A 72,089-nucleotide genomic window follows, 5' to 3' on the forward strand; every position below is an offset into this window, starting at 1 on the left:
CTATCTATACTGAGTATAATCTCTATATATCTAAAGAACCTGATTAGTCTAATTATAAATGACAAACTTAGATGACAATTAGTCTATATAATTCTCAATATCTATCTAACTTAAAGACTAAGACAATAAACGACTGTGAAACAAATGAGGACAATGACCTCCAAATATAAACAATGTACAAATATACATTGCAGTAGGTAAATATATATCAATACACAAATATTATATAAGTATCTTAATCAGAGGTAGAAATGTACACTGCAATATGGTAAATATATACAATATATGTCAATACATAAAAATGTTTTAAACAGAGGTAGAAACATGCATGCGTACAATAGTCAATCTATACCAATATATTTGTCTATTATCCCATCATCCCTCTTTTTTTTTTTTTCAAAATGATCCCTGAGCTTATAAAATTCCTCCCCCAACCCTCAATCATATACTAATTATAATCAACCCCTAAATGATGTCCCTAAACCCAAGGGCAAACTTTACTGGGAGAGGGGACGTCGTTCTCTAGAATTACTTCCAGCTGTCATAGGGGCGACGTTCTTTCTGGGGGATCCTGTGAAAGTAAAATGATGGTTAAATTTCAAGATAATGTCTTTTAAAATTGCAAATAGTCTCTGAGTATTTTCGTGAAGGTCTGGCCAAAATGTTGTATAAGATGTGCACCATTTCAGCTAACCAAGTTGGAACTGTCTTGTGCAGCTGGTACCCAAAGCAGGTCTTGTAGTAGCGCTATCAGTATCATGACGTCATATCAACCAGGTGGAGTTGTTGTTATGGGGCCCCATCTTCTTCCTGGAAACTTCAAATGTCACTTCAGGAAAAACTCATTGTTCATTATGAAAAACTTAAACATTAATCATATAGACATATATAGACATATATATATATATTCAATGAAAGACATGATAGATATATTCAATGAAAAGTATGATAGATATGAAGAAATGCAAAGATGTTTTCTAAACTCATATTTCTTTCTGTCCCATATCATGGCTCTTGACATGAGACAGAAACTCCAGAAACTCTGGGTTTTTCTCTTACTAACAGGCTTGGAATTGGAGAGGGACTGAGCCAGAGTCCAACTTCAAAACCAGCTTTATAAATTTAGAAATATGGTTTAATATTACTTACACAACCCATTCAGTTGTCTTGATATTTCCTATTGGGCAGGTATTTTTCCATCTGTCAGTATCCAAACATCCAGGGTCCCTTGAATTTCTCAAAGATGAGTGTTTTCCTGTGGAGATAAGAACAGAACCCTGCCCCCATTCTATATGTTTTTCTTACCACCTGTATGAATATCATCGTTGTGGATGAGTTGTCATTTCTCCTTTCTAAGAGGTTTCTCCTCTTCAAATCGAAACTTTATTAATTTTGATGGTATCCACAAATTTTCTTCTCCTGTGGAAACAAGAGCAAAACCCCTTCCCCAACGTAGCACATCTCCTGGCTTCCACTGAGAGGTCAGCACATCTTTGAAATAAATCGGTTGATTTAGTTCAGCAGACTTTTCCATTATCCAATGTCTTTCTGCTGCTGTCGTTCCTTTCTCATTAGCGTTAAGAAAATTCAAGGTTAATAAAGCATTATGTAATCTATTTCTGGGGGTATTTTCAGTCCCTTTCTGTTTGTTCAGCATATCCTTTATAGTACGATTTGATCTTTCTATAACTGCCTGACCTGTAGGATTATTTGGTATACCTGTAATGTGTTTTATATTATAATATTCAAAAAAGCGTTTCATTTTCTTAGATACATATGCTGGACCATTATCTGTCTTTATTTGCGCAGGTATACCCATGATGGCCATAACTTCCAATAAATGTGTGATTACTGAATCAGCCTTTTCTGAGCTCAGGGCAGTAGCCCATTGAAAACCTGAATACGTGTCTATGGTGTGGTGTACATATTTTAATTTGCCAAATTCTGCAAAGTGGAACACATCCATCTGCCAGATTTCATTCCTTTGGGTGCCCTTTGGATTAGCCCCTGCAGGCAGTGGCGTTTGGTTATAGAAAGAGCAAGTAGGGCATTTCTTTACAATCTCCTTAGCTTGTTGCCATGTAATTGAAAACTCTTTCTTCAAACCTTTGCTATTAACATGATGTTTTTTATGAAATTCAGAGGCTTGTAGCACACTACCAATCAATAATTGATCAATTTCTGCATTACCTTGTGCTAGAGGACCTGGCAGACCCGTATGGGATCGGATGTGTGTTATGTACATAGGGCAAAGCCTGTTCCTGATCAAATCTTGAACCTGGAGGAACAATGAGGTTAGTTCAGTATCATCAGGTATAAATTCAGCAGTTTCAATATGTAAAATAACTCTTTCTGCGTATTGTGAATCTGTAACTATATTAATAGGTTCTTTAAAATCCCTTAGCACCATAAGAATGGCATATAATTCCGCCTTCTGGACAGAATTATACGGACTTTGTTCCACCTTATCCAAGTCTTCTGATTTGTAACCTGCCTTCCCTGATTTATTGGCATCAGTATAGAATGTACGGGCTCCAGTTATTGGAGCATCACGGACGATTCGAGGAAGAATCCAAGAAGTTCTCTTTATGAAGTTAAGCCGCTTGCTTTTTGGATAGTTGTTATTAATGTCTCCCAAAAAATTAGCACAAGCTCTTTGCCATGGTTCATTATCTTCCCATAATTTCTTTAGTTCATCAGCAGTGAAAGGCACTATAATTTCTGCTGGGTCTATGCCTGCTAGTTGACGAAGTCTCAGCTTGCCTTTTATAATTAACTCAGAGACTTTTTCCACATAAGTTTTCAGTTTCTTACTTGGTTTATGTGGTAAAAAGATCCATTCCAAAATAATATCATCTCTCTGCATTAAAATTCCTGTAGGAGAAATTTTTGATGGTAGTATGACGAGAATACAATCGAGCTCTGGATTCACCCTGTCCACATGTGCCTGTTGTAATTTTTCCTCAATCATTGTCAGTTCCTTTTCTGCTTCAGCTGTTAATTCTCTGGGACTGTTTAAATCTTTATCACCATCCAAGGTTTTGTTCAAATGAATTATTAAATCAGGTGTTATTCCAATAGCTGGTCGTAGACTGGAAATGTCTCCTAACAGTCTTTGAAAGTCATTAAGAGTCCGTAGGCGATCTCTCCTAATTTGTGCTTTTTGTGTCTTAATTTTTTGCAAACCTATTTTATAACCTAAATAATTAACAGAATCTCCCTTCTGAATCTTTTCAGGAGCTAATTGCAATCCCCATTTAGGTAAAAGTATCTTTATTTCTTCAAACAGTCTGTTCAAGGTATCCATGTTTGAATCGGATAACAAGATGTCGTCCATGTAATGGTATACTATAGATTTGGGAAATTTCTTGCGTATTATTTGCAATGGTTGGTTCACAAAATATTGGCACAGGGAGGGGCTATTTAACATACCCTGGGGGAGAACGGTCCAGTGGTACCTCCTCGAAGGTTGAGAATTGTTATAACTAGGCACTGTGAAGGCAAATTTTTCTCTATCTTCTTTTTGCAAAGGTATAGTGAAAAAACAATCCTTTAAATCAATAACTATGAGAGGCCATCCTTTTGGTAATAAAGAGGGCAAAGGAATTCCAGATTGCAGAGGGCCCATAGGTTGAATAACCTTGTTGATGGCCCTGAGATCTGTCACCATTCTCCATTTACCTGATTTTTTCTTAACCACAAATACAGGAGAATTCCAAGGGCTGGTAGATTCTTCTATATGTCCAGCATCTAATTGTTCTTGTACCAGCTGTTCTAAAGCCTGTAACTTTTCCTCAGCTAAAGGCCATTGCTTTGTCCATATTGGTTTCTCAGTCAACCATTTTAGAGGCAAGGCTGTTGGTATCTCTGAAGGGACATCAATTGCTTGTTCTTTTACAGCCCGAATGGCCGGTTTTCTCAGTTTGTAATATCTTTTAATATTATTCTCAGAAATATAGGCTCTAGATTTAGCAGGAATGTTAATTTCAGTATTCCATTGTTGTAATAGGTCACGACCCCATAAATTCATTGCGATATTGGCTACATATGGCTTTAATTTTCCTATTTGTCCCTCTGGCCCTATACATTCAACCCATCTCGTGCTCTGCCTTACTCGAGATAGGGTTCCAATTCCCAGGAGCTGAACATTTACATTTTGAAGAGGCCAATACGGATGCCAAGATTCTGGGGTAATGATACTTACATCAGCACCTGTGTCCAGCAGGCCAGTAATAAAAATGCCATTTACACACACTCTCAGTTTAGGTCTTTGATCATTTATAGAAGTTTGCCAAAACACACGTAACTTATCTTTCTGATCATTATTGCTTGTAACAGTAGGCATGGGGCTTCCTAATTGTCCTGATGAGGCACGTTCTCTGCAGAAACTGGATATGACTGAACCATGTTTGCCATGGGGGCCTGTGAGGCCCCCCCTCTCACGTTTCCCGACTGTATCAGGTTGCCTTGTCTATCTCTTGTAGACCTGCATTCATTCGTCCAATGTCTGCCCTTTCCACATCTTCTACATAAACCTGAAGGCTGAGTCCTCCTATTTCTGTTATTTCTAGAAGATGCATTATTATTATTATTTCTGAAAGATGCATTATTATTATTATTTCTGAAAATCCGTTGTCTACAATTCCTTTTCATATGACCCATTTTGCCACAATTAAAACATTTGGTATTCTGGTGTCTCCTTTTACCATTGGAAATTGCTTCTTCTACCCATGCTTCAGTGCCATAATCAAATGTATCAACATTGAGTGTATGCAAGACCCATTCTTCCAACGGCACTGATCTGAGCTTTAAAGGACCCAAAATCCTTTTGCATTCCACATTTGCATTTTCATAAGCCAAAGACTCAATCATTATACGTCTTGCTTCTGGGTCAGATATTCCTATTTGTACAGCCTTAGTTAATCTTTGTAAAAAGTCACTAAAGGGTTCTCTCTGACCCTGTTTAACTCTGACAAATGATTCCATTCTCTGTCCTGGGTCTTGTACCCTGTCCCAAGCCCTTAAGGCTGCTGTAGTACACATGGAGAGTGTGTTTTCATCCAAATTAGCTTGTTCCTGAGGATCGGAAAAGAGCCCTTCACCTAGAATTTGATCTAGGGAAATGTCAATTCCCTTCGCTTTTTCCTGCTGTTCTAAGAGTCTAGCCTCTTGCCTGAATAAGCATTTCCATTTCAATTGCGGTCCACTCTCGAGTACCGCAGAGCTCAGCTGGAGCCAGTCTGAGGGGGTTGCTCTGCTTGTCGTGGCCCAAGATCTTAGCATCTCTTTAACAAAAGAGGCTTGCATCCCAAAAGTCATGACAGCCTGTTTTATTTCCTTGAGATCATTCATACGCACAGGCTCCCATGTATCCTCCTTGATGACCCTAGGGTTTTTGGAACCAATCACCTTCTCTGTTGTTATTACTGGAAAGGCAGGTAGAGCTGTAGGTAGAGCTTTGTGGAAATTGTACCGGAGAGACTTACCCACAGATGTAGTTAAAATTTTCCTTTCTACCCTTTGCTCTTCCTCATCAGAATTTAGAAATTCCTCAATCTTTTCAATTCTATTCACCATTGCCTTCTGCAATGTCTGAATCTCCTGTCCAGAATTATGTTCCAAAGCCTTCATTGAGGATTCTAAAGTATGAAGTTTGTCCGTTAGAGATAACATCTCATCTTTGGACATAATTTTTATGGCATAAACCGTGCCTTCTTGTATTGACAATCTTTCCGTCAATCTGTCATAAGCTTTAGACAAAATCCGATTGTCACATTCAGCAGTTTTGATTCTCTCAGTTAATGTTTCATTTCCTACAGAAAGGGACTGAATCTTATGGTCCAGATCAGCTGTTCCCTCTTCCATAGTAATGAATTTCTCCTTAACATCAGCCTGAAGAACTTCAACCTGATTCTTGAGAAGATTGTTATCAGCCTGGAGAATTTCAAACTGATTCTTGAAAAGATTGTTATCAGTCTGGAGAACTTCAACCTGATTCTTGAGAAGATTGTTATCAGCCTGGAGAACTTCAACCTGATTCTTGAGAAGATTGTTATCAGCCTGGAGAATTTCAAACCGATTCTTGAGAAGATTGTTGTCATTCTCAATTGTTTTTAAGCGTTCAATCTCTACCTTAAGAATCCTGGATTCGTCTCGTAAAGACTTTATCATATTTCTATTATCAAACCATTTGGTGCCAATGAAAACTACGAATCCCAGAAGGATCCATATATGTGGGGTGATAGACACCTCTTGTAAAATCTCCCACATGGTACAATTAAAAAAATCATTAAATTCTTGAACAGTAATGTGTTCAGACATTTTATTTATAAAAGAAAATATTTTTTACCTGCAATGATCAGTTCCTGCCAGTGGTGGTCTCTGTGTTTTTGGAGCCTGTCCTAGAACTAGCTCTTGTAGACCAGGCTGGCCTTGAACTCACAGAGATCCGCCTGTCTCTGCCTCCCAAGTGCTGGGATTGAAGGCGTGCACTACCAAGGCCTGGCAGGCCTCAAACTCACAGAGATCTGCCTGCCTCTGCTTCCCAAGTGCAGGGATTAAAGGCGTGCTCTACCACTGCCTGGCCGGCCTCAAACTTGTGATCCTCCTGCCTCTGCCTCCTTCAGCAAATCCTACCGGCGTGGGCCACCACAACTGGCCAAGTCACTTTGTAACAGACCAAATCTGACGCTGTGGCAGCTTTTGTTGCAAAAACCGCAAGTACTTGAGCTTCTGCTAATTCAGGCAGTGGGGTTCCGCTGCAAAACTTAGCCAAGGCAGGCAGAATGGGCCTGTGTCGCCGAGTGGGTCTCGGACTCGGCACTGGGGCCGGAGTCACGAACTGAAAAACAGCACCCGGGAGGGTGCTGTGTTAGGTAGCGGGCTACCCGCTTGAGTCGGGGGCAAAATAGCCCGACGTTGGACGCCAAAATGTAGCGGCGTAAACGAATGCAGACAGAGAGTAAAAATATATATATATAGCTTTAATGTAGAAATAGACTTACAGAACCACCGTTCCCGCGAAGACCAGGAAAGCAGAAGCGAGCGCTCAGAGCTTGCTCGCCAAATTTATAGGCAGACATTAGCCCGAGGCGAACACGCCCTTTAAGGGGCGGGACTTATCCCTACAGGCAGTGGGCACTCAGCGCCCACTGTTCCCCAAAGGCGTTGCCCGCTTCCAGGTTCTGGTACCACCGAGGCGGTCCGCCCTGCAGGGTCAGCCCGTTTCAGCTGTTCTGCTCTCGCTGCCTTTCTTCTAAACAGGCATGCTGCTATCTTTCCCTTTGCCCCATATTCAAGCTCTGTCCAGGTAGTGAGTAAGAGAAAGTGAAAGAAACCATCTGTACCATAGCCTTAGTTCACTAGAAACATGAGTAAAGACAAACACAAACATCACAAAAGACCGAGGGCACAGGTAGAGAGTTTGCTCCAGTAAGACAAGAGAAAAAATTAAAAAAAAACAGTGACAGATTGGTATTCTCAAGTGCGAGAAACTCTGCTGGCTCAACTCAATTATGACAAAACTGCCCAGATTTGAGGCGCTCTCTCATCATCGATCAAATATAAACCTTGAGGGATTCCTCCACAGGGTGCTGGGACTCGAACCCACATTCTCCCTCCACAGGGAGGTGAGGTTCAAACCCATGGTCTCCCTCGGAAAGGAGATGAAACTTGAACCCATTATTTCCCTCTATGGGGTCCATAATGTCTTTTGGATCATCTGTGGTCTCAGCAACCCCCAACACCTTCGCTGGCTGGCTCAGCAGCCCAATTGGGACTGTAACCAACTTTGCATCTGACTGTAACCACTTTACATATTTTGTGTGCTTCAGGAAATGAAAGGACCAACATGAGCCCAAAAACCAGGTAAAGACAAACAAAGAAAGTTACCTTTGATGGGGGAGTGTCCTATATCAATCTGTTGATTTCATTGGTTAAGCAATAAAGAAACTGCTTGGCCCTCATAGGTTAAAACATAGGTGGGTGGAGTAAACAGAACAGAAGGCTGGGAGAAAGAAGCTGAGTCAGAGAGTCGCCATGATTCTCCTACTCCAGGCAGATGCAGGTTAAGATCATTCCTGGTAAGCCAGCTCTTGGGCTACACAGATTATAAGAAATGGGCTAGTCCAGGTGCGAGAGTTAGTCGAGAAAAGGCTAGATATAATGGGCCAAGCAGTGTTTAAAAGAATACAGTTTCTGTGTAATTATTTCGGGGCATAAGCTAAAGCTAGCCATGTGGGCGGCCGGGTGCCAGGGACGCAGCCCCACCGCTCTTATTACTACAGAGTGGCGCCCAGACGTGATGAACTAAATCCACTTAAAAACCTGAGAGGGCTTAAAAATAAGGGAGAGAGAGTTTAATACAGATTTTTGCTGTTTGTTGGTGGCGTGCTGTAGAGAGATTTCCTGATTCGGCAACAGCAGCAGAAAAAAACGCTGTGTCATTTTAAAGCGCAGCTTCTTGGAGCTGTGCTGCCAGTGTGAACTCTGGCTTTAAAGCATTTCAATGGCTTTTATGGGACTGGATGTTTTTGTTCCCACTTGGGATTGAAAGGAGAGTGCTCTGAGACCGTGCTGATGGCTCAGTGGTCCCCAACAGCACCTGGGCAGACGGCCGAATCGGGCTTAGGCAGGCGGAAGGGCATGGCATGTTTTCAGACTGCGCAGTGCTCTGCATGTCAGATTTGGCTGTAACTTGGATGAAAAGAATTTCTGTGCTACACGCTCAGTCTCAGAATTAAAGTGCTGAGTGCCACTCCTACCTGGCGGCCCCAGAGCTAACACAAAATGGTATGTCCTCCATTTTGAAAAGGAGGACATTGAATGCTGCAGCTCAGAGGCACAAGCAGCTCAGCCATGCTAGTGGTGCAATGTGCAAGGATCAGAGACACGAGCAGCTCTGCAATGTTGGACTGGGCAGGGCCAGCAGGCAGTACCTGTTTTTGACCTAGGAATGTCACAGCTTAGATTCTTAAGCGCTTAATGATGTAAAGGCACAAAACAAAGTGCTCCTCGATAGTAAAAAAAAAAAAAAAATTACAGATTCACAATAAAACAGATTCAGACATAAAAGACCACACTGTTGGATGAATGTACATAGGCTTGAGAGAGAGAAGAAAAAGAATATACAGAATAAAGTTGATGGTTTAAAAAAAAAGTAAAGTCTTTAAAGAGACAGAGTACAGATAGTTAAGAGATTAAAATAAATAAAGAAAAATAAGCCACGTAAAAATGGAAAATTCACAGAAAGTCTGGATTATGTACATTGTGTTTTCTTTAAAATTTTTGACTGTGAAGGAGCTAAGTACAGAGAGACATTTCATTACATGGGCTGCCAAGCTAAACCAGAATGGATATAAGGGTATTACGATTTCAAAATTTGGGTCTAAGGATATGATGCTTTGGAAAGGGTCTTCTTTTGTTTTTACGGAGGACCAGACCCTGTGGATTGCATCTATCCCAAAATGGTATGATAGACCACGACCTCCCTAAAAGTTTCTGTTAACACCCTCAAAAAATTACTTCACTCAACTGCCAACTGAGATAACCCTGGCACACAGGTTATACCCTAAATGAGCTGATTAACAGTGACCCCATTCAGCAGAAAGCAGTTTGGAGAGAAAAAACTGCGCCCATGTTCTCAAAATATTGTTTATAAATGTTCTTTTACATTTAAAGGGGAATATGATATAGATATGAATAATTTGCATTGGTATGGATTTTACAGTCAATTTTGTTATATGTATATGTATTTCTGAACTTGATTAAGATATTGTGATTGTATAGTTCATTAAAAATGTACCGTATAATTAAGAAATATAGGTTGTTAATGGTTAATCATCAATAATAGTAAAGCTTGTAGTCATGCTAGTTAGATTTTCTAGATATATAGAGATATATTTCAGATAGGCATTCTTCATATCTCTCAAAGGCTGCAGAATATGGCATTTAAAGTAATTTAATAACTTAGGACTTTTCTTGACAATGAGACATGTCTGCTCCTGGCGGCACCAATCTACTTCGAGAGGAAGATGGGAATCGAAGAGGATCCTTATGGAGTTGGATAGCCATTTGGGCAAGAAACTGCTCTTGCCTGGACTGTTGCATAAAATGGACACAGAGAACCCTCAGAGAGAGGACTGCTGAACTTTCCTAAAGGTGAGACGGTCTTTTGGGGTTCATGACTCATGAAAGAGTCTGTGAGACATTCTGCAGGACACAGCAGATAGTGACTGAACTGTCTGAAATTGCCTGCTTCATAGAAATGTCTGCTGGATACTATGGGCCTGAAGGCTGAAGATGGATGCCCCAACGGTACAAAGGAACTTGGGGTGACTGTATAGGCAGCGAGATGTCTCTGTCATTTCTATGGATTTCTTGTTTACTTAGGTAATATTATATCCTTCTGGAGTCTTTGGTGGAGTTGAAGAATGGATAAGTAGTTATAGTTTTCCATTGTTATGATAAAAGATAAAATAGATGTAAATATTGTAACTGTGATTCTTGCTTAATAACTGTTTTGCTATATGTAATTTTACTATGTTAATGTTAAAGCCTTCCTTTTTTTGTTTAAACAGAAAAAGGGGAAGTGATGGGGGAGTGTCCTATATCAATCTGTTGATTTCATTGGTTAAGCAATAAAGAAACTGCTTGGCCCTCATAGGTTAAAACATAGGTGGGTGGAGTAAACAGAACAGAAGGCTGGGAGAAAGAAGCTGAGTCAGAGAGTCGCCATGATTCTCCTACTCCAGGCAGATGCAGGTTAAGATCATTCCTGGTAAGCCAGCTCTTGGGCTACACAGATTATAAGAAATGGGCTAGTCCAGGTGCGAGAGTTAGTCGAGAAAAGGCTAGATATAATGGGCCAAGCAGTGTTTAAAAGAATACAGTTTCTGTGTAATTATTTCGGGGCATAAGCTAGAGCTAGCCATGCGGGCGGCTGGGTGCCAGGGACGCAGCCCCACGGCTTTTATTACAACATACCTTCCGGCTGTGGTCAGGCAGCCTTGGGATATCCAGGATGAGCTCTCAAAGGGTATACCATGACACAGGACACCCAAACAAGACCCCCACAGAACCAGTGTCCTATGCAGTCACATTGGGGTTTTTTGATTGCAAGTTAACTAACTCAGAATATAATCCAACACTCTGACACAGCGGGTGTGGGAGAATGTCTCTCAGGGCTTCAGGGTAAGGGTTCTTAAAGGGAGAAACAGCAAGCAGGGTGGCACAAGCCTTGGCATTTTGGAGTTTTGTAAAAGTATGCAATTTCTTAATTCTTTGGTTGGGGTATAGGGAAATTTCAAACAGTGACTGTCAGCAGACAAGAATTTTAAAACAGCAGTTAATCAGATACCCACAAGGACATTTGAATCAAGCAGTTGTTATTTAGATACCCTGTTGGGTCACTTTGACCAGGAATGGCCCAGTTTCTTGGAAATGTTTATGACTTTACTTTACTACATTCACCCCCCTAGTTATGTTCTGTCTAAAATGGAATTTCTCAAAATGGAATTTGTTCTGCCACCTAGAAAATTAGGTTCATGTTTTCACACATACATATGTACTTGGGAGTGGCTAGTACAAATCTGGTGAGCTCCTTATTGGAGAAAGTTAGTTAAGAAAGGAATTAAATCATCAGGAATTTCTAGAGAGGATGGTTATTGTGCTATACTACACTTTTAGGTGATAGATAAAAGCTAAAATATTTATTTTCAGTAAAATTATGAACAGGACATGAATTGTATTTTAAATCATTGTGTACCTTTTTTCTTCTCTGAGCATGAACAGAATCAGGTAACCAAGCAACCTGTATAAACAGTCAGGTGGAAGCCATGACTCTTAATAAAATTAGCACAGACACCAGATGATGCAGTTTGTATGGGCCTAATCTGGAGTGAGACTTACTGCTCTAAGTGAAGAAGAAACCAATGCTCTAAATTATCAGTTCCAGACTCTGCTGTTCTCAGCCACTCTGACTGTGGGTGCTGTGGGTCTTTCCCTGGGTTGCAGTTAATTCTCTCCTCTGTCATCCTTGGGGGTAAAACACAAGCCCTAAATTTCCCGAATTAAAGCACCTGTAGGCTGAGGTGAAAGTAAGTGCAAGGAGTACAACCTGGGATTAAACCAGAGCAGCAGCTTGGGCAGGAATGATTCTATGTCCTTGAGTATCTGTGAAAGTTTAAGTGGGATGCACCATGCCTGGATCCAAATGCCTGCTGATGAAGACAACTGCAGGAAGGCAGAACTCTGCGATTATCTAGGAGAGAAGAAGAAGGCCTGGCAGTAGAAACTGTTTCCACAAATAGTTCTGAACTGTGAACATTCATTTTCAAATATGTAACAAAAAGAGAGTTATAGCTACACTGAAAAATTTACAGCAAAGGACAGCCACTTATTTACAAAGTAGTAATTCCAAAAAGCATTGTTTTTTGGTTTAGCCTTTACCCGAACCCTGGGTTCAGATAAGTCACTCATAAAAGCAATTACTGAGCAATTACTTTATAAAATTGTGGCTTGTAGCAGGATACCGGAGGACTAGAAATAAATCACAAATTTTCTGAAGGTGTTAGTAAAGATGCAATAGAATCCAAGGATAATAACTCCATGGTCTACCTAAGATTAGTTGATCAGTCATAAAATATTCAAGAAGTGGAAGAGACTGAAAATCAGAAAAGAAAGGAAAAAAAAAACACTAATAAAAGAATCCAGGCTTTGGCAGCATAGATTTTTGCATAAAACTTCTTTTTTTTTTAACTTAAAACAATCTTTTCCCATTTTATGTAACAATTCCATTTCCCATTTCCTTTCTTCCCCCTTTCCCACACCTTCTCCTTACCCAGGCCCCTATATACTATTCAGAGAGGGTAAGCTTTCTCTCATGGGAAGTCAATAGAGTATGGTGTATCAATTGGAGGCAGGACCAGGGCCCTCCCCCCATATCTACATTGATGAATGCATTCCTCCAAAGAGAATGAGTTTCAAAATGCCAGTTCAAGCACTAGGGATGCATCTTGGTCCCACTGCCAATGATCCCACAGACTTCCTCTGCTACGCAATTTTCATTCTCATTCATTGGGCCTAGTTTGGTCCTATGTAGCTCCCCTACTGTTGTGAACTCCCACTACCTCAGGTCAGGTGTTTCTGAGGCTATTCCCATCATGGTCTTGAACCCTTGGCGCTTATTAATACTCCTCTATTTCTTCAACTGTTTTCTGGGAGCTTGACCCAGTGCTTAGTTGTGAATCTCTGCATCTGCTTACAATCATTTGATCGATTTTTTTTTTTATTATAGTGAAGGTAGATTTCAATTTGATTACTTTGGAAGGCTAGTTCAGAACTCCTAAGAGAGACATACATACGTTACCCTGAGAAGGGGAAATAGTCAAGGTCTCCTGAGAATATCAAGAGTGTAGATGGGGAGAAGAGAGGGCAGAAGGGGAAGGAGAATGAGGGAAGAGATTGGGGAGGAGAACATGAGGGAACTACATGTCCAAGATGAAGGAAGGACAGGGGAAAGAGCAAGCAAAGAGTTATCTTAATTGAGGGAGTAATTATGGGGCTAGCAAGAAAATTAGAACTAGGGAAATCTGCAGGAATCAACAAGGATGACTCCAGTTAAGACCCTAAACAACAGTAGAGAGGGTGCCTGAAATGCAAAAGACTTCTTGATGAGCAAAAGGATTAACTTAAAAGCATGAGACTGCTTAAAAATTATATGTTGCATAATTCACATGGAGTTTCCAGGGGCCACACAAATCATGCCTTTAGGAATTATACTGTCAGGTAACGCATGACCACAAAACTCTCCTAGAATTCCGAGAGGAAATTGTTCCTTGAGCAGCCGAGGAGAGGGCACCTGAACTGGCCCTACACTATAACCACACTGATGAATATCTTGCATATCACCATAGAACCTTCATTTGGCGATGGATGGAGATAAGAGATAGAGACCCAGATTGGAGCACTAGACTGAGCTCCTAAGGTCCAAATGAGGAGCAGAAAAACAGAGAACATGAGCAAGTTTGTGCGTGCACCCACTGTGACAGTGGAGCTGATCTAATAGGAAATCACCAAGGCCAGCTGGACTGGGATTGATGGACATGTGATCAAACCGGACTCTCTGAACGTGGCTGACAATGAGTGCTGACTGAGAAGCCAAGGACAACGGCACTGGATTTTGATTCTACTGCATGTACTGGCTTTGTGGGAACCTAGTCTGTTTGGATCCTCACCTTCCTAGAACTGGATGGAGGGGGGAGGTCCTTGGACTTACCACAGGGCAGGGAACCCTGACTGCTCTTTGGACTGGAGAGGGAGAGGGAGGGGGAATGGGGTTAAGGGGAGGGAAATGGGAGGAGAGGAGGAGGTGAAAATTTGTAATAATAATAATAATAAAATAAAATAAATAAAAAACAAAAAAAACCCAAACAATAATCCAAATGTTTTAATTGTCAAATTGTTGATAAGCTGAGTACTTTAGGGAGCACAGAAAAAGATTTCAACCGGTAGATCAGTTCCACTATCATGTGTGGGAGGAGGGGGAGGGGAAATGGGAAACGGGGAGGAGGTGGATATTTTTTTTTCAACAACAACAAAAAAAGATTTCAACCGGGAAGAACACATCAACCAGATGTCCAGCAACAAGTTGACAGTCATAAAAGCATATGTTCATGGAACATCTTTTTTTTTTTTTTTTTTTTTGTGGTTTTTCGAGACAGGGTTTCTCTGTGGTTTTGGAGCCTGTCCTGGAACTAGCTCTTCAACAGACCATGCTGAGAATATATGTTATATACAAATACATATATGAATGTGATGCCAATTATTATAAAAAGTGGTCATAAATTTGAAGGGAACAAATGTGACATATATGGTGACATTTGGAGGAAGAAGTGGGAAGGAAAAAATTTAGAATTTCAAAATAAATGTTTATAAAATGATCATATTTGTAAATTATGTATAGATTCTAAATCTGTTAAAGTGATATTTGCATTTTACTGAAGAAAATAATTACTATGATCATGAAATTGATATTTATGATCTAATGTCTGATTAAGTGCTTCTTACCCTAAAAGGAAACTATATAATCTGCTCCACAATAAACTACCTACCAAAACTTCCAGAAGAAAATAAAATGAACATAAAGGAATTTGTTTTGGAATTTTCTGATATTTCTCAGGTCCAGTGATTTCTTTGCGGACTGTTCATTTTCAAATATTACACTATACTATTGGGCAACAGTACCACTGTGCTAATCACAGCAATACTCCTTACCATCGCTACTTTTTTTTAGAGATATGTTATATATTAATTACTCTTCCTAGTATGGTCTTCAACCTTGAGACTTAGAGAAGAATCATCTCTTTCATTGGCTGCGCTGCACAAATGTACTTCACTCTTATTCTGTGGCCCACAGAGTACTTTCCCCTGACTGTGACAATATATGACCACTATGTAGGCATTTGCAGTCTTCTCTACTATTCTGTAGTCAGAAGTCACACTCTGTGTATGTACTCCTAGCTTGTGGTTGGATCTTGGATCAGGGAAATTCCAAAAAGGTAGGGCCAGCATCACAAACTTTATATTATTTTGTTGGTGTGGGAAGTCCGTCATATATGTGTTGCTTTTGTGGCTTAATGAATAAAGATTCTGCCTTAGCCTGTGATAGGGCAGAATAAAATGAGGTGGGAAAATTAAACTGAATGCTGGAAGAAAGAAAGCAGAGTAAAAGAGATGCCATGTGGCCACCAGAGGGGAAATACGCAAGCTGCCAGTTTGAAACTTGCCAGTAGACCTTGAGCTTCATAGTAAAATATAAAATATAAAATAATGGAAATGGGTTAATTCTAGATGTAAGAACTAACTAGTAATGAGCTTAAGCTATTAGCCAAAAAGTATTGCAAATAATATAGTTTCTGTGTGACTCTTTCAGAGTCTGGCTGGTAGGAAAAATGAACAAGTAGCCTCATTACAACATTGTGTAGTTCCTAATGCATCAACCATTTCTGTGATTCTCTTGCTAATTTACCCTGCTAGTGATGACATATTCATGAATGAGGTTGTAGTTTTCCTAGATGCAGTATTATTTTGCTTGGTTTAGTTTCTGTTACTATTTATATCCTATTACAAAATTCTGACAGAGTTATTATCTAAATGATTCACTAGAACATTATCGATCTGTAGCTGTTAAGTATACTTTTACATGCCTATTATAAAATTTCAAGATTTATTTTACAAAGATAGCTATTCAAAATTAAACTGTACCTGTAATGTTGAAACTGATTTGTCTGTAGATATATATATGAAAAATTTATCACAAATTTCAATTCATTCTATGTCACATTTTATCTAACTGTATAATATTTGTTATCAAAACCTAACTTCTGATAAATTGTCTAAGATAGAAAGTCACACTTTGTTATACATTTATTGGAAATAATATCATTTACTTTCATGAATTAGTGACAGCAGTATTTGAAATGACACTTGCAGACTGACAATGAACCTGAAATAAAATAATAAATGCTCATATTCTTTTACATATTAGAGTTTTGTCTAAATATGACTTACCAAATGAATCACCATAAAAAGTCCTTGGCTTTGTCCATTAATTTATATCAAGTTTTTAAAACATTAACAATGACTTTGCACATCCAGGAAATTTGCTCATCATGTAGTGATTTCAAACCCCTAACTGTACTCCCTTTGGTGCATATAGTTATTTTTCTGCTTTTTATTAAGTATAGTAGACAGAGTCATCTTTTATGTATTTATACAAGTAATCCATATTGTGGGAAATCATGGTTATGTAAATAAATAATACTGAAATATAGCCATCCATTTTAACAATCAATAGAATAATTCTATGAACAGAGATAAATACTTTTCCAGTGAATGATGACAAAGCATGAATCACCTCAGATATATTTCTTGAGTCTAAGCAAAATATAGTAAATTAGTAAATGTGGACACAGGATTTACTTTTCTTATTTAAATATGTCTTTTGTACATATATGTGTGTGTATGTGTGTGTGTTTGTGTGTGTCTGTGTAAACTAGATAAGTGGCAAAATTCTTCCGTTATATTCAAAATACTTCAAAAAGAGGAAAATAATTCTAATTATTATGGTTACCACTTTATTATGTTTCTGCTGTCAGAACTTGCATTTCTTAATAACCGCACACAAAACATTAAGGTTAAGGGTATATAGGACCGATAGCCCAAGGCTATCATTCCCCTCATTTATTCATTTCATTATTACTTTAAACTCCCCGAGTAGCAAGAATTTTGTTTCATTCAGTTAAAAAGTAACATGGGAAAGGAATTTTTCCCTAGAGCAGTGAGGATCTCCCACTGAAATTTTAGTGTGTCTTCCTCCAATAGAATATATACTAGAAGATGCCCAGTCTAACACTAAACAAATTCTTAAACACAGTTCAACTAATTTCTTCATCAGTTCTGAAATTTATCAATCAATAAATGTAAGAATGCTATATGTTTAAGTCCAAAATGATACTCTTGAACTACTTTTGACAAATGTCAAATTTACTTGTGCTTTTATTTTTTTAATATCATCATTCTAGTAGAATCACACAAAATAATGAATAGAATTCAAGGACTTATCATTACTTCAGATGGACTTTTTGCTGTTTAATATTTGACATTAATTACATAAATGAAAATACATTTTGTAAAAGGAGGATGAGGAAAATTGTTATCATTGATATTGTTATCTTATGTGCTAATATGTATCACATCATTTTATTTTTGGACAGATATGTTTAAACATATCTGTATTAAATCTGGATTTCCAACCGCATAGCAGATGATCAAAATGTTGATGAATATGATTGAAGTTTCTTGGTAACCTACTCTTACCCAAAATGTTCCTAACTGTTCATGATGAATTAATCTAGAAAAATTAACATATTTCCTTCGGGCTTTAAAGAGGTGAACTTTTTTATTTCCCATCTTCAATTTTATTCATACACTTTTTCATAAAATTAAGTGTTAGGTGTACTCTAATTGATTTTAAGTGTTCCTGTTAATATCACAGCAATAGGTACATTATCAGAAATCAGTGTTTCAAAAAGCTGCAAGTGAAATTAAGGTAAGGTACATGAATCCAATATGCCCAAACCTACCTGAGATGCCTACTTATTTTCTCCTTCCTACTGCAATTTCTCACTTCTAATGGTATCCAAAAATATTTTCAAATTGTTAGAAACATAATAGCAGACATGTTACAGTACATTTGAAGACATTTATACTAAGGAAATAGGTCAGGTTAGAGTGTTGTTTGACATGCATGAATCCCTGAGTTAGAACAGAACAACAAACAAATAAAAAATATGAGAATTTAAGAACATCTTGAATCATACAATTGCATTAACTTTTTCTTTTTTGTAGTTTTAAATGTTAAAACTCATAAAGGTGAGTAAAATTACTTGTTCTTTTAAGGTGTAAAAGTGAGAATTCCTCACCTAAAACCAAGCAAAATATCAGAGAAATTTAATAAAGCAAGAAATAAAATTCTAGAGATGTCGAGGAAGTGGGTTTGTTCATCCGGCTATTTTTTCTTATGAATATCTTCACAACTTTGTTGAGTCCAACATAGAGATGTGTTCTATCACTTAAAGAGCAATGAGAGGCGAAAACTGTAAGAAGGGGCTCACTGTGGGAAGAACAACGTGATATTTTATATGTGGCGTTATCTGATGGAAGCAGTTGTTGAGGAAAACGATTGTCTGAACAAACTCAGAAATGACAATACTTTCTAGTCCTTAACGAAATGCATGAAATTTTTTAACATTGTATTCTACAATCAGGTATATGTTCAATTAGGTGGTTGAATAAATCTTCACGGGAATTTTATTACTTAGTGTAGAAAAATGGAAACTTCTGTGTTGTACGTTTGTGAATGTAAGTCACACCTTCAAGATGTGAGAACTTTCTACTTGTTTCTGTTCTTTAAATTTTCAGTAAATTCATTCTCATCTTTTAATAATTGCTTTTAGTTACTATTCAATATAAAATTGTAGAATATTAAATAAATTATAATTTTACATTCCTATACTCAGAAAATTATTAGGTTAGTTTTTCATATTTAACACAAGCTTTCTAGCTTATACATACACTTTAGAACTGACATCTTGGAAAACCACACACATGTAAGTATTTGAATATAACTGGTGGTCTGCCTTCTATTTGCTGTGAATTTCACCTTTCTTTTTGAGTTAATAATGATTCATCTAGAAATTACTCAACGAATCCTTAAAATGTATGTTGTGAGCTATTTCTGTAAGAGTAGATGAAATAAGAGCTATTCCAATGAAATAATCTACTGAATATATGACTGAATATAAATTTTGGAATATATATATATATATATATATATGGAATATCATGTATATATTATACCAGATGAAATTATAATATTTGCCTTGTGACAAAAATGAGATGATTATGATAAATAAGAACTTAATAATAAGTGCGTGAGTGAACCTTGGACTAATACAATACAGAAGACAGAATGAAACGAAGGAGAGCAAAATATTAAGGACAATAGTGAAGATTTCAAAGATTTGGCAACAGCTCAAAGAAAAGTGCAGTAGATAACCTTTCTGCAACATCTCTACTTTCAGAGTGTAGAAGTGCACACCCTTCTTAGCTCTCTCTTTGGCCATCAATGTCAGTGACAATTTTTCTACCTCCCGAATTAATCTATACAAGAAGATATAAAGAAGATCCTGAAAATTAGATTATCCAACTTAAATTTTCTTAAAATCTGAATTAAAGTGTTGAATGTAAATTTTAATGGACTTTAAAATTAAAGATAAGCATAGCATTACATATTAGTAGCACCTCACTATGCATGGTAGTTTGTTAATAATTATTTAACAATGAAAGGTTTTGTGCCAGAAAAAAGAAGTTAAGAATGTTTGAGAAAATCAGTTTTAGATAATAAATATATTCTTGCCTAAGTTCTTTTAAAAATCTTTAAAGAATATTTAGAGCAGCTGAGGTTCACACAAGATAAAATCCCAGCACTTAGAGGCAGAAGAGAATATTAATTCCCACTCCTAACCTAAAAACTATTTGCAATTGATACCTGCTGGGAAATGGAAAACATGTGTTCTCTAGTAAAGTGTCTCTGGATGTACAAACAGCACATCTTGCTCAGGAGGACTTGGAAGAGACAGCATAAACTTTGTTTTTTTTTTTTTTTTTTAGTTTTAGTTTTGATGGTCTTTTGTTTTTCTTGAAAATTATTGTTTTTTTTTGTTTTGTTTGGAGAGAAAGAGTAACAGAGAGAAAGAACAAAGAGTTGCAGAGTAGGGATGTGGAAAGGATCTGGAGGGTGTGGGCAAAATGAAAAACATAATAAAACATATGTAAAACAATAATTTAGCATGGCAAAATGAATCTTTATTAAACTGTAAAACATTAAGTGTGAAAATTACACATATAAAATAAAATATTAGGCAAGAATAAAAATACAAATGGAAGGAATAGAATTGTTGCATAAAGGAGGATCAATTTGGAGTTCTGCTACTGAGTAATAATGGCATATCTTATTATTATTAACTAGAGCATATATTGACATCTTGCCAGGATATTAAAAAGGAAAAGAAATATCATAATGAGCACATTTAAGAGTTTGAGTATTATACTATTTTCATTGTACAGAACTCTGTGAATTTGAGGCCAGACTGGTCTAGAAGAGCTATTTTAAGATAGGCTCCAAAGAAACACAGAGAAACCCTGTCTCAAAAATATATAAAAAAAAAGTAGACAATCACGAGGAAATCATTTCACTTTTACTTGAATTATCTCCACAGATGGAAGACACAGACAACAAGCCAGAGGATAATTCCACTACAGTGACACAGTTTCTCTTTCTGGGATTTTCTGAGCTTCCCAACCTACAAGGATTTCTGTTTTGGATGTTCTCCATAATGTACATGATTATCATAATAGGAAATAGCTTAATAATTGTCATAGCCAGAATTGATCCTGCACTACAAAAGCCCATGTACTTTTTTCTGGCCAATTTTTCATTTCTGGAAATCTGTTATGTATCTGTCACTCTTCCTAGGATTCTGTACAATCTTTGGACTCAAGATAGAAGAATTTGTCTTCTGGCCTGTGCCGTCCAAATGTTTTTCTTCACAATTCTGGCAGCTACTGAGTGTTTCCTACTGGCTGTGATGTCCTATGACCGTTATGTGGCCATCTGCAATCCTCTGCACTATCCGCTGGTCATGAACCCAACAAAGTGTACTCAGATGGCCATTGGTTCTTGGCTTGGAGGCATCCCAATTCAGATAGGACAAACTTGTGGAATATTCTCTCAACGTTTCTGTTATTCTAATAGAATAGACCACTTCTTTTGTGATATTCCACCAGTTCTCAAGCTGGCCTGTGGGGATACTTCAATGTGTAAGACGGCTGTCTATGTAGTGTTTATGATGTTTGTTGCCTTCCCTTTTATGATGATACTTGGATCTTATAGCAAAATCATTGCCACCATTGTGAAGTTGCCAACAGCCACAGGACAAACAAAAGCCTTCTCCACGTGTTCTTCCCATTTGGTGGTAGTTGTTTTGTTTTTTGGATCAGGAACCATTAACTACTTTAGGCCAAAATCCACTAATTCTGCAGGAACTGATGAGCTACTCTCTCTCGTCTACACAACAGTGACTCCCATGTTCAACCCCCTAATATACAGCCTTAGGAACAAGGATGTGATTGCAGCTCTGAGAAGAGTTATACTTAAAATGAAGAGCCACAGAGTTATATACAAGTGAATGAACAGCTTCCTCAACCCTTATCAAAAATATTCCAAGTGTTTAGATTCCTTTTACACGTCCACTGTGTTTATGTTATAATGTGATCTACTTTTTAAATTTAATGTATTTAATTAAAATATAATTACATCATTTTCCATTTCCTGCCCCTCTTTCTAAACTCTCCCATGCGCCTTCCTCCTGTCCATTCCATGTTACCTATACCATCTCCTTTCCAAAATGATGAACTCTTTTTCTTTGATTATTATTGGTATGTGATTAGACAGCTGATTATAGATATATAGATATTTAAATGATAGGTGATGTATAAGTCGATAAATATAAAGATACATAAATATATAAATGACTGATAGATGATAGATAGTTATATAGATATAAACAAATACATTAAGACAACTTTCTCAGTTTTTCTGTATTGTTTGTGTATATATGATTTCAGGGCAGATAGGGTCATCAAGTATCATTTCTTTATTGCAAATGAAGGCTATTGCTGGAGGAGGATGCTTGTTTGTTCTCCACCACTTAGCCCTAAAATGTTCACACAGAAACACATAGACAGAAGAACCTTCCACACCAGGCTATTAAAGAAAACCACAACTGAATATAACGTCAAAAACAATGGGTTATGAAAAGTCCAGCACCAAATTATACATCCTCAGTTCATCTCCTGCATATAAGACTCAGGAAATGTGGCAAAAGAGTAGAAGGGGATTATAAAAGTCAGAAGACAAGGATTCCAGCTGTGATACCAGAAACAGTGGCTTAAGTGAGACTTGAACAATGATAATATCAATAAATATACTTTTAAAAATCTTTTGAACTATCATAAAATCATTTATGTCATAAAATATACTTTTAAATACATCCTCATCTATAAATTTCTATTATATTCAAATTGTTGTTCACATCATATTTTCATAAATGGTTGTAGTTAAAGTTCTTAAAGTTTTTTTAAACAAGATATTATGTAAATATTATGTGTAAAATTGCTCAGTGGTAGTGTGCTAGGTTTTCATAGCAGTCATCTTTGGTTTTTGATTTTGCTATTGCTTTCATTTTTTATTGTAGCATTGAAAACCAACAAACAAAACAAGAGCGTCTACATACTGCCTATACGTATTTGTTAACCATAGTATCTTTTAATCTATATCATACATAAATATGAAAAAATGTTTATTCACTTAGGATATTTTGATTATGGTGATGAAAGATGAGATATTTTAGTATTTTACTGTTTAATATGGAGTTTTATCTATGGAAAACGAAATGTTTTAATATTCCTGATATCATAATGAAATCCTGAGTATTTGCAAGTATATCACATCTTATTATACTCAATTTTTCTCTAGGTATTAAGCTTGGAATCTTAATAACAACCTTTAAAACCCTAACCCTTTAAAACATAAATGGAAGCTAACTTCCAATTGCATCGAATATGTCTCATTAACTTTAAAGGTGCAATCCTTAATATGAAAATGACTATAGATGAAATTGATTTGTAAACATCTCTATGACATGTTGACTTCAATTGGTTTGAATGAATAGCAGTTTATCTGGGTCACATAACAGTTCTCATTTTAGTTTTGGAATATCTTTCAAACTGAGGTTTATACACATACCAGCAATATCTCAAGTTTCCCCATTGTCCCTATCTGCCCTAAAATTTTATTTATCAATTGTATTCATTTAAATAATATAATTGAAATAATATTAAATCCATTTCTGCCCTCCATTTTCTCCTTTCTGTTTTATCCCATTATTCTCCTTTGAATCTCTATGAAGCACTTCACTCTTAGTATATTGATTGGCACTTTTTCTTTTATTATTATTGTTTTACAGACACACATTCACATGTACATGCCTACAAGCAAATGCAAATGTGCACGAATGCACAATTATATATAAATACAGCATGCTGTGTTTTTATTTATCTGTATATATGTGATTGTAAAGCTGACCACACTACAATAAAACAACCAAAAAGTGGCTAATCACTAGGAAAGCCTAGTTTTCCTTCTACCAGTAGAAAATATTTACCTGTGTTCTTCTTTTTCTTTTTGCCTAAGACTAGAACCCTAGGAAATTTCCCTCTTCCCATGTTAACATGTCCATTGCTTTTACCTTTATTATGCTCTTGTTTATGCAACCATTTCTAGAAGAGATTGTCTTGCAGCAACCTTATTCATAATTCTGGTTCTAACTATCCCTTAGCACCATTTTCCATGAAGTTCTTAGAGTCATAGATGCAGGATATATTATCTCTTGGGTCTGAGATCTCCACCATTTCTGATCTCTGCGGTTTTTTGTAGTTTCCATTTGCAGTAAAGAGAGTCTCCTTTGATGAGGATTTGTACATGTACTTACTAATGGGCATAAGATAAGATTTTGAATGTAGAAAGAAATTATGCTAATCTGAATAGTTGTAATAGTAGATTGTTTTCTAAGCTGGGCATGTTTCCTGGAGTAGACATGAGTCTTCTCCTATTAAAGAGCTCCCAAGTCTGATTAATCAGCAATTGTATCCCATTAATCTGTGAATGCCACTTAATTTACCTTTGTACATATCTTGATATACTGGTAACTGTTATGGTTTATAGATGTTGCAGCTGGTTAGAACTGCTTAATTGGTTCTATCCTTTGAAAGTTTGCATAGTGTTTTCTAGAATCCTTGAAATCAGATCTCAGGAGAGAAGCTGGCAGGCCAGATTCAGCTAAAATTATCATATCAATGTCCGAATTACTGTTTACCTTTCGACAAAAGATGCAAATTAAAAAAAAAAGGATGCAACCAAAGATTGACTCAGATAATAAATGGAGAAAAGACATGTCAAATTTGCTTAATTCCAATTACATAGTTGCATAAATATAAGAAAAAAGAAAACGACTTTCAGCTATACCAGTATGTTAATAACAACTAGGATTTAAACACATTAATGCAAAGTGTATAAGTCAAATTTAGCCCATTAACACATAGTCTTCCATCATTGGGAAGGATGTCAACATGTAGACAGGATGAAATTGAATAGTTCTTAATCATAATTTCTCTTATCTTAATCTGAACATCTGTAAATTAATGACAGATTCTCAGTCATTTAACATTTTCTTCCATTTATTTTGTGAATGTGAATTTATGCCTGTTTATATGGGGTCTTTGAGTTTTTTTCAATTTTCTTTATGAATTGGGAATGAAAAAGGGCAATAATTGATGGAGAATTCATTAAGTGACAAGGTAGATGTCTAAATGGTTGAGACAGCTAAATTCATACTTACCCATCATGGTAGTTCAGCTAGACAATAAATTCAGAAGTTTTTTTCTCCCAGTTGCTGTAAATTTGTAACTAGATTTTGATGAGCTATTGTTACTTGAAATACTATTTCCTGATTCAAATAGTTAATAATGGAACATGGGCAGCTGTATTTATTTATTTAGTTTTGATTTTTTGTGTATTTTTGTCAATTAGAATTAAATGTGTCTATTCTTGGCACTATATTTTTGAATGAAAGACATACTGAAGATGTCAAAATGTTATTAGATTTGTGGTCTGAAAAAGTACATTTCAGTGTATTCTAAGATAGTACATACTTTTAGTCATGGTAAAATATCTTGCATATATAAAATGCAGAAACACTTATGAATGTGTCAGAAACAACAGACTTCAGCACTAAGAACACATATGCAGGTTGATCACAGCAAAAACAGTTTTTTGTAATCAAGTTGTCTGTTACCCTAATAAATAACTGCTGAGAAGTGATTCAGTAGCTGAGTGTGTATTTTCCATCAGGAGGCCTTAGCTTCAATCTTCAGCATTACAAAAAGTATAGTTACTAATTTCTCATATTTTCATTTCTAGTGTTTCCCAATAATAACAGAAACAAATACTGACTATATATATATATATATATATATATATATATATATATATATATGATTTTAATTTAATTTGTGGTACTTGTTTTACTAAATTCATGACTGACATTTTAAAGAAGGGTTCTGTTTACAATTAGAAATTACCAAGGAAAGGAGTTGTCCCCAGGGTAGAAAACATTCCTTTTTATGTAGAAGAGTGTATTGTGACAGAAGAATATATTTCAGAAGTGTTTGACCTCTGTTGCAAATGAAGGTAAACTCTTGAGCTTAGAAAAAGAAACTTCCTCATCATTTTGCTCTTGTATGTAAATAAATCAAGGTAAGAATTGTAACTTACATAATTCCAAAGATCATAGACTACAATTGACTGAAAAACCTTTGTACTTTTATTTTGATATTTTACTATCAGCATTTGAATAAAACTACACAAAGTAATTAATAGAAAAATTGAATGATTTATTTCTGGTTTAGTTTCAAACACCATTTCATTTCAGCTTGGTTTTGCACTGTTTTTCTGTCCATTGATGACATATTGATGAAATATGACTCGAGAAAGCATCATATGCATTGTTTAACATGGAAGATTGGTACAATAAGGATCATGGTCATCAATATTAACACAGTATTGCTAAGGTGTATTAGTTTACCATTTTCTGTCAGGTATATACTTAAATGTGTTTATGATAAGACATCAAGGGAGAATATATCCAAAAGATACACCTATCTACAATATAGAATGAAAATATTAAAGGAAGATCACTGATATTACCTTGAAAGCTACAATTTCAAAACATCTCATGAAGACAGAATGTTAATATCTATTTGTAATTAATCTAAAAATATTAATAGAATCACTGTATATGTTTATTTGGTTCAATAGAATTTTATCATAGTAAAGTTCTTCAAAAATAATGCACATTTATATATATATTAAAATAATATTTAATTTTTAGATTATTTTATATTATCATATAAATAACTTAAAGACAAAAATCACAAGCTCCTCACAATAATAGCAGAAAAGCCTCTACTTTTATTTTCAATTTCTAAATTTTATTATTTAAACACAAGGCAATGCATATTAAAAGTTTTAATTAATGCCACAGTATCTGTATCAAAGAAAATCATTGCTTCAAAAGCAATAACCGTTAATATTTATAGAGGATTTAAATAAAAACCAATACCTGTAGTTAGGTTGAAATTTCTACTAAATTTCTTTCTTAGTATGAACTTGAGAATATGGAGAATTGCAAATAACACAGATAAGATGGAGAGAAAGACAAGGACAGAAATGTTAAATGATTTGAAAAAGCTTTTTTATTTATTAGCAATTTTTGTTATAACTTGCCTAGAGGAGTTGAAGGAATACCTTGGGGGAGAGAGGTCACCTAGCATTCATGAAACTATGTCTGAGACAGTTGCATCACAAACAAATGAAACTGCAGAGTAAGTACCATTTAAAAATCTATGATTACTGTGTCTTTTGATTTACATTTAGTATTCAATAATTTCAACAATGTAGAAAACATAAATTATGATTGCATAGATTTTACACCACACTTCCAAAATTTTATATGTAAAAGAGAATCTCATCAAATCATGTGTACAATTTATTATGTACTTTGCAATGAAATTGTATATATTTTGGATTATTGGGATAAAGGGGATTTAGAAAATCACATGAAAAGATGAATAAATTTTTCTGTTCATAATTTTAAGTATATAAAGGATATTTAATTGAAATGAAAATGATTTGTAAAAATAATAAAAAGCAATTTTGGAAGAATATTAAGGAGACAACTAGAAATGAAATAATTAATTCAGAATTTGTCAATTGCATATTTAGATAAACATTTAAAATATTATGAGTTATTGTGCCATTAAAAAGAATATGTATTATATATCTAGTAGAGAGCTGAGAGTGCAGCACCATTTACCTCAAAGGTACATTTAATAACAAAGAGTATATGTCATTGCAATTTCTGATTTAATAAGGTATAAATATACATATTTGTAAGCAGAACTTAAAATATGCAAATAAGATTCAAAGCTGAGAATAAGGAGGTGTACTTCTTGTTGGATCATTCTCACAGATGATACACACAAACATCATGGAAGAGGACAATACTTCCACAGTGACACAGTTTCTCCTCCTCGGATTCTCTGACATTCCCAACCTCCAGGGCTTTCTATTTGGAATGTTCTCTATAATGTATGTAATTATCCTATTTGGAAATAGCTTCATAATTGTGATAACAAGAATCGATCCTGCACTACACAATCCCATGTATTTTTTCCTGTCAAATTTCTCTTTTCTGGAAATCTGTTATGTTTCAGTCACTCTCCCTAGGATTCTGTACAGCATTTGGACCCAGGACAGAAGCATTTCTCTTCTGGCCTGTGCCACACAAATGTGTTTCTTCCTAATGCTGGCAGCTACGGACAGTATTCTCCTGGCTGTGATGTCCTATGACCGCTATGTGGCCATCTGCAACCCTCTGCACTATCCTCTGGTCATGAACCAGACAAAATGCACACAGCTGGCAGTGGGCTCCTGGCTTGGTGGCATGCCTTTCCAGCTAGGGCAAACTTGTCAGATATTCTCTCTACATTTCTGCAATGCTAACCGGATAGATCACTTCTTCTGTGACATACCCCCTGTACTTAAGCTGGCCTGTGGAGATACTTCTGTTAACGAGTTATACGCCTATGCAGTGGTTATCTTGCTAGCTACAATCCCTTTTTTATTAATATTAACATCATACAGCAAAATTATTGCCACCATCCTTAGGTTGCCAACTGCTGAAGGACGGGCAAAAGCCTTCTCCACATGTTCCTCACATCTGGTGGTGGTGCTTTTGTTTTATGGATCTGCATCTATTACCTACTTAATGCCAAAGTCATCACATTCTGCATTAAGTGACAAACTCCTCTCTCTTTTTTACACGGTTGTGACCCCCATGTTCAACCCCATGATATACAGCCTTAGGAACAAAGAAGTGATTGCAGCTCTGAAAAGACTATTGCTTAGAGCATAGTGCAATGGACTTATGTACAGTGATTGAATGCAACCACAGTTCTCACATAGACTGTTACATCTTTATTTAAACTTTGGGATGTTAATTACTGTTTTGACTGCTCTTTGTTACTTTTGAAAGTTAGTATAACATTATTTGCAAAAAATGCACTAACCAAATTGTTATATTGTCAATGTTTTATGAAACATAACATTTTAATTAAATTTGTTCTATGACTTTTTCTACATATGTGAAGAACATTCCTTACTCCTCTCAAAACTCAATTTCTCAAAATCCTTTCCCACATGTGTGTCTTATTGTTTTCTTTCATGAACCATGAAATTTAACTGAGGCCCTCTGCGTGACCACATGTTTTTAGGTATTATGCATAACCAATTGCAGATACTGACTCCTGCTCTCTCTGAATCTAGTAGTAGGTAGAATTGGAGATATTATAGAATTTGATTTAGATGTGTCCTGATGATCTCTGTATTTGGAATATATATTTTTCTTCTTCACATCCCTACACACACAAAATGGTATGTATTGCTTGTATTTGTATATGCTACTATTTTATAAAAGGTATTTTCATATAAATCCATAATATACTTTCAGTAGTTGCCTCCTATTAAAGTCCTTCCTCACCTGTCTTCTTGGCCTCTCTCTCTATTTCTTTTTAACAATAGTATATTACATACATGAGTTATAATACACATCATTATAGATACAATATAGAACCCATAAATTACAGAAAACAAGAAACAAGGAATCTTTCATTAATGGCATAAGTAAACTCATATATTTCTGAGAAAGAATTAAGTTTATCATTTTTTTTTCAGTTGTATAGATTTTCTCTAAAGGAGGCTGTAGTGATATTTCATTAATAAGCACTTAAATGAAAATTAGTGTGCCAGTACCTATGTGATCTGTTGATATAGAATCATTAGTTCATTACCTTAAAGTGCTATAGCTTGACCATACAGATGACTTATGTTTAGTCTGAAAACCAAATCTTTAATGCTCCTTTCCATAGAGGCTAACCCCTTAAGCATTCTACAAAAGTATAAATAGTCCTCTCTTTTTTTTTCTCTTGCTTTCATAAATTTTTGATATTTCTTTCCTTTATTTTGATTTTCTCTTTATTTGCATTTCTGTGTACCTGTGTGAGTTTCTGTCCATTACAGGAGGACAGGGCCACAGGAAGACAGAAAAGGCTGTTATATCCTTTGGAACTTTAATTTTTCTTTATTTCTAAACTACCACTCCAGTTCTTTTATTTATTTTCCTAATGACTAAAACTTGCAGGGTCAATATACAATCTAAGTGTAGTTTGGTCCACTTTTCCTTGATGTCCCAAGAGGCAGAACATTTTACATTATGTGCAGTGAATATCTGCTTATCATAATTTGTAAGATGTCTATTTTAGTAGATGGTTCATATTTTGTGTAATTTAAATTATTTTCTCTTTAATTGTTGATATATATATATATATATTACATTAATTCTATGCCATATCTTGTCAAGCAAAGGTATCTTATATTCTGTAAATATCTCCTTAGTTCACTGTTTCATTGCTGTATAGATATTTTTTATTTAATGAAATAATTTTTGTCATTTTTAATAGGGTGCTGGTGTGGAAGTAGTACCACTTTCTTAGTCTGTTCGATCTTATAAGTTCTTGGGCATCATTCTTAGGTCTAGTATCTGATAGTATTGTAGTACCCCATGGACCATATAATCTCAACTTACCCCAATAAATTCATAAGGTGTCATTGCTCATGGTGGCCCAGGTTATACTAGTTGGAGTATCAGAAATCAATTCTTCAAATATTTGTGTTTTAAAGTTTTAATCCTGTTTTAGCATTTAGTAGAAACATTTCTAAATGTGTGAAGATTGCCATCTTTCAAAAAAAGAGATGTGAGTATGGCTATAGGATAGGGCCATTTCAGGCTCTCTCTCCTCAGCTGCCCAAGGACCTAGTTGAGAACATGTATCTGAACCCTTGGGAACCCCTATAGAGTCAAGGATCTTGCCAATCCTAAAATGGCCCCCTTAATTAAGATATATACTTCCCTGCTCCCATATCCAACCTTCCCTTATCCCAACCATCCCATTCCCCCAAGTTCTCCCTATCCTCCCCTTCTCACTTTTCTCTCCCCATCTCCCCTTTCCCCCATCCCACCCCACCCCCCAGATCCTATAGCCGTACTAACAAATATCTTGCATATCACTATAGAATCTTCGTCTTGCGATGGATGGAGATAGAGACAAAGACCCACAATGGAACAATGGACTGAGCTCCCAAGGTCCAAGTGAGGAAGAGAAGGAGGGAGAACATGAGCAAGGAAGTCAAGACCATAAGGGGGGCACCCACCCACTAAGAGATCACCAAGGCCAGCTGGACTGGGAATGAAAATGCATGGGATAAAACCGGACTCACTGAATATGGTGGACAATGAGGGCTGCTGAGAAGCCAAGGACAATGACTCTGAGTTTTGACCCCACTGCATGTAACTGGCTTTGTGGGAGCCTAGCCGGTTTGGATGCTCACCTTCCTAGACCTGGATGGAGGGGGTAGGTCCTTGGACTGCCCACAGGGCAAGGAACCCTGAATGCTCTTTGGACTTGAGAGGGAGGGGGGAGGGAAGTAGGGCATGGGGAGTGGGGGGAGGGGGAAGGAAAAGGGAGGTGGGAAGGAGGCAGAAATTTTTAATTAAAAAATTAATAAAAAATAAAATAATAATAAAAAAAGAGATGTGACTAAATGCTATGCCATTTCATGGATGCCACATTAACATAGATTAACTACAATGAAACTATGTACTGAACCTCCTACACCATATGTAATTAATACTGCATCTTCAAAAATATCAAATCTTTCCTGACAAGTCCCATATATTTCTAATTTTATATTCTCTAGGAGGTTTTACAACTCATTATTACTATACTGCAGAGGGTGGGGAAAATTATAGGTTTTGTTCTATCTTCATAGGCTACTTAGAATATACACCCCCATTGAAGAGTCTTGGGAAGGAGGATATTGTATGCATATGCATTGATATAATTTGGTCAACTTATAAAATATGAGTCTTTTGTAGTTGAATAGGACTCAAAACACTTAAGTTATGCAAACTTCAAAGATTTAAAAGCATTCCAAAAATAATTGATAATATGGCAAGTATTCGTATGATCCACCAATATAATTAGGACTTTAAAATGTGACATGAAATATTTTAAAGATAATTCTTAACAGAAAACATACATATTACTTCCTATATGATTTTCTGGCATGATCATCCATTATGAAAAAAGATACTTGTTTATAAATATAAGATATTTATGTTGTTAAATTTCAATTATTTTATGAGAAGTTTTACATCTATGCTTCTCAAGTAAATTGATGTATAGTTTTCACTTGATTTTATATTTAAGAAGAACAAAGATTTATTACCACAGTAATACTAACATCACAGAGTGAATTTGGAAGTGACTCTGATCATTAACTTTACAGAACACTGAGTAGTAACAGTATTAGATTGTTTTATTAGATAGTTTTTTAAAGTATTAATCAAAATTCCCACTCCCTCTCCTACTCCCATTCCTTACACCCCCTCCCACAACACCCCCCTCTAATCCCAAGAGAGGGTAGGCACTTTGGTTTGTGGAAGGTCCAAGGCCCTCACTACTAATCTAGGCTGCACATTGTATACATTCAAAGAGAATAGGATCCCAAAAAGCCAGTACATGCAGTAGAAATAAATCCCAATGCCACTGCCAGTGGCTCCTCAGTCTGCCCAAGCCAAACAACTGTCAAACACATTCAGATGTACTAGTTTGGTCCTATGATTTTCCCTTCCCAGTCCAGCTGGAGGAGGTGAGCTCCCATTAGCTCAGGTAACCTGTTTCAGTGGATGGTCTTGAACTCTTTGCTCATATTCTCATTCCTTCTACTCTTCAACTGGACCTTGGGAGCTCAGTCCAGTGCTCCACTGTGGGTCTCTGCCTCTGTTTCTATCTGCTGTTGGATGAAGGTTCTATGGTGATATTTAAGATAATTGTCAGTCTGATGACAGGGCAAGACCAGTTCGGGCACCCTCTGCTCTAGTGCTTGGATCTTAGCTGGAGTCATCCTTGTGGATCCCTGGGAAGTTTCCTAGAGTCAGGTTTCTTGCTAACCGTATGGCTTCCTCAATCAAGTCATCTCTTTCCTTTCTCTCATATCTGTCCTTCCTCCATCTTGACTATCCTATTCCTTCAAGTGCTCCTCCAATCTTCCCCTTCTCTCCTTCTCTTCACTTTTTCCCCTTCCTCCTATCCTCCCATGCACATGCTCCCAATTTTGTCAGGTGATCTTGTCTGTTTCCAATATCCAGGTGTGTCTATATATGTTTTTCTTTGGGTTCACCTTATTATTATAGCTTCTCTAAGATCATGAACTATAGGCTCAATTTACTTTGTTCATAACTAGTATCCACTTATGAGAACATACCATATTCATTTTGTTGGTCTGGATTGCCTCACTCAGGATAGTATTTTCTAATTCCATCCATTTCCATGCAAACTTCAAGATGTCAAGTGTTTTTCTACCATTAGTAGTACTCTAATGTGTAAATGTGACACACTCTCTATCCATTCTTCAGTTGAGGGACATTTGGTTTTTTGTAGGTTGTAGCTATTATCAATAATGCTGCTATGAGCATAGTTGAACAGATACTTTTGTAGTATGATGGGACATCTTTTGGGTATATTCCCAAGAGTGGTATTGCTGGATCCTGAGGTGGGTTGACTCTCAATTTTCTGAGAAACCGCTACACTGATTTCTAAAGTGGTTGCACAAGTTTGCATTCCCACCAGCAATGGATGAGTGTTCCCCTTACTCCATATCTTCTCCAGCATAAGCTTTGGTGTTTTTGATCTTAGCCATTCAGACAGGTGTAAGATGGTGTCTCAGAGTTGTTTTGATTTGCATTTTTCTGATAGCTAAGGAAGTTGAACATTTCCTTAATTATCTTTTGTGCATTGAAATAGTAGTATACCTGATGAGTCTTTAAATTTAATATTGTTGGTAGGTTTAACAACTGCATTGATTTATTTGTCTCATTATTGGTGTATTTTTAATATCCTATTTACTTGATATTTGGAATTTTCTAAGTTTTAGAATTTTTAAAATTTTATATCTGTAAAGTCACTAAACAAAACTTTGTAGAAAATCTTCTCATGGTCTTGTGCATGTCAGTTGAATATATTGTACTGTACATTTTTCATCATTAGTTTTGTTGATTGTTTTATTTATTTATTAAAGATTTCTGTCTTGTCCCCGCCAATGCCTCCCATATCCCTCCCCCTCCCCCAATCAACTCTCCCTCTTTCATCAGCCCCAAGAACAGACTGGGTTCCTGCCCTGTGGGAAGTCCAAAGACCTCCCACCTTCTCCCAGGTCTAGTAAGGTGAACATCCAAACAGCCTAGGCTCCCACAAAGCCAGAACGTGCAGTAGGATCAAAACTCAGTGCCATTGTTCTTGACTTCTCTTCTGATGATGTAGGATTGAAATATCTGATTGCCAGTAATTTTGCTGGCAGGTGTTTTACTTAGAACACATTAGACGAAATCTTCATGACAGAGATCGATAGTGATTTAGACCTTCATTTCTAGTGACATGGTGTGGTTTACCTCCAGTACTTAGTAAGAGAATCCCAGGAGAAATGTTATTAATGGTTGTCACACAAGTTTAGGTTAGTGATATTTCTCAAGTTCGAAATGCTACTACATAGGAGTACTAAGCTGTTTTTTTCTTGAAATTCAAGAAGACATGGAAAAAATTACAAGGTATAGGCACTTGGTAAATATTTCAGAAAGGGCTCATTACATTGAAGCAAGTATACTTCCATCATGAACTAATGTTAATTACAAGCACTTGTGTTTGTTTACTTCCTAGGCCAAGGTTAAGGATACTGCTGGAGATAAATTAAACCACACCTGTGTTGGAGGGGACACAGCAAGACTGAGACTTGACATTTTTATTGAGAGCAATCATACTTTTACATCCTTATCTGAAACAGAATATAGTAATTGCTAGCATCAATAACCTGGATACAATGAATTTTACAAGGTATGTATGGTACTCATGATTAATGTCTAAGACCAATTTTCTTATCATGCATCCAAGATTTCTTCATTTCTAAAGAAAAATAGAAGGAAATGTTGAGTACTTCACTGTACTGAGAAGGGAGTTCCTTGCCTTCTCAGGAAGTGGAAAACTCATAGTGCCCCAGAAGCCATAGACTGGATTCTTAAAATCCTATGACTTGCGCCTCTCATATCGGGTAGGCCAGGCCAACTTTATGATTCTCAGCCGTAATCAATCTTTTTGACTGTGTGCATGTAATATATATGAGATGAATTTAATGAAATACAGACTGTCTCTTGATCTGTTAATTTAGTATAAAAATGAAGGTATTCAATTTATCTGTGTTAATATTGAAATTGCAAATATGAGCAGTATTCATGTTTTAAAAATTAAAAAAAAAACAATAAAAAATGAAAAGTATTCCAGCCATTAAATGAATTACATTTTTTAAATTGAGAAATATTTAGGACAAGGTATAAAGCGGTTTAGAATAAATGAAGCATGAGAGTTTTAAAATATTAACATTTGGTAGCAGAATGTGCTAAATGCCTTCTTCTTCCACAATTCAAATCCTCTTCAGTTGTTCATGGCATTGATTTTGTGGCTTCAGAAGGATTTGTTTCTGGAGTATCTGTTAGATTGCTAGAGCATAACAATGTGATGGGAGGGTGGTTCATCTTCATTCCTCTGGATAGTGTAATTCTTCCCATGGGAATGAAAACAAACAACATAACACAGCTAAGAAATCAAACAGATAAACAATGTGAATGCTCACATTTCATAGATAATATAAAAGCTGTAATATTTATTCTTCTGGGGTTAGTGAATATTTTTTTTTTAGTGAATAATTTGAATGTGTTTGGGGAAGAATTCTGTGGAGATGTTACAAAAAAGTCTAGTGTGTGATACACAATAGTAATTTGTAATGTGGACACTTGCCAAATTAATTGCAAACTTGGGCACCTAGGTATTAATTTAGGTGTGACAATTGAGAATAGTTATCCCCACTGGAAAGAAGTATTTTCCCTATAAATGACATAGGGTGTTTAGAAGACAACTAAGGCTCTGATTTCAATGTGTTAAAGCTCCTGTTTATATATATATATTAAAAACAAAGTATTTCCATGAAAAAGAACAACTTTAACAAAACCAAAAAGGTAACCTGATAATATGTTCTCATTTCTCTCTGCAATATGAGTTTGAGAAACATGATTTAATAATTCATGTTAATCATCTTAAATAATGAATTTTAATATATTGAACTTAAAGTTTTATTGCTTGGTAATCCTGTAATTTTTTACTGAATAATTTAATTGATAAAATAATATTGTAACCCACTGAAAATTTATTTTTTTACATTTATCTATCATTATGAAAAAATATTAAGGAGGATAATGAAAGAGTGTTGTTTTGATTATAATGAAAGTACAGTGTGTTGTGTTGCTAATAAAGGGAAATCTACTATGGTAACAGCTTTCCTAGAAATACTTTCCCTGTATTAAAGATTCTCCTGGCAGATGGAAAAACAAACAGCAATTCTTTCTTCTACATTACAAGTGTCATGATTGCTGAACAGTAGCTGATTTGATTGTAAAGATTCGTGTCTTTATATTAGACATATGACTCCTAATAAAAATCCTGACAGAATTTGTATGTAGTATGTGACTAAATGTGCTTAATATGGTAAAAGTTGTTTTAATTTTCATGAAATAAATTTAGATAAAAGGAAAATATACAGAATTTTACTCAAATAAATAAAGAATAAAAAGCAATTGTATATTTTATGCAATACCACGTATTTTAATCTAATCGGTAAAAATTAGTATGATATTTTGATATCTTGATTCACATGAAGTACCCAACTCTAGTGATAAGGTGTACCATTACTTTACTTTGAAATCATATCGGATGAAATAGTAGAGAAGAATCTTGTATGTATCTGTAATACAATGGATCATGTTACATTGTGTGGCGTGCAGAACTGACATGAACACAGACTAGAAGGGGTTTTCCAGAATCTAGACAACATGATTGATAACTAGATTAGGGTTTTGTTTTTTCTGAATACTGTTAAATATTTGACTTCAGAGAAATAGGCTGTGGTACTTTCCAGTAACTATCTCTGTATGTTTTCTACCATAAAGGGCACATTTTTATATAAGCATCTAATTTTTCTTTTCTTGGATTAGGACACAACATCTGCTATTACGATAGCATTGGCCTATTTTCAAGCCTTACTTCCTTCATAAAATCTGCTGAAGTCCTTTCATTAACAAATAGACACCAAATAAAATGAATAGACAAAAAGAATTAAGAAATTATAAAAGAAAATTTTGAAAATATGACAAAAAGAAAAGTCTCTAAAATTTTCAAAAACCAACATGATTGTTTAACTAACAGCATCTGCTATTGGGAGAATGTTTTGTTTTATGAGACATTTTACTTTTACAGCCAGGATTGCCTTGATCTCACACCAATCCCCTTGCCTTCAAACCAGGATTGCCTTGATCTCACACCAATCCCCTCGCCTTCAAACCCTAAGAACTTGGATTATGGATGGGCATTACGACGACTTGTTTTTCACCAACATTTTGATTCTCATTTTTTTCCTGTACAATAAACATTGGGGACATAAACAACTTATTTTTATTACATGAAATGATGAAATATAAATAATAAACCATTTGACCCATTTTTATGAATGCAATTCGTGATAATTCTCACAAGCGACAAGTGACTTCCATGAAATCTGTAAATGCACTAAGTTTTCCATATTTAAAGGATTTCTAAATATGTATTTCATCATGTCAAAAATAAAAGAAAATAGTTGAAGGCATTTAAGCTTGGCTTTCATAGGACCCTGAGCTAGAACATAGTATTAGAAACAATGGATTGGAGAAATGAATACACAGAATAGCATGGTTATGTAAAGAACAGTCAGAGTTGAAGTTTGGTTAAATAGCTCAATAATAAGGGAAGTAGCTGCTTCAATTCAATTCCTTGGTTACACATGCAAGAAAAAAATCAAATACCAAAAGAAATCCTATGACCTCTGCTTGTGGGCTGTGGAATTTGTACAAAACCCTCCTGAGGCTACAAATACAAAAAGAGAGGTAGAGAAAGATGGAGAGACAAGGAGATAGAGAGGGACTGAATGAGAAAGGGATAGGAGAGAGAGGTGGTGAGGAGGGGGACATGAAGGGGGGAAAGAGACAGACATAATAAAAATTATAAATAGACAATCTAAAATTAAGTAATTCTTAATATTTGCATAATATGAAGGGAATTTAAATATATCAAATATGAGAAGTTAAAAGGAATTTTAATTCAAACTTAAAATAATAGGCTTCATGCGGTGTTTATCTTTCTGGGTCTGCATTCTCTTATACAATGTACAATTTTCTAGTTCCATCTATTTTCTAGAAAACTTCATGATTACTTTTTTCTTTATAGCACAATATAACTTCAAAGTGTACACATACCAAATTTCTTCATTAATTTATCATTGAGGAAAACAGTTTTATTTTCCATCTTCTGGCTATTGTAAATAAAGTGACAATAAACACAGCTGAGCAAGTGTCTGTGGATCAGGCTGCCAGATCTTTGTCTATGTGCCAAAGGTATACCAAATAATAAATCATTATTTGTTTATTTGAGATTAAAATGTTTATTCTTTCTCTTTCCTACATAATACCCCACTTTTTTGCCTGCTTTTGAAATAATTGTTAACACATTGTCATTGCTGAAAGCTGGATATTATTTAATAAAAGCATAAAGATAAATATTTTTATTTAATACAATTTATTTGTTATTAAAATACGTATTGTCATAACAAAGTAACAATAGTCAGTCATTTTCTACACTACAAGTGAAAGAAAAAGTTTGTTTAAAGGAATATCAGCCTCAATGTTTTATACATCTAAAGAGAAATAGTAATTCCATTCACAGGAAAAGTAACTGGAAATTCTCATCCGGTCATTGGCAAATGAGGCAAAACCATCAGTTCTGTTTAGCTTAGACTACATGCAAGATTAAAAATTCATGAGTGAAGTTAATAATAATAAAGTCTCAAAGATGTCAAAGTTACTTTTAAAATTCAAAGATAAATAATATTCTGAAAGTTTTAAAGTTTTTAAAAGTCAGGAACTAGCTTAAACAAATTCTGAGGCTATGATATACCAAGGGAGGATAGAGAAATGTCCCTATAGTGTAACATGAAGATCAAGTATGTGCGTATTATCTTTGTGCTATGGCAAGTGAATAATATCATACGTCTGCATGGATTTCATTGGTATAATTAGAGTATATAGCTAACGTGACAAATACATTCAGAAGACCTTATTGATAAAACTGGTTACATTTTGATTCATTCCTTCTATTTTCAGAGCACAGAAACTCCAACTGCAAGATTCAGAAAAATAGAAGTTATAAAGACCAAAACATAAATTCCTTCTTATTTGAAAAGAGGAAAATGAAATTCAACCTGGGGAACCTACAAAGAGCAAACAAACTAAAAATCATCGAAACAAATCTTACTCTACCTATGGAATTTGTTCTCTTGGGATTTTCTGATATTCCCAAATTGCACTGGTTTCTCTTTGGAATCTTCCTATCCATCTACATAATTATTCTGTTGGGAAATGGAATCATCATTCTAATCACAAGGGTTGAGTCCACTCTGCAAACCCCCATGTATTTTTTCATCAGCAATTTTTCTTTCCTGGAAATCTGTTATGTATCTGTCACTCTTCCTAGGATGCTTATGGATCTTTTTACAATGAGAGGAAATATTTCTTTTTTTGCCTGTGCTACACAAATGTGCCTATTCCTTATACTGGGGGCCACAGAGTGCTTCCTCCTGGCTGTGATGGCCTATGATCGTTATGTGGCCATTTGCAACCCTCTACACTATCCTGTTGTCATGAGCCACAAGGTGTGTACCCAACTAGTGGTTGGTTCCTGGATCATTGGGATTCCCATTCAGGTGGGGCAGACATATCAGATTCTGTCTCTTCCCTTCTGTGAATCTAACCAAATCAATCACTTCTTTTGTGACATACCTCCCTTGCTCAAATTGGCATGTGGAAACATCTTTGTGAATGAGATTGTGGTCTTTATATTTGCTGTCTTGATTGTCACTGTTCCCTTCATGTTGATCCTTGCATCTTACAGCAGGATCATCTCAACCATTCTGAAATTGTCATCAAACACAGGAAGGACCAAAGCCTTTTCCACATGCTCTTCCCACCTTATAGTTGTGTTTTTATTCTATGGATCAGCTAGCATCACCTATTTAAAACCTAAGTCTAATAAGAATGAGGGGACAGACAAACTCCTTTCTCTGTTTTACACCATTTTGACTCCAATGTTTAATCCCCTAATATACAGCCTGAGGAACAAAGATGTCACAGGGGCACTGAGAAAATTATTTTCCAGATTGGTAGCAGTGTGAGAAAAAAAATGTCCGTTAAAATATTTTTATATATTTTATACATTTAATTAGAGCATAATTTCATTTTGTAAACAAATTAATGAAATGGTTTACTCTAAATGAACTCTATGTTTCATACTGATGTGCAAGCTCTTTAGCCATCTTCTGATGTTAAACATCAGTGTTTCTCCTTGCTTTATATGGATGTACAGAAGCTTGTAAGACAACTAGAGATGATTGTGCTTTGCCTACTGCAAAACATCACCAGTAAAATCTCTGTCCTTGTGTTCTTCTGACTCTTTTTTCCTATTTTTGGGACCTTTTTTCTCTACTAGTTTTCTACATCCAGTCTTGACAAAAGGGTATGTGGCTAGTCTCATTGTAGCTCTTTATGCAGTGTTACATTTTATAGACACAGGAGGCCTTCTCTTTTCTGAGTGGAAAAGGTTGAAGGGTGAATCTGGGTGAGAGAAGTGTGGAAGAGAGTGGGAAGACTGGAAGGGAGGATAAACTGTGATAAGGATGTGATATATGATGTAATAATAAAAATAAAACTACTTTTCCTTTGTTTTCCATACAGTTATTTACAGTCTATGCAATGTTCAAAATTACTAACAATATTTCATCATTAGGAAGTAGTTTTTCTAAAAGTGGATACCTTTCTAACAAAGGAAAATACCCATGGTAGGGATCCAGAGAATAATAAATTATGCCAAAAGAAGTCACTGTTTGCATGAACATAGGAATAAAATAGGTAATCAGGTTTCCTGAGAAACCGCCACACTGCTTTCCATAGTGGTTGCACAAGTTTGCATTCCCACCAGCAATGGATGAATATACCCCTTACTCCACATTCTCTCCAGCAAAGGCTATCATTGGTGTTTTTTATTTTAGCCATTCTCACAGGTGTAAGATGGTATCTCAAATTTGTTTTGATTTGCATTTCCATGATCACTAAGGAGGCTTAGCATGCCCTTAAGTGTCTTTTGGCCATTTGAACTTCTGTTGATAATTCTCTGTTCAGTTCAGTGCCCCATTTTTTTAATTGGGTTAATTAGCATTTTAAAGTCTAGTTTCTTGAGTTCTTTACATATTTTGGACATCAGACCTTTGTCTGTTGCGGGTTGGTGAAGATCTTCTCCCAGTCAGTGGGTTGCCTTTTTGTCTTAGTGACAGTGTCCTTTGCTTTACAGAAGCTTCTCAGTTTTAGTAGGTCCCATTTATTCAATGTCGCCCTTAATGTCTGTGTTGCTGGGGTTTTATTTAGGAAGTGGTCTCCTGTGCCTATATGTTGTAGAGTACTTCCCACTTTCTCTTCTATCAGGTTCAGTGTGTTCAGACTGATATTGAGCTGTCATTAGGTTTTATCCAAAATACTTAAAAAGTATAAAAACTCTAATTACTGTGCTAACCACTTTATTATGCTTTCTTCTGTCAGATTTTGTGTTTCTTAATAACTGTACACATAACAGAAAGACTAGTTCTAAAGCCCATGGGATTTTTTTCCTGATTTAATCAACTTATTAATATTTAAACTCCCTGAGTAGCAAGAAAAATTTTGTTTTGTTCAATTAAAAAGTAACATGGGAAAGATATTTCTTCCCAGAGAAACTGCAGTGTGTTTTTCACCAACATAATATATACCAATCTCTGACAAAAACAGAATCCAGAAGCACAGTTTAACTAATTTCTTCATCAGTTTCTGAAGTTTTAATTAATAAAGGTAAGAACGCTAACTTACTGTTACCCAAAGTGTTCCTGACTGTTAAGAGATAATATTAATGAAAAATTAATCTGTAAAAATTAACATATTTCTTTTGGGCTTTAAAAAAATAATGTTTTTATTCCTCATCTTCAATATTATTCACATACCTTTTCAGAGAAATAGAATAGTTAGTTGGTGAACTCTGATTGATATTAAATGTTACTTTTAATACCACAGCAACAGCTACAGTAACAGAAGTCAGTATTTCATAAAGAATGCCAGTTAAATAAAGATAAAGTTTATGAATTGAATATTCCTAGAATTACCTGAAATGACTATTGGTTTTTTACTTCTTACTGTAAATACTCATTTTTAAAGGTTCCCAATAATGTTGTCCAATTGTGAGAAACATAAAAGTAGCCATGGTGAAACATTTGAAGAAATTCGTGCCAAGACTGTATCAAGGACACATGTCAGGGGTAGATTGCTTGGCATACATGAATCCTCGAGTTAGAGAAGAATCAAAAACACACAAAAAAGGAGAATGTAATAATGTCTTGAATCATACAATTTCATTCTCTTTTCCTTTCTATACAGTTTTAAATGTAGAAATTCATTAATGTGAGTACAATTATTTGTTCTTTAAACAGTGTAAAAGTAAAACTCCTTCATCTAAAACCTTTCAAGAAGAATCAGAGACGTTTAATAAATAAAAATAAAAGAATTCTAGAGATGTAGAGGGAATCTGTTTATGGTGTTTTCTTTTTCCTTAAAAAGCTCTAAACCTAGTTTAGTTCAATGCAGATATTTATTATATTTCATAAACAGTAAGCAATGATGGATAAAAGTGTAAGAAGAAGCACATGAAGTTAAAAGAAAACAAGGCAGTGTACTCTATTTATGCTATTTTTAAGGAAGCGTTTTCTGAGAGAAATATTCTGCTAAACAAACTAAGAAAACCTAATACTTCTTACTCTTCAATTGAATGAATAATTTTTAACATCACTGTGTTTACAATTAGTCATATATTGAAATAAATGGTTGATCAAATGTTTTCATGAATTTATCGTGTGTAGAAAAATGAAAATTTTCTGTTATACATATGTGATTGTAGCATCATACCTTCATAATATGAACTGTTACCCACTACTTTCTGTTCATGAAATTTTCAGTTAATTCATTTCACATCTTAATAATTGCTTTTAGTCCATTAATATTTAATATGAAAAACTTCAAAATGGAAAATAAATTATAACTTTCCATTCCCGTCATCTTCATATTTAAGACAAGCTTTCTAGCTTATATATATCTTTTAGGATTAACATCTTGGGACACCAACCACACATAAATCTTTAAATATTCCTAGTGGTCAGCCTCCTATTTGCTGTGATTTTATCTTTTCTCTTTGAATTAAAAATGATTAGTTTAGATATTAATCAACAAATGCTGAAAATAAATCTTGTTGTGAGTGATTTCTCTAAGAGGAGGTGAAAATGCTATTCAATGTATTCATGCATGAATCTTCTGAAAGTATGACCAAATGCATATTTACATTTTCTTTCTCTGCCTCTCTGTTTCTGTTCCTGTCTCTCTCTTTCATTTTTTTCTCTCTCTTTCTCTACACACACACACACACACACACACACACACACACACGACACCAAGTGAAATTATAATACATGCCTAAAGACAAAATGACAAATTATGATAAAATAAGAAATGCATGCATGAACCCTGACAAACTAAAACAATACAGTGGACAGAATGAAACTCATGAGACTAAAAGGATAAGGATAACCAGCGACTATTTCAGTGATTTGGGATTATCACAATGATCTGCAGTTGATACCCTTTATATAGCAGATCTACATTCAGATATAGAAATGCCCACCTTCCTTTAGCTTCTTTTGACCCTCAATGCCAATGAAATTTTTTCTGCCTCAAGAGTTATTTGATACAGGAAGACCACCCTTAACATTATTTTCTGCATCCTAAACTCACAGTTGGATGCCACACCATACTTTAAATCTGAGTAAAACGTATAAATATTGATTTTTATGGACTTTACAATGAAATGTAAGCATGGGTTTACATATTAATTATACCTCATTATACATAGTAGCTAGTTAATAATTATTTAGCAATGAATGACTTTGTGCTGAAATAAAGAAGTAAAGAAGATTTGAGAAAATAATTTTTAGAAAATAAATATGTCCTTGCCTAAATGTATAACAAATGTTTAGAGGTAGCTCCTTACGTAGAGCAACACAGGTTCACAACGGACAAAATCCAGCACTTAGAAACAGAAGGGACTATAAAGTCCCACCACTAAAGAAACAACCATTTGCAGTTGATACCTGGCAGAGAATGGAAAGTTTGTATTTTCTAATGGAATGTCACTGTGTCTACCTACAACTCACCATTCTCAGGATGATTTACAAGACAAAACATCACGTTTTGTTTTAACTATGGTGGACTTTTGCTTTGTTCTATATGAATATTATTGTCTTATTCTTTCTGTTATCGTTTTCATGGAGAGAGAGAGTAAGAGAGACAAAGAAAGAACATAAATTTGGATGGTAGGGAGGTGGGAAGTATCTGGAAGAATGAGGGCAAAAGCAGAATGAAAAACACTTTACATGAAAAGATAATTTAAAATAACAAAATAAATTTTTATTAAGCTAAATAAATCATTAAGTGTGATAATTACATATACAAAAATAAAATATTAGTTAAGAATTAACTTAAAGTTAAAAAAAACTTAAAAAATATAAACTTAAAGTTAAGAATCATTGCATAAAGGAGAATTAATTTGGAGTTCTGCCTCTGAGTAGATGAGAATTAAAAGTAGCATGTCTTATTGTACATTATAACTAATATACACATTAGCATCTAATCAAAAGACAGAAGTGAAAATGAAAATAAAAATCCTTACAGATGTGTTTAGTAATCAATAACATAGTTTAACACATTTTTGAGAGCTTCTTCTCTGAGTTTCAGGCATTGAGTATGATACTGTTTACCATGAAGATAAAGTTATAGACAACGCCAAAGAAATAACTGCATTTATCGTTGGATTTTCCCACAGATGGAATTCACAGACAACAAGCCAGAGGACAATGCTACTACAGTGACACAGTTTCTCTTTCTTGGGTTTTCTGAACTTCCCAAAATGCAGGGATTTCTGTTTGGGATGTTCTCCCTAATGTATGTAATTATCTTAATAGGAAATAGCTTCATAATTGTCATAGTCCTAATTGACTCTTCCCTAAAGAAGCCCATGTATTTTTTCCTGGCCAATTTTTCATTTCTGGAAATCTGTTACGTATCTGTCACCCTTCCGAGGATTCTGTACAATCTTTAGACTCAAGATAGAAGAATTTGTCTTCTGGCCTGTGCTCTTCAATTGTTTTTCTTTTTAATTCTGGCAGCTACTGAGTGTTTCCTGCTGGCTGTGATGTCCTATGACCGTTATGTGGCCATCTGCAACCCTCTGCACTATGCTCTTGTCATGAACCCAACAAAGTGTACTCAGATGGCCATTGGCTCTTGGCTCGGCGGCATCCCAGTCCAGATAGGACAAACTTGTCAAGTATTCTCTTTACATTTCTGTCGATCTAATAGAATAGACCACTATTTTTGTGATATTCCAGCAATTCTGAAGCTTGCCTGTGGGGACATTTCAATGAATGAGTTTTCTGTCTATTTAGTGGTTGTGGGGTTTGTTGCCTTCCCTTTTATGCTGATACTTGCCTCTTATAGTAAAATCATTGCCACCATTCTGAAACTGCCAACAGCCACAGGACGGGCAAAAGCCTTCTCCACGTGTTCTTCCCATCTGGTGGTAGTGGTTTTGTTTTTTGGTTCAGGAATCATTAACTACTTTTGGCCAAAGTCGATTCATTCTCCAGTAACTGATAAGATACTCTCTCTGTTTTACACAATTGTGACCCCCATGTTCAACCCCCTGATGTACAGTCTTAGAAACAAGGATGTGACTGCAGCTCTAAGAAGAGTTTTACTTAAAATATCGAGCCAATGTTTTATGTACAAGTGAATTAGCAGCTTTTTCCACACTTATCAGAAATATTTCAACTATGTAGATTCCTTTTCACATGTTCGCTGTGTCTATGCTATCACATACATTTACTTTTTAAATATACTATATTTTATTTAAAATATTTGTACATCATTTCCCATTTCCCTTTGCTTCTTCTAACTCTCCCATGTCTCTTCCTCCAGTCCCTCACATGTTACATTTCTGTCTCAAAATGATGGACTTTTTTCTTTGATTATTATTTGTATGTCAATAGATAGATGGTGATAGAAAGATACATAAGTACTTAAATTATAGGTGATAAGTACATAGGTAAAAAATATAGAAATACATAGATACATAAATGATCAATCATAGGTAGATATATTATGGATACATAGATGATAGATACATGATAGGTAGATAGCTGGTAGATGATAAATAGATAGATAGATAGATAGATGATAGATAGATGATAGATAGATAGAAAGTAGGTGATAGATGATAGATAAGAGAGATAGATAGATCGATGGTAGATTGATAGATGATAGTTAGCCAGTTATCTAGATGACAGATATTTATAGACAGATATATAGATATAAACAAATATTTTAATGCAAACTTCGTAGTCTTTCTGTGCTGTTTGAGTGAATATGGTTATATGATTTCAGGACAGTTACCCCCATCAAATAAACTATTCTTTATAGCAAATGAAGACTATTAAACAAAACCACAACTGGACATAACACAGACAAAATGGATTGTGAAGAGTCAAGCTCTTCAACTCAACTCCTGCTTCTAAGTTTGAGGAAGCATGACAGAAAAGGGGAGGTGAATTATAAGAATCAGAAGACCAGGATTCCTGCTGTGACACTAAATATGGCTACCTTGAATAACAATAACAAAAGACATAATTTTCAAAATCTTTTAAACTGTCCTAAACTGTTTTCTGGCATAAAATATACTATTTTAAATATCTTCATACATATAATTTTATCATATTTAAATTAGTGTGTACATCACATTTCCATAAATGTATTAAGTTAAAGGACTTGAACCTTTTTTAACCAGGATAATGATGATATGCTTAAAATTGAACAGGGGTAGTGTGTTAGCTTACATATGTAGTCATGTTTTGATTTTGTTGCTGCTATTGTTGTTTCTATTATTTTATTGTTGCACTGAAAACCACCAAACAAGGCAAAAGTATGTCCATATTGCCAAAATAGAGATGTTAACCATAGAATCACATGTCATTGTCTTAAAGATGCAATAATTATTAAGAAAATGACTGTAGATAAAAGTCATTTGAAAAACATCTCTATGACATGCTGATTTCAATTAGATTGAATAAATAGTAATTTAATTGGGTCATATGACAGCTTTCATTTTAGTTTTGGAATATCTTTCCTGTGGCTTCCATTTGCTGTAAAGAGAGTCAGATTTGAAAAGGATTTGTAGCTACATTTACCTATGGATACGAAGATAAATTTAAAATGTAATAAGATATAATGATGATCTAGAAGTGTGGGCTCCTGGTGTGGTGGCTTCTCAGTCTAAGAATGTTATCTAGTTAGGGTTTTTATTGCTATGAAGAGACACCATGACCACAGAAACTTTTATAAAGGAACAAATAACATAGTTTTCATATTAAAGAACACACTCATCATTGTAGACATAGACTGATGAAATTCAGAAATACTCAAAATTATTCACAAAATAACTATAGTTGCAAACTTTTTTTTTCTTACAAATCAATAAAGGAAGTCAGAAAAGTTTGGTTTATAATTCGTGACACTGATCATGAGAGGGGCCCCTGTTGTTTTGTTAGGTACCTGTTCAAAAATCAAGTGATAAACTCATTATTTATTCTTATATTTACTTATTTGTGCCACTGAAGTAATTCATGACCTTCTTCTATACTGTGTCACATCTTTACCACAATTTGAGTTTCAACTTTAAGTTAGTGATGCTCTTCAAAGACGAAGAAAACTGAATTGAAGTCTACAAACTTAAATAACACTATATTCCACCTTCTATCCTTTGAAAATTACTCTTCTTCATAGGTACTTATTAAGGATCCCAACCTCTCTGGTTATTTGCACTATTGCACATATATCAAAGGTTAAAAACTGGATTCTACATAGGATAGAAAATAATATTTGTCTTTTTCTCAGTGCCTCAGTCAGGATAATTGTTTCTAGGTCCATTCAATACCTTAAAATTTGAAGGTTATACATTTTTAACAGTTGTATAATATTCTATTGTTCAAATGTACCACATTCACATTATCTTTTTGTTCATTAATGGATTTCTAGTTTGCTTCCACTTTATGGCTATTATGATAAGAGGAGAAGTTTACCATCACAGAAACTGACTCCATGTTTTATTATGTTTTTTTTTTTTGTTATTTTTAAGGGGGAGCATGAAATTGCGGTAAGTAGGAGAGTGGCAAAAATCTGGGAGGAGTTAAGAGAAGAGAATCATTATAAAAGTTAATTGTATGGAAAAAAGGAATTAAAATTAAAAAAGAAACTTTAAATAGAGAAAACAACAAAAAAAGACATTTCAAACTAACTTTACCCAAAAAATCATTTCAAAGGAATTGAGCGATAAGTGTAAAATAACACTAAAGGAAAGATTGATCTTTTATTTTCAGAAAAAAATATTTTATTTATTTTTATTTTTATGTTAAACATAAATATATTAAATATTCAATCCCTTTCCTTTCTTCAGAGACTTCCGTATACTACTTCTACATTTCTTTCAAGTTCACAATCTCTTTTAGCATTAATATTTTAGTATATTATATGGGATTCCCCTTTGTATGCTATGAATATGATTGGTAAATTAGTAAAGGAAACTGGCATGGCCTGATAGGGCAAAAGAAGAGAGGTAGGACGGGAAAAGTAAACTGAATTCTGAGAGAAAGAAGAGCAGAGTCAGAGAGAAGCCATGGAGCCGTGGCTGAAGACAAACATGCTGCAGCCTTGCTGGTAGGCCATGAGCCTTGTGGTTAAATGTAAAATGCTAGAAATGGATTAAATTTAGATGTAAGAGTTAGCCAATAAGAATCTAGAGCTAATGGGCCAAGCAGTGATTTTAAATAATATGGTTTCTATGTGATTATTTCCGGTCTAAATGGCTGGAAAAACCAAGTGACCTCCTTACAACTTCACACACACACACACACACACACACACACACACATATATACATATACATAGATACATACATAAACATAAATATTCCTAAATACAACCTGCTCAATTTGTATCATGTTACTTGTTTGTATGTCTTCAAGACTGATCATTTGGTATTGGATAACCTACTGGTGTGCACTTGTCTGGTAAATACAGAAGACTATTTCTTTTGCTCTTAGTAGTCTATAGTTGTCTTTAGTTGTTTGGCACAGTTAAGGCATTCTGAGCATTTCTCAGACAACCTTAGCATCTCTGTTGTTGTTATCCTCGTTAGTCAAACTTTAATTAGTCAAATTGGTGAGACATTATGTGTGCTGGGGGTGTAAATGCTATAAAATTTTGGAAATGCCTTTTTTCTTTTTTTTTAATTTTTTTTTATTGAGAAAAGGAGAAAAGAAACATAAACAAAAAACAAGTTTCCACCTCCTCCCAGCCTCCCATTTCCCTCCCCCTCCTCCTACCCTTCTCCCCCTCCTCCCACCTTTTCCCCCTCCCCCCACTCCTCTCCCCCTCCTCTCCAGACCACAGAGCTGTCCGGGTTCCCTGACCTGTGGTAAGTCCTAGGTCCTCCCACCTCCGTCCATATCTAGGAAGGTGAACATCCAAACTGGCTAGGCTCCCACAAAGCCAGCACATTAAGTAGGATCAAAACCCCATGCCATTGTCCTTGGCGTCTCATCAGCTCTCATTGTTCGCCATGTTCAGAGAGTCCGGTTTTATCCCATGATTTTTCAGTCACAGTCCAGCTGGCCTTGGTGAGCTCCCAGTAGATCAGCTCCACTGTCTCAGTGGGTGGGTGCACCCCTCGTGGTCCCGACTTCTTTGCTCATGTTCTCCCTCCTTCTGCTCCTCATTGGGACCTTGGGAACTCAGTTCAGTGCTACAGTGTGGGTCTCTGTCTCTATCTCTATCCATCACCAGATGGAGGTTCTAGGATGATATGCAAGATATTCGTCAGTATTGCTCTAGGATAGGGTCATTTCAGGTTCCCTATCCTCAGCTGCCCAAGGAACTAACTGGGAACCTCATCTTGGGCACTTGGGAGCCCCTCTAGGGTCAAGTCTCTTGCCCACCCTAAAGTGGCTCCCTTAACTAAGAATTGTGGTTCCGTGCTGCCCTATCCACCCTTCCTTTATCCCAATCCTCCTGTTTCCCCAAGTCCCCCCTCCTTCCCTTCCCTTTTCTCTCCCCATCACCCCTTACCCCCATCCCACCCCAACCCCAAGATCCCAATTTTCTCCCCGGCAATTTGGTCTACTTCCCTTAGCCAAGAGGATAACTATATGTTTTTCCTTGGGTTCACCTTCTTACTTAGCTTCTTTAGGTTCACCTATTGTAGACTCCGTCACCCTTATTTATGGCTAGAAACCAATTATGAGCGAGTACATCCCATGTTCATCTTTTTGGGTCTGGGACACCTCACTCAGGATAGTGTTTTCTATTTCCATCCATTTGCATGCAAAATTCAAGAAGTCATTGTTTTTTACCACAGCGTAGTACTCTAGTGTGTATATATTCCACACTTTCTTCACCCATTCTTCCATTGAAGGGCATCTAGGTTGTTTCCAGGTTCTGGCTATTACAAATAATACTGCTATAAACATAGTTGAACAAATGCTTTTGGAAATGACTTTTAATAATTATAAGTGCCATTTGCCTTGTTTACTTAAAATAAAAATCAATTTCTAGAATTCATGCCTTAATTGCTATTCATCGTTGTACAAAAGATGCAAATAGCATCAAAGTTTACTAAGGTAATAAGCAGAAAAAAGACATCAAGCATGCTTATCACCAATAGGGTGTGATATAAACATATGGAAAAACAAAATGACTTACAGTAATACTAGTAAGTAAATATCTAAAATTTAACCACATTGATGCAAATTGTATTATTTAAAATTGGCAAACTAATACATAATCTTCCACCATTGGGAAAAATATCAGTTTGTAGCCTCAATGACAATACATAATTCTTTGTCAAAAATTCTCTATTCACAGTCTTAACTTTTTGTAAATACAGATTCTCACAGTCATTTAATATTTTCCTATATTTAATCTGTGAATGTGAGTTAATCTGTGTTAATACATTTTTTGTGGTTTTGATAAAAATTGTGCATATGAATTCATGGTTAAAAAGGGCTATCATTGATGGGGAACTCAAAGAATGAATAGTTGGATTTTTAGATTGTAACACCTGAATGCAATTATTGTTAAATCTTTAAAAATCTAGTCCATCAATGGTAGTCCAGAAAGCCAGTAAATTTAGAAGTCTATCCTCCCAGTGGCTGTAGATTTGCAACTAGATTTGATGTGTTATTGTTACTGGAAATTCTTTTTTTATATATACCTTCCTGGTTCAAATAGTTTATAATGGAACATGGATAGTTATATGAATTTATTTATTTATCAGATGAGAAAAATGTGCCCATACTTGGCAATATATATTTGAATCAGATACATATATAAGACATAAAAATGTTGTTGGGTCTGTGGTGTCAAAAGGTACCTTTCCATTTACTCTTAGAAAGTGTACACTTTCATTCTTGTTCAACTGTCTTATTGTATATAAAATGAAGTTACACTTAGGTATGTGTCAGAAACCACTGATTTCAGAAAAATAAAATCATAGGTACGTTGGTCACAGCATTTTTTTTTGTCATCTAGCAGTCCCTTACCTCAATAAGTAAAAGAGAAGAAAATTTGATTCAGTCGTTGAGTGTTTCTTTTCCATCAAGAAGCCTAAGTTTCATTCTTCAGTGCTACAAAAAAATCATACCTACAAATTTAAAATATTTTCTTTGGTAATATTTCTTAATAATAACAAAAACAAACATTCACACACACAAATATATATATATATATATATATATATATATATATATATATATATTCAATTTGTATTCTTGTTGTACTAAAATTATGAATGACAGGAAAAGGGAGTTCTCTACAATTAGAAATTAACTTGGGAAAGTCGTTGTCCCCAGGGTAGAAAACATTCCTTTTTAAACAGAGTAGTATGCTATGTCAGGAGAATATATTTTGGAAGGTATTTGACCTCTGTTTCATATAAAGAAAAATTCTTGACTTTAGAAAAAGAAACCTCTTTATAATTTTACTATTGTATGTCAATAAATCAAGGTAAGAATAACAATTTACTTAATTCTAAACAGCAGAGACTATGTTTAACAGATAACAAATTTGTGTTTTTATATTTTTATATTCATAATATCAGCATTTGGATAAAATTACACAGAGTAATTAAAAGAAAAAATAAATCATTTATTTTGGTGATGCTTTAGAAACCATTTCTGCTGAGCTTTTCATGACTTTCCTGACATTTGGTGATACAAGATCCAAATAAACAGCAAATACAATCCTATGAAATATGAGAGAATAATACATTAAGGATTATGATTATCAACATAGTATGCGCTAAGTTGTGTTACTTCATTATTATATGTTAAGTATATGCTTAAATGTTTCAATAATATAAAATCCTATTAAAAATAGAGAATGAAAATACTCATTGAAGATCATTGAAATAGCACCTGGTGGCAGATTGTTAAGATCTTACAGAAATGAATCTGAAAATGTTATAGAAATATTAGCATATTTTCATTTGGTTCTACAGAATTTTGTCATTAGAAAACTCTTCAGAATTAAGAAAATTATATAAATTTTATATAATTTTTAATTTTTTAAATATAGTCACCAAAATGGGCTTAAATCAAAAATCACAGGCTTGTCTCAGTAGAGTCCATCTCTATTTTTATTTAAATTAATTTAAAGTTCAAAAGTTCATTAGTAAAACAATACAATCTATATTCCGAATTTTAATTAATACCACAATGTCTACATTAAAAAAATCATTGTGCCAAAGGTGAGAGCAGCTAATATTTACAAAATATTAATTAAAATCAAATGCTTATAGTTAATTGAAATTTCTACCAAATTTTTTTCTTAGTATAAAAATGAGAGTTTAAAGGTTGTCAACCGACTCACCTACACAAAAAGACAAGAAAGAGATAAAAAGGCAGAGACAGAAAGAAATGTTAAGTGATTTGAGGCAGTTTGTTTTAGCAATTAGGGTCTATAACTTGCATACAGGAGCTGAGGAAATACCATGGGGGTAGACAGATCATCTAGCATTCATAAAGGTATGGCTTCAGCTATTGCAACACAATCAAATGAAACTGCAGAGTATGTACTATTTGAAGAAAGCTTTAATTACTATATCTTTTGATTTAAAATAGTTAAAAAATATCCATAAATATAAAGAATATGAATGCTGTTTGCATAGACTTTTACACCAAACTTCCAAAAATTTTAAATATAAGATAAAATCTCATCAAATGTAGTTCTCATCTAATCATTAATTTTTAATTAAATTTGCAATATATGAAATTGCATGTATACAGAATTATTGGGTGAAAAGGAGTTTAGAAAAGCAAATGAAATATAGGATAATTTTTTCTCTAGATAACTTTTAAGTGAATAAAGACTATTTCTACATATATATCTTCATAAACATATATATATGTAAATATATTTACATGAACATATCTATATATGCATATATATTTACAAGCAAAACTGAGAACATGCAAATATCCAAATGTGAAGACATCAGTTTCAGAATTATATAACACAGATGAGGATAAGGAAATGTACTCCTTGTTGAATCATCTCTACAGATGAAACACACAGGCATCAAAGAAGAGGACAATGCATCCACAGTGACACAGTTTCTCCTCCTGGGATTCTCTGACCTTCCCAACCTCCAAGGCGTTCTATTTGGAATCTTCTCCATTATGTATGTGACTATCATAATTGGAAACAGCTTTATTATTGTGGTAACCAGAATTGATCCTACACTACACAAACCCATGTATTTTTTCCTGTCAAATTTCTCTTTTCTGGAAATCTGTTATGTATCAGTCACTCTCCCGAGGATTCTGTACAGCATTTGGACCCAGGACAGAAGCATTTCTCTTCTGGCCTGTGCCACACAAATGTGTTTCTTCCTAATGCTGGCAGCTACGGACAGTATTCTCCTGGCTGTGATGTCCTATGACCGCTATGTGGCCATCTGCAACCCTTTGCACTATCCTCTGGTCATGAACCAGACAAAATGCACACAGCTGGCAGTGGGCTCCTGGCTTGGTGGCATGCCTTTCCAGCTAGGGCAAACCTGTCAGATATTCTCTCTACATTTCTGCAATGCTAACCGGATAGATCACTTCTTCTGTGACATACCCCCTGTACTTAAGCTGGCCTGTGGAGATACGTATGTTAATGAGCTGTATGTCTATGTAGTGGCTATCTTGCTTGCTGCAATCCCTTTTGTATTAATATTGACCTCATACAGCAAAATTATTGCCACCATCCTTAGGTTGCCAACTGCTCAAGGACGGGCAAAAGCCTTCTCCACATGTTCCTCACATCTGGTGGTGGTGCTTTTGTTTTATGTCTCTGCATCTATTACCTACTTAATGCCAAAGTCAAGACATTCTGCATTAAGTGACAAACTCCTCTCTCTTTTTTACACGGTTGTGACCCCCATGTTCAACCCCATGATATACAGCCTTAGGAACAAAGAAGTGATTGCAGCTCTGAGAAGATTATTGGATAGAGCATAGTGCAATGGACTTATGTACAGTGATTGAACCTAATCACAGTTCTCACATAGACTATTACATCTATATTTGTACTTTGTGTTAATTGCTGTTTTACCTCTTTTTTTTATTTTTAAATATTAGTATACCATTACTTTCTATAGACATACTCCAATTGTAATGTTATATTGTTAATGTTGTATGCTTAATGAGATATTTTAATTAAATTTGTTCTTTGATTTTTTTTCTACATGTGTATAATACATTCCCATTCCTCTCAAAACTCAATTCCTCCATCCTAATCCTTCCCCACATGCAAATCTTTTTTTTTTCTTTCATGAACTACAGAGATAATTGATGCCCTCTGTGTGATCACGTTTGAATATATTGTGCTTAAACAGCTGAGCGCATTGACTCCTGCTCTCACTGAATTTGCTAGCAGATAAGATTTCTGTAGGCAGAGGAAGTTTCCTCTTCATTTTCATAACTTATTTTTGATGGGGCCCGTCTCATTCAGGCTCAGTGAAGGGAAGAGTAGAAGCTGTTTCTTCAAAATCTCTTTTACTTTATTAAGATCAATTGTTGGTATTTTCTAACTACACTCCCCTTCCTGTCACTCTCTATTTCTTTTGTGTCTCCTTTTCTAATATTCCTAGTACTTTATTTGGTATATAGGTGTCTTTTACAGAACTGAGTATTCAATTCTTATCTATTGTTAACAGTTTAAGCAGGTATGTTTTGCACATTCGCCATGAAGAGGAGGCAATATGTATCACAATCTCTGTATCAATACAGTAAGCTTAATCAGTCTATTTTCATATGAAATATCTATAAATCTAAATTGCATGATCTACAAAAACTAGCAAACAAAGAGAAAGGTCTCATCTGTGCAGTAACACCATTGTAGTGGTGAAAGTTTAGCTTTATAGAGAATAAGAAATAAACTTCTGCAAAGGGCTTTTTAAGCATTTAAAATTAAATTTCTTTGTAAGCTTTCTTATGATGTTGTAGGATGTTTTTTTTTTCTGCCCCTAATACTGGCCTGTGGGTACTTTTGTATTTACTTGCTAAATAAGATATGTCCAGTGTACAATATCAGCATGAACCCTTATCAACTTCCCTCATCCAGTGTTCAGCAAACATCATGAAAGATTGAGTATAAATTTGCAAAAGCCGTACAATTGGCAATAGAAGTCTGATAGCTTGAATTTAATTGACTGATGGAGGAAGGTCATTGGTTAATAAAGAAACTACCTTGGCCCATTTGATAGGCCAGCCATTAGGTTGGTGGAGTAAACAGAACAGAATGCTGGGAAAAAGAGGAAGTGAGGCAGACGCCAGACACCATGCCTCTCCTCTCCAGGGCAGATGCGATGAAGCAAGCCTCCAGGTCAGACATGCTGAATCTTTCCTGGTAAGACTGGTGCTACACAGATTATTAAATATGGGTTAGGCAAGATGTGAGAATTAGCCATTAAGAGGCTAGAACTAATGGGCCAGGCAGTGTTTAAAACAATACAATTTGTGTGTTGTTATTTCGGGGCATAAAGCTAGCCAGGCAGCCGTGTGGCAGGAACTCAGCCCGCAGCTCCCATTACAATTGACTCCTGTAATCTAATTGAGATTGACATTATAATAAAATATGGTTTTGTTAGAGTACATATGGAGGAAGTTGCCACTTTAGGGAGAAGGCTTTCTTTGCTCAAGATACTTTCCAAAGTCTCAGACAATTTCTTTTTGTCTGCAAGATGTAGGACTCTCAGCTACTCCTACAGCACTACATCTGCCTTCATGCTACCATGTTCTACACCATGATGGGAATAGACAGAACCTCTGAATCAGTAATCTGCACTTTCAATTAAATATTTTCCTTTATAAGTGTCACCATGGTCCTGGTGCCTTTTCACAACAATGAAAATGCTAACTGAAACAGAAGTTGGTGATTGGAAACTTTGGAGGTGTTGTGTAGGCCTGTTTACGTTTTTGCTTGACTTAATATATACTTTGGATATTTGAATTAAAAAAGCAGAAAGATACTTTAATCACTGTTAAATGAGCCACAAGTAGGAGCATGTAAAACAGTGTTACTGGAGTTGAATTGATGAATTATGGGAATCAAGAGGTTTCAGAGGAGAAGAATGATATTATGTGACCTAGAGACTGGCTTTGTGATTTTTTTTTTGAAGAAATGACTGCTTTTTGCCCTTGTCTGAAGAATCTGTCTGTAGCTTAATTGAGTAGTAATGGGTTAACTTGTTTGGAAGAGGAAATCTTAAAACAGCTTAGTATAGACACTGCTCTGTATTTATTAGTGGCAGCTGTAATACAGTTTGTAATAAAAGGTAGCAAGCTGAGCAGAGTAAATTACAAAATGTAAATTTTGAGGAGAAAAGTGTTTCAGGAAGTACAATGGAGCTAAGTCCTGTGTTCAAGGAGATAAATGGACTAGGAAATGGAAGATGGGAAGTGCTCACAATGACAAAGTACCACCCAGATAAGATTCCAATTTGTGAAAGGAAACTAAAGGAAAACTTGCTGATGGATATGCTGAGGAACACCTTTTATCCCAAAACTAGGAAGACAGAGGCTGGTGTATCTCTGAACTTGAAGGCAGTCTGGTTTACAGAACAAGTTTCAGGAGAATCATGCTGAGGCAGTGAAGGACAGAAAGCTGATAAAGACCTAATGGAATGAAGGGAAAATGTTCAAGGCCCTTTAAGCAGCAGAGCTCAGCACCTTCAGCCACATGATTCTGGCTTTAGGGTTAAATATAGAAGAAATGGGTTAGGGGATTTGCCTCCATTCTCCAAGAAAGCTGCTGAAGTCAGGTATGTGTCATGACTGCCCTTGAATGAAGGTTTAGTAAAGTTGTCACTGTATGAAGCTTCGAAGTTGGTGCCTGGATGGAGAACAAAGATGTTAGAGACACAAGAGTCATGTGATAATGGGATGTTGAATATCATATCAAATGAACATTGTTTGATGAACTTTAACCAAGTGAATCTATAAGAATCCAGAAATTAAAACAATCTTTACTTTCAGGAGTCAGCATTTAAGCACAAGGATGTAGGGGATAATGAACTTCCACCCCTAATTGAGGAGAATTTTGCAGTTGGTGTGTTCTTGGGGCAATAAAATCAATTTTCTATAAAGATGTATTGGTCTCTAGTGGTTTTACTCTGTCTAAAGTAGATGATCCTTTCCCAGGAGCACAAATTTGGTTGCATGAGATTTTGAAGTAAAGATTTCTAAGTTGGGGCAAGACACAGAAAAGATCTAGAGGTTGTAGGAGTTAGGGGATGGGTTAAGTGGTGAATGTGATCAGAATACCTTGTACAAAATTCTCAAATCATCCTATAAAAATAATTTTCATGTGTGCATTTCTTCTGTGTGTATTGCTGGATTGCAATTTACTTTTCAAACTTTTATGCATTAAAAATAGTCTCTAAATGACAATGTGATCTTGCAAAGAATTTTCTGAAACCCAGTAGTCCATGTGACTTTGATTATTATCTAGGAATGGCATAATCAGAATTCCTAATTACAAACCACAAAAGTATACTTTATTATGAGTGTAAGATTATTTTTTTTGGAAATTGTTGGAAAGGCAATGTTCTAGTTTCTGAGATACTTCAGTTATTGTTATATTTTAGTCAATCACAAAATATTTACTTGGTACTTTAGTAATAGGATATAAAAGAGACCAAGATATATTTCATTTATAATGTATGCAGAGGTACAAGGAGTGACAGTAATGCTATTGTAAAAATATACAGGATTCAGAACACAATGAAAATGAGATTGGGAAAAGTGTTCTAAAGTAGCAATAGAAATGCAAGTTGGATGAGTAAAAATGACTGTATCCTTAAGATAATTGTGTAAGGTGTGACCCATAAACACTTGCCTAAATTCTGCTCATTATTCATGCTGTTTGAGGTTTTGTTGCCTATTTTTTTAAAAAGTTGATTTAGGAATACAAACTCCACTGCTGAAAAGGGTTCTAGTACTCTAAATATGCAAGATAAAGAGCCCAGAATGTAGGGAAGAACATAGGCTCATTGTCCTTTAGGACAGGATGATCTGGTTTTGTGAGTCAGGAGAAAAATAAAGGAAAGCAAAGCCTTGTCAGTAAGATCCTCAACTGCAACACCTAGAAATACTTCACATCTTTCCCTAAAGTAAAACTAGCAATTATTAGCATCTGACTTTGAGAGGACTTCCCCAAATTACAAGAGTCATCTATGCCAAAAAGAGTTTACAACAAAGATGGGTCCATTCAGGAGTCATGGCTCTGAAATAGAACAAGAATAATTACCATCTGTGTGTCTACTAGAAATCATATTCACACATGAGTCCAGGTGGTCCCCAGGGGTAATGTACGTATTTCATTTTAGAGTAATAAATGCCCAGCTATTACCTTTTGCTGGTAGTGATTTCCTGAGAAGGGTTTGATAAGACACAGGTTAAAAGACACTACTACTATCCAAAGTAATTTGATGACGTTAAATCAAGGTAATGATTAATTTTGTTGCTACGGTATATAACTTAGGATATCTCTGAACTTAAAAATCAAGTCATTGAAGCAGGAACCACGTAATTCTGAGAATATCCTCTAAAGAAACTAATTATTTACCTCAGTTCCTGTATTAGTTCATTTTTCTTAGCTGAAAAGAAAGAATACTTATTTTAAGTAATATTAGTGACAATAATGTTGTTATTAATGTATTTGAAATTGTTATAATCTAGTACTAACAAAAGTAAGAAAGTATGAGGAATTTTTGTCTACTGAAATCTATTCATTGTTTATATTGATTCAGGGTAGAAATTAATGTTCTCAATGATATGTAGGTGAAATATAGCTTAAGAAAAACTACACATGAGATTTCTCAGAATTTCAGAGAAAATTATGGAGAAGAATTCTACATTAAGAAGAGCACTACAATGCATAATTTGAGCAATAGCTTCTACTCATTAAGTTCATGTTAATGATATAAAAATATTACATTTTTCTTTATTCACAAGTCAATTGAACCTATATACTCCTTTCAGCAGGAAAGTGCTATAACTCAAAGCTTCAAGTCTGCCAGAATTAGTATTTTTTGCAAACCGGATCAGAGCTGCTGAGCTGAAAAGTTTGCTGAGCAGAAAGTTGAGGCTAAGGTTTTCATACCTGGAATATTTCAGAGGATAAAAGTAAAGAGTAGAGTCATAACAAAGGCCTTTTCTTCAGAAAGTATTAACTTTAGAAATTTGATTCTAATTAAAATTTTAAAAGGAAGACTTAACTCATTTTAAATGAAAAGCCACAAAAATTTTCAAAGAAAAAAAATCTGTAGGGAACAAAGATGTAATAGAGATATATGTATTCAATTATTTTCAGCAACATATTTGTTTTTGAAGTATCAACTATCATAGTCAGAGTAAGGTGAACTGGAATTTAAAATATAATATGAAATATGTTCATATGACTCGGTTATTTTGACAATTCAGTGCAGTTCATGATAGGATTGAATTGACTACTTCATATTTAACATGCCTACAGGTGAAGATCAATTTAAAACAGAAAAATCGAATGTCTCTACACTGATAGAATTCATTCTTCTAGGGTTTTCTGATGTTCCTAGTCTGCAGTGGACATTGTTTATGATATTTTTGTTCATGTATCTGGGAATTCTGATATGCAACAGCATTATAATACTGTTAGCAAAAACTGACCCTGCTCTCCAGACCCCTATGTATTTCTTCCTTAGCCACTTTTCCTTTTTGGAAGTCTGTTACGTAACAGCCACTATCCCAAGAATGCTTATGGATCTTTACACCCTAAAAGGAAACATTTCTCTGCTTGCCTGTGCAACACAAATGTATTTTGTCCTTATGTTGGGAGGTACAGAGTGCCTCTTGCTGGCAGCAATGGCCTATGACCGCTATGTGGCCATTTGCAAACCTCTACAATATTCTTTACTCATGAAGGATAAGGTGTGCTTGCAGCTGGTAGCCACCTCCTGGATCAGTGGAATTCCAGTAGAAATTGGACAGACCTACCAGATATTCTCTCTGCACTTCTGTGCTTCTAACAAAATTGATCACTTCTTCTGTGACATCCCCCCACTACTCAAGCTTGCTTGTGGTGACATCTTTGTGAATACAGTAGCTGTCTATGTTGTTGCAGTGATGTTTGTCATGGTTCCATTTCTTCTGATCCTTGTCTCTTATGTCAAGATTATCTGCAACATTATGAAATTGTCTTCATCCAAAGGGAGGGTCAAGGCTTTTTCCACCTGCTCTTCTCACCTGATAGTTGTAATCTTGTTCTACGGAACAGCTAGCATCACTTATTTACAACCTAAATCAAAGCAGTCAGAAGGAATGGGGAAACTGCTGTCTCTTTTCTACACTATTTTAATCCCAGCTTTGAATCCTGTTATATACACTCTGAGAAACAAGGACATCATGATGGCACTGAGAAAATTGCGGAATAAGTTATTGACGTGGTGGAAAAGTTTAATATAGGAAAACACAGATGCATACATCATGTTGAAAGTCTGTTTTGTGGATAGCAAATTACAATGTTTAAAAAGAAACTTGTTACCTAGAGCTTATTGTAATGAGCAAAACCAGTATGAATGAATGAACTCATTGTGAAAATGTAATTTTTGAGATCTATTAATGCTCTTATTGCTATCTGTTGTATTTCCAGGCAACTTTTGTAGCATGTAAGACCGGTAAGTTACCACCAAGTTTTGGGGTCATTTGCTAAAATGAGCTTTGTGTATCCTTTTTAGTCCTGCTTAGGTTTGCTGTTCGCTGTTCTTCAGTTTGCATTTGTCATAGCTGATCACGTCCTTCAATTTTCTACAATTGTTGTGTTCCTCCATTTGTGCTTAGGTGTCCCTAATCTATGGTTTTTCTTAACACAATGCTCTCTGTGTCTGTTTTCTAAACTTTAACATTTGTGTTTTGTGAGTTTTTGCATTGATTTGGCTCCCATGACAACTAATTTTGATCATATTTTCAATATGTTTTTCTAGAAAAATTTGTTTAGAAAATTGATGGTACTTTTAATCTGCCTCTAATCTGTTTGTTTTTCATTTTTCCATAGTCAATATAATTTCAAAACTGTATGTCTCCTAATGATCTTACTGTCCCACATTTTAAATTTCTCTTAGAACATTCAACTGTCTGTTTAAAATTCAGGTGTTGCTTTAGCTATCTGTTTAGAATTGTAAGTTACCAAATATTTTTGATGAAAATAACCAAGTGAATAGCATTGTTTAAATACTAGATCTCAGTTATGTCACAAAATAAATGTACATACACATGTATGTAAATGTACCCACATATATGTCTGCATGTAGATATATGCATATGTGTTTATAAATACATATAGATATAAATATATATGGAGAGATAAAAGGAGAGACAGAAATACAAACACAGACAGACAGACAGAAGTAGAGAGAGAGACAGAGAGTAATTTTGTTACCTTATGCATTGACCGGACAAGTCAGAAAACTTGCCCTACCTCATCACATGTTAGAATTCTGTTTGTTTATGTTTACAAATAAAGCAAAACGTTATTCTTTATATTATATTCAAGGGAGAAATATGTTTTTTCTTTTTATATATCTTGGTTTTCATAATCTTTATGAATAGTGTAAATACTGAGAAAGATATCCTAAGTGCCTTAAGATTCTTGCATGTAATTTAAAGTATTAGTTACAGATTCATATCTTGTGCCTAATTTCTCTTACATTTAATCATAAACTTTTGCTTTGATTTCCTACCATAATGTGCACTAATATTCTTCCTCATTCACGATAGTATGTTTATATATATAAGAATGGATAATCATAGTAATTTCAACTGTTAATTCAAAATTGTTCTTCCAAGTTATCATTCAAAGTGAATGTTTAAACTTAAAAGTTAAATATGTCACATAAGCAATTTTTTCAAATAAAAACTGCATAAGAATCAAATAAATTTTTACAAGAAAATTGTGATTAATTCAAATAAAGTCAAGGTAAAACCAAATAGAAGAAAGGTCAGAAAGAGTGTAAGAGCCAGAGGACATGGAAGACACCACAAAAACGAGGTCCCTCAATGAACATGAAGAAAGATCATATGAACTCACAGAGACTAAGGCATCATGGATAGGACCTGCATGGGTTTGCACCAGGTTCATTTAGTATATATTACAGCTTCCAATTTAATATTGTCATAGGATTTCCAAGTGTTTGAGTGAGTAGATCTCTGTTTCTGTGCCTTCTTATGGGCTCTTTTTCTCTGCTTGTTTGTCTTGACCAACTCTAATGTACTAGTTTTTGTTTTATATTATTAGATTATATTTTATTCTTATCATTTATAAACCTGTTTTCTTTGTAATGAGAGAAATAAGTGGACTGGATCTTTATGGGATATGAGATAGGGATAGTATTGAAAGATTAGAGAGTATTGAATTATAATCAGGATAAAGAATGTTAGAACATAGTACGCTTTCAATAAAAGGGGAAACAAGCAATGAGATTAAGCATGACTGAAGGCTATATTCAATGTTGATCCCTGGCATTCGCACACACAAACACATGCAAACACACAAAAAAATTTAATCTGCCATAGACATCTACACACACACACACACACACACACACACACACACACACACTAGAAGGCACACATTTAAGAATAAGAATAAGAGGACAAAAGTTTATAGGACATTCAAGGCTAGACCAGGAGTGTATATTTTAGGAGAAGGTCAATTTTTTTTAAATAATGAAAAAAATGCTTAAATGTACAGTTATAGTCTCATGGTGGGAAATAATGTATGTTAGACAATAATTTTTTAAATGTAAATCAGTCAATAAATAATTTTATACTTCAAAAAAACAAAAAATAATTTTCCCAGTAATAATAAGCAATATGGAAATATGTGGAGAGCCCACAAGACTCTACAGCAAAATTACAGCTAACAGGCCAATAGACAAATCCACAAGAATATGATCTGGTGGAGAACCCGAACGCAGAATTCAGGGAACACCTGTTTCTTTGACAAGTCACTGTTAATTCTGTAAAATTCTTGTAATATCATGATGTTTCTCTCTTCCATAATGTCCCAGGAGTGTATAAATCATAACTTTTTCCATACCAAGAAGCAATTGTGTGAAAGCATTCACTTGACTAAACCTTTGCCCTCATATACAAATCTACATAAAACTAGTCCAACACACATACCCTATGAAAGGACTTCCACAAAGAAAAGAGTACTAAGCAGCATCCACTGAGGAGAGAGAGAGAGAGTGAGGAGAGAGAGAGAGAGAGAGAGAGAGAGAGAGAGAGAGAGAGAGAGAGAAGAGAAGAGAAGAGAGAACATCTGGTTGGCCCCTCTGTCAGCAAACTCAGGAAGGTATACTCTACTGGTCTTTTGCTCTAGCCTAGCAAGTTACTAGTATTCAGTATTTACTCTTCACGTTGGTTTCAATTACCACAAGATCATAGCCCAGGAAATTAACTGTTTTTGTCTTTAGACTCATTTGAACTCAGCCAGCTAGATGCTGATGGAAGTCAAGCACCTTGCCTTAGTTGCAAACCCGCAGGTTGCTGTGGTTACCAACACTGTGTTCCCAGCAGCCAGGGAAGGAAGCAAGTGTTCAGAAAATGCAAAAGCAATCGTTGTGTTTTTCTGCAATTATTAATTATAAACTTCTAATTACACTTCAAAATGGGATTAGTAAACAGTAACTTCTTCTTAGAATTTTGTATCACATCTTAATTAATCCTTCAAGTATCTGCCAAGTTTCACAGTCATGCACGTTCTGTGATGCAAGGTGTCTTCATGTGAGATCCACCAGTCCTTGTGATTCTGTGAAATACGTTCTTCTTAACTGTCTGTGGATAACCTGGAAACCGTGTGGGATGGGTAGAACTGTAAGAAATACCTAGTGGGCATTTGAGTAGCCACGGAAAGAATAAACATGACATGACAGAAAAAATTTACCTTTGTCAATTTATTTTTATTTTATCCTCATACCTACCCTATTAGTCAGATTTTTGCCTGCTATAGTGGTCCTTCTGAACCATGAGAGGCTTAGCAGATTTATCCCCAATAGAAATAAAACAAAATAAGACATGTACATCACCATTAGATTGATAAATGAAAATGAAAAAAAAAACTACTGACAGTTTTACATTCATGTAAGAACAATAGAAACTTCAACCAGTGCTGGCAAATGATGTGTAGTCACACTTTAATCAATAGCTTGTCCTCATCCCTCACCTAGTAAAGGTATGTAGGTATTTCTGTCAGTGTTATCATCAAGGAGGTTCATTTATGTATAAATCTTATTCTTGTTTGTTAAGAAGTTATTAGCTAGGCAGAGGTGGTTCATACCTTTATAACCAATACTAAGGAGACAGAGGCAGGTGGATTTATGAGATCAAGGCCAGTGCCTGGCCTACAGAGCAAGTTTCAGAATGGCAAGGGATACACAGAGAAATTCTGTCTCTAATTTTTTTTTAAAAAAATATAAAATACACATGATATTATAGCAAATGATAACAAAAAAGATAAAAATGAGAAAATAATAAGACATGAAATGAAGATAACTATGTTAGTAAAACAAGATAAAGCTAGACAGTTTATATATAAACAGTCATATGATTTACTTATATTTAAATATAGTATACTTTTAAGATTAAAAATGTGTTTGGAATATCTATGATCTTATAGATTCACTACATATATAAATATAGATGTTATAGATATCACTATCGTGTATGATGAAATGATAAATAACAAATGGGATGTTGTTATTGTTGTTGGGCCTAGTACAGACATATGAGTTGGTTTGATTTCCGGAAAGTAATAATTAATAACTATTCAAGGTGATTTCCAGCTGATTTTCTCATTTTTATTAATCAGTATACCAGAAAACACATATTATCAACAATATTTATAAAAATAAATTATTTCTGTCTTCAGCTAAAATATACTGCAAAAAGGAAAGCCAGAATTTTTGTGACAATCTTAGAGAAGCTTTGTATATAGAAGGAATAACACCAAAGAGCATTTATCTTTATCTTTAAGAGACAAATAGGTGGATTGAATCTTAGAGGGGTTAGAAACAGGGTTAAATGATCCAAATTGATTGTAAGAAAAAATATTTTAAAAGTATTATTAAATATACAGATAAATACAACCTTTTTCAAAACCTATGGGATATGATAAACACAGTTCTAAGAAAACATATTATTAAGTGCCTAAAATAAATTAATAAAGTCAAAAGGGGAGATCTGATAATAACAATGGCACAATTAAATGATATAGAAGCAAAAAAATAATAACCACTTGAAGAAGTAGTTTGCTATACTTTTTCAACATAGTACTGAAAATGATAATATAGAAAAACACTTACACACTATATATATATATATACATATATATATATGTGTGTGTGTGTGTGTGTGTGTGTACATATTCATACATATTTTTCAATGAAAACAAGTTGGTTCTTTAAAAAAAATTAATAAGATTAATAAGTTTTGAGACAAATTAACTAAATTATCGTAAATATGCAAATTAATTAAAATAGAGATAAAAAGGGAAACAGAAATTTGGGAAACAAATTTTGGGAACAAAATTTAGGAAAACCAGAGAAATATATGGATATACTTTAAAAATCAGTTCTCTGGCCAGGTGGTGGTGGCGCACGCCTTTAATCCCAGCACTTGGGAGGCAGAGGCAGGCGGATCTCTGTGAGTTTGAGACCAGCCTGGTCTACAAGAGCTAGTTCCAGGACAGGCTCCAAAACCACAGAGAAACCCTGTCTCGAAAAACCAAAAAAAAAAAAAAAAAAAAAAAAAAGAAAAAGAAAAAAGAAAAACCAGCAGTATTTACTAACTGAATCTAACAGCCTATCAAATAGATTATCCAACATTACTGTGAAAGCTTCATCCCAGAAATGGAATGATAACTTAAGACACATACTCAGTATATGTAATCCACCATATAAGCAGCTTGAAAAACACAATACATGATCATCTCATTAGATGTAGAAAAGAGCATTTCTACAGCACCCATCAAGATAAAAGTCCTGGAGACATAAAAATGTAAGGGATGTACCTTAGCATAATAAAAGCAGTTGACAGAAAACCCATAGCCAACATCAACTTAAATGGAGAGAAACTCAAAGTAATTCCAAATGAAATCAGGAGAAAGGCAAGATTTAGCTAATGGGCTTTGAAGAAATGAAATTTTTATTACCTATCTTCAATTCTATTCATACACTTTGTAAATAGAGACTGTTTGTTGGTTTTCCAGCCACCCAGACAGGAATAATCACACAGGAACAATATTAATTGCAACACTGCTTAGCCATTGGTCTATTCACATTTCTAGCTAGATCTTATATCTATTAATCTGTGTATCACCAGGAGGCTTTGGACTACAGGTAAAATTCCAGCAGTATCTTTTTCTTTCCACAGCTACATGGCATCTCCCTGACTCTGCCTACTCTCTATATGTATGAATTCAAGCCTGGATATGTGTTTCACTGCCATAGACCAAAGGAGCTTTATTCATTAACCAAGAAAAGTTGCACATATAGAGAGGAACATCCCACATCATCTCCCATTTTCTGCCTAAATTAAATGGATGTTTTAACATAGTAAAATTATATATACAAGGTAGTTATCAAGCAAGAATTACCATTTCAATATTTCTTTATGAGTCTAAAGTTTCATATATAATTTATCTTTTATCCTAAATAAGGAAAACTATAACTATTATTCAACTCCATCAAAAACCCCAGAAGGATATAATATTACCTAAGTAAATAAGAAGTGCAGTGTAAGAAAGTTCCTAAACTCTAGAATTGACAGAGACATCTCCCTGCCAGGAATTCACCCAAAAGTTCTTCTGACACATGGGGATATCCATCTTCAGCCTAGTGGCCCACAGTATCCAGTATACATTTTTATGAAGAAGAAAAGTTGAAAAATTGTTTCATGTATATTGGCAGTTTGTCAGTCACGTTCTTCTTTGTCCTGGGGAATGTCTGGCAGACTCTTTCATGGAGCAGGAACACCTTCTTTAGACAAGTGCTGCAGTCATTGTTTGTGGGTCTTGCATGTCCAAATCATAAAACATACCATTAAATAGTAGAGGCAAGAGCAGTTTATTGCACACATGGCTAACCAACTCCATAAGGAGCCTTTTCAGTGCCCATCATCTCTTGAAGTAGGTAGGTGCTGCCAGAAGTAGACATGTCTCACTGTTGAGAGAAGTCTACATTCGTAAGACATTTTAAATGCCATATTCTGTAATCTTTGAAGTATTGAAGACTATCTAACTGAAATACATTTTTGTATATCTGGAAACTGTAACTAACATTGTTGGGAGCTGTGAACCCCCAGATCCTGAATTTCTTGTAAACAACTTTTTTTCCCCTGATGTGAGTCCCTACAGCTGCTCTGAGCATGAGACACTCGGGAGTTTCTGATGGCAGAGGAATGGTTTATGGTACTCTTGGCTGGGGCATGGCTATGGCTATATAAGCTGCCCGTGAACACAATAAAGGGGGTATTCTTGGGGCATTCCTGTTTCAAGGATGACCCTTGTCTCTGTCTCTGTGTCTTTGTGTGTTTCAATCTATAGCTCCTTGCCTGGTTCACGAACTGTATGGTGGCACATAGAGCACAGAGTAAAAGGAGTACAGAAAGAATGAAAGGAAAAGAAAAAAAAAGTTTAAAAGAGAAAAGAGCATGTGTTTTCATCCCCAGAGATGCTCTGAGGGACACTCCTCAGATAAAGAGGAGGCAGGAGGGCGAATTGAAAGCCTCCAAAAGACAGAATTATACTGCTCAAAAAGATAAAAGGTGTTTGTTGGTTGTGTTGTCTTTTGTGTTCTGGACTGAAAAAGACATTTGACTCTGAGAACTGCAAAGCATTTGATGTGAAATGTTGGTGTAATATAAGGATTTGACATCCCCTGAAATGTTGATGCAAAAATATGGATGTAAGGATTTAAAATATCCCCCAGAATGCAGTGCGCCCACTTAGCACGAAGAAGCCAGACAGGTTGGTGAAGACAAATTCCCTAAATGTGGAGCCCATTAAGTGGTTCCCTCGAGAAGTAGCTGCGTAAGGTCTCCTAGCCTACCTGCTGCCCGGGCCTGTTGTGGTGGAGCACGCTGATAGGATTTGCTGAAGGAGGCAGAGGCAGGAGGAACTGTCAAGCCATCCTAGAGACTTTGGGATCACCACAGGTACGCTATTGTCACTGCTGCAGCCTCCTTCATGGCAGTTGAAATTTTTGTCAGTCAGATGGCTGCTGTGACTATCTTGTACCAGCATTTAATATCATTCATGTTGACTGTAGAATGAGCATGTTTGCTAGAGTATTTTTCAGTTTATAAGAGCAGTTGGATTTCTTGTGGGATTTGCATGTGGTTAGCTGCTCTACATTTTTCTAATTATATATATAAAGGCGGTGAAATGTTGGGAGCTGTGAAACCCCAGATTCTGAATTTCTTTTAAACAACTTCTTTTCCTCTGATCTGAGTGCCTACAGCTGCACTAAGCACGAGACTCTCAGGAGTTCCTGATGGCAGGACAATGGTTTCTGGTGCATTTAGCTGGGGCATGGCTATCCCTATATAAGCTACCCCTGGACACAATAAAGAGGACATTTTTGAGGCATTCCTGTTTCAAGGTTGACCTGTGTCTCTGTCTGTGTGTTTCTGTGTTTTAATCACCAGCCCCTTTTCCTGGTTCATGAACTGTATGGTGGCACATAGAGCACAGACGGGTGCGGTGTGCCGCAACCATGATAAAGTTTGACTATTATAAATTACTTTCTACTAGTCCATAATTTTTAATTATACCTGACATTTTTAAATTAGTTCTATAAAGATAACACCTTAAACAAGTGTAGTAATTGGGGGCGGCGGGGCTGTGTTCCCAGCACCCCGGCCACCTGCTCGGCTAGCTTATGCCAGAAATAACAACACACAAACTGTATTCTTTTAAACACTGCTTGGCCCATTCTCTTCTAGGCTAATTCTCACATATTAATTTAGCCCATTTCTAATCATCTGTGTATGGCACCCCAAGGTGCGCTTACCAGGAAGATTCTAGCCTATGTCCATCATGGGTCGGAGCTTCATCCCGGGAGCGGGGCATGGCGTCTCTCTCAGGTGTCTGCTCCTGAGAGGAGAGCTGTCGAGACTGAGCTCACTTCCTCTTCCTCCCAGCGTCCTGTTCTGCCTACTCCTCCCACCTATCTTTCAACCAATAAAATGGGCCAAGTCAGTTCCTTTATTAGCCAATGACCTTCCTCCATCATTTCCCCTTTTTCGGTTTAAACAAAAAAAAAAAAAAAGGCTTTAACTTTAACAAAGCAAAATTACATATAACAAAACAGTTATCAAGTAAAAGTTACAATAATCTTTATCATAACTAAGGAAAACTATAACTAACTATTCTTAACTCCATCAAAGACTCCAGAAAGATACAATACTACCTAAGCAAACAAGAAAAAATCCACTTTTAAAACTCTAGAAATGACAGAGACATCTCGCTGCCCGGACAGTCACCCAAAGTTCCTCTGTACCGTTGGGGCATCCATCTTCAGCCTTCAGGCCCATGGTATCCAGCAGACATTTCCATAAAGCAGGAAAATTCAAAGTCAGTTCAGTCACTATCTATTGTGTCCTGCAGAATGTCTCCCAGACTCTTTCATGAATCAGGAACCCCGAAAGATCATCTCACCTTAGGCAAGTTCAGTAGTCCTCTCTCTGCGGGTTCTCTGTGTCCAGTTTATGCAATAGTCCAGGCAAGAGCAGTTTCTTGCCCAAATGGCTATCAAACTCCATAAGGTGCCTCTTCGATGCCCATCTTCCTCTTGAAGTACATTGGTGCTGCCAGGAGCAGAGTGTCTCATTGTCATGAAAAGTCCTCAGTTATTAAAACATTAAATGTCCTATTCTGTAATCTTTGAAAGACATGAAGAATGTCTATCTAAAATATATCTATGCACATCTAGAAAATATTAACTAACATGACTACAAACTTGACTATTATTTATGATTATCTATTAACAACTTATATTTCCTAATTATACATTACATTTTAGTGAACTACACAATCAAAATACCTTAATCAATATCAGAAATACATATACATATAACAAAATTTACCGTAAATCTCTATCAATAAAGCAAAATCTATACTAATGCAAATTATTCATACCTATATCATATCCCCCTTTAAATGTAAAAGAACATTTATAAACATTTTTTGGGAATATGGGCGCAGTTTTTTCTCTCCAAATTGCTTCCTGCTGAATGGGGGCGTTGTTAATTAGGTCTTTCATGGTATAACCTGTGTGCTAGTTTCATCTCAGTTGGCAGTTGAGCCAAGCAATTTTTTGAAGGCGTGCACAGGAACCATTCAGGAGGACGTGGTCCATCATACCAAATCGGAATAGAAGAAATGAACAGCGTCTCATCCTCTGTGAAAACAAAATAAGAAACTCCTTTCCAAAGCATCATGTCCTTAGATCCAAATTTCAATGTCAAGGCATCAAAATATCTATGTTGGATTAGTTCAGCAGCATTTATAAATAAATATCTTTTAGCATCTGTTGCTCCTTCCTCAGCATTTAAATAATTTAAAGAGAGCATAATAGCATACAGTATCAAAATTCTCTGTGTATTTTCCATCTTTGTTCATTTTATTTTAACCTCTATTTTGTTTATTTTTACTTTTAACTTTTTGCTTTTTGAGATAGGTTCTCTGTATCTTTGACCTGAAGTAACTTTGTAGACCAGGCTGTCTTTGAACTCTCAGAGATCCGCCTTTCTCTGCCTCCCAGGCATTGGGATTAAAGGCATGTGCTACCACACCTTGAAGTCACAGAGGTCTATCTCCCTCTGCCTACCAAGTGTTGGGATTAAAGGTGTGTACCACACACAACAACTCTCTTCCTTTTTTTTGTTACTTTAAGAACTTTAAATTTTAGTCTACATATATTTTTAACACACTTCAAACCATTTAGAAATTTTCTTTGTCTTTGAATCTCTCTTTACTGTATATCTCTCTTTTTCTGACCACATGAGTCTTTAATTTACCAAGCAATATCAGTAGGATTAAAGGCGTGGCTTTGCCGGCTGGATCCAGCCCATTCCTTAGCTTTCCAGCCTCATGGCTGAGGTACTGGCTATAGCCAGCAAGCAAGCTTCAGCAGCCTGTGCTTGCAAACCGCAGGAACCGCCTGCATAA

General features: G+C 35.3%; 5 protein-coding genes and 1 pseudogene across 5 annotated transcripts; all 6 read left to right on the plus strand.

Moving 5' to 3' along the window:
• The first annotated feature begins 20,840 nt into the window (after positions 1-20,840).
• LOC121466355 (olfactory receptor 10AG1-like) lies at positions 20,841-21,809 on the plus strand. The gene has a single exon (XM_041680017.1). It carries the CDS (start codon positions 20,841-20,843, stop codon positions 21,807-21,809), a length of 969 nt encoding a protein of 322 aa, XP_041535951.1.
• Positions 21,810-27,770: 5,961 nt separating this feature from the next.
• LOC121466356 (olfactory receptor 10AG1-like) lies at positions 27,771-34,773 on the plus strand. Its single transcript, XM_041680018.1, has 3 exons — positions 27,771-28,699; positions 32,512-32,527; positions 34,633-34,773. Exons 1-3 carry the CDS (start codon positions 27,771-27,773, stop codon positions 34,771-34,773), a joined length of 1,086 nt encoding a protein of 361 aa, XP_041535952.1.
• Positions 34,774-39,319: 4,546 nt separating this feature from the next.
• Positions 39,320-40,276, plus strand: LOC121466607 (olfactory receptor 10AG1-like). Its single transcript, XM_041680388.1, has one exon. The coding sequence runs from the start codon at positions 39,368-39,370 to the stop codon at positions 40,274-40,276; it is 909 nt and encodes a 302-aa protein (XP_041536322.1). The 5' UTR covers positions 39,320-39,367.
• A 4,772-nt stretch (positions 40,277-45,048) lies between these two features.
• On the plus strand, positions 45,049-46,017 carry LOC121466357 (annotated as a pseudogene).
• Positions 46,018-53,884: 7,867 nt separating this feature from the next.
• LOC121466358 (olfactory receptor 10AG1-like) lies at positions 53,885-54,838 on the plus strand. Its single transcript, XM_041680019.1, has one exon. The coding sequence runs from the start codon at positions 53,894-53,896 to the stop codon at positions 54,836-54,838; it is 945 nt and encodes a 314-aa protein (XP_041535953.1). The 5' UTR covers positions 53,885-53,893.
• A 5,508-nt stretch (positions 54,839-60,346) lies between these two features.
• LOC121466359 (olfactory receptor 10AG1-like) lies at positions 60,347-61,324 on the plus strand. The gene has a single exon (XM_041680020.1). It carries the CDS (start codon positions 60,347-60,349, stop codon positions 61,322-61,324), a length of 978 nt encoding a protein of 325 aa, XP_041535954.1.
• The last annotated feature ends 10,765 nt before the right edge of the window (positions 61,325-72,089 follow it).

The sequence above is a fragment of the Microtus oregoni genome, unplaced genomic scaffold (genome assembly GCF_018167655.1).
Source record: "Microtus oregoni isolate MIOR12 unplaced genomic scaffold, Mior012 000033F_ref0000390, whole genome shotgun sequence".
NCBI classification, from domain to species: Eukaryota; Metazoa; Chordata; class Mammalia; order Rodentia; family Cricetidae; genus Microtus; species Microtus oregoni.

Coding starts and splice junctions, on each gene's coding strand:
- LOC121466356 (XM_041680018.1), top strand. CDS start 27,771: ATGATACACACAAACATCATGGAAGAGGACAATACTTCCACAGTGACA.
- LOC121466358 (XM_041680019.1), top strand. CDS start 53,894: ATGAAACACACAGGCATCAAAGAAGAGGACAATGCATCCACAGTGACA.
- LOC121466359 (XM_041680020.1), top strand. CDS start 60,347: ATGCCTACAGGTGAAGATCAATTTAAAACAGAAAAATCGAATGTCTCT.
- LOC121466607 (XM_041680388.1), top strand. CDS start 39,368: ATGGAATTTGTTCTCTTGGGATTTTCTGATATTCCCAAATTGCACTGG.
- LOC121466355 (XM_041680017.1), top strand. CDS start 20,841: ATGGAAGACACAGACAACAAGCCAGAGGATAATTCCACTACAGTGACA.